The following is a 66402-nucleotide window of genomic DNA, read 5'->3' as shown; positions in this document are numbered from 1 at the left end:
ACAACGCCAAGATATATAGATGCCACATTTACTTTGATTTTGTGATATGGCCATGAGCAACTAGAACGAGCCCCTCCCAATCCCGGCTTTGACACATGCGTCTAATTCTTGAGCCAGTTTGTCAGAAGATAAAATGAAAGATAAAATGAAAGATGTGCCCGTTCTCAGGTGCATGCCATTGGTCAAGTGGGATTGTACATATCATGAATGTTAATTTCGTCGTGAGTCTGCCAGAAGGGCGTTAACTCCCGCTCACACTGTACAATTCACATAGAGAGCGCTCAAGCTAACGCCCTTCTGCCAGACAGAAAAATTGAAATTGGAGCTCGCGCATGCTTCCCTTCGCTTTCTGCCCCCTTTTCTGCCAGCTGCATGCATTGGCGGCGGAAGCCAAAAAAATTAGGGGGTGTCCACCTGAAATTTTCGTATGGACACATGTAAAAAAAATTTGACAAGCAAAAAAAAAAAAAAAAAAGGTCATCAACCTAAATTTTAGGGGGGGACAACACACGTTTCAGGGGGGTCCACGTGAATTTGGGGGGGACGCAGGGAAAAAATTTGACAAGCAAAAAAAAAAAAGGTTATCAAACAAAAATTTAGGGGGGGACCGTCCCCCCACCTAAAATTTAGGGGGGGGGACACGTCCCCCCGTCCACCCCGCTTCCGCCGCCTATGGCTGCATGACGAACTTTTTTCATTATGTATTCACCGTATTCTAGGGAAATAAGCATGAATGTTCAATGTTCCAGGTGTATGTATTTCCATAATATTTCCAGTTTTCTTGTTAAACATTAAATGCACAAGATCATGAAGCAGAATTACCATAAAAATAAACGTTAAAGGACAAGTCCACCCCAACAAAAACTTGATTTGAATAAAAAGAGAAAAATTCAACAAGTATAACACTGAAAATTTCATCAAAATCGGATGTAAAATAAGAAAGTTATGACATTTCAAAATTTCACTTCATTTCACAAAAACAGTTATATGAACGAGCCAGCTACATCCAAATGAGAGTCGATGACGTCATTCACTCACTATTTCTTTTATTTTTTATTGTTTGAAATATGAAATATTTTTATTTTCTCGTCATTGTCATGTGAAATGAAGTTTCATTCCTCCCTGAACACGTGGAATTCCATTATTTTAACATTTTGTGCTTCAGGCAAGGAGGTCCTAATCGTCAAATTCGTAAAAATTGAAATATTGTATAATTCAAACAATAAAAAACAAAAGAAATAATGAGTGACATCATCAACTCTCTCATTTGGATGCAACTGGCTCGTTCATATAACTATTTTGTTAAAAATAAGCGAAACTTTGAAATGTCATAACTTTCTTATTTTACATCCGATTTTGATGAAATCTTCAGCATTGTGCTTGTCTGATTTTTCTCTATTGATTCAAATCAACATTGTTCTGAGGTGGACTTAACCTTTAAATGAGTAGAGGTAATGATTAAGTAGTGTCAGTAAAATTAGGCAACGTAAGTTTCTACTGTAAGTATCGGAAACACCCTGTCAGAAGCTTATTCAAACTCCCCTTTATTAGCTAGTGGAAGAGCCTATTTGGTTGAGTAACTCTTTAATTTGTTTATGAATAGACCAAACCTAACTGCTAGAGTAGGCAACCCCTCACTGTGTTTGATAGCTATTGTGTGTGTGCACTGCATAGGGCTATGCAAGCAAATGTTCAGCAGACTGCAGATAAGCAAGCATAGGGTGCAGCAGCACCTTTCAGCAGCTCCTTGGCTGGGAAAGCCAGCACTTTGGTGCCACGCCTTTGTTATTTGGAGTGGCATGTAAGCCAGCAGTGCTTGGTACACTGGTTGGAATTCAAGGTCCAGACTGTAAGTTAATGTTTTATTTTACCATATCATTATGTAAAGCTTTGATGATTATAGTTAAAAACTGATGTTAATTGGTATCACAATTGAACATGTAGAAGGATAATTATGCTATTCGAAGACAAGATATACATACATGTACAGATATTGGATATTTTATATAAATATATACCTTTGTCATACACTTTATTAGGAAATTCATGATATATTTATATGTCTTACACATGTCATGAAAGGATTGTTTTAGGAAGTGGCTTAGCTATCCAATACTTAAAACTTAAAGCTATTTTGTCATTTATCAAGACAATTGGTGTAGTTATTACAATGTTGAAGGTTTTGTTTAAACACTGATTAACTAAGGAGAGTGGAGATTTTTATATGACACTTTATTAGAATAAACATTTCACTTGTTCGAAGTTAAGACTCTGCTATTAGGTACTCAAAAGCAAGTATAGAAGTTTAATGACCTGCTTGAATGTACTCAGCATTTACTTTATTTTAAACTATTTGAACAACAGAAATGATATGAACTGTAGGCTGTTAATCCTTGCGTGTTCTCTTCCAGACGGCCGTTTTCATCGATGATTTATCCACGTCTTACGACGTTCTACGATTGCTACGTTATTCACGGGAAAGTCCCGAGATCTAGGTTATCCGGTTTCTTCTATTTTGACAAGTTCATCACATTCGCAAGTTCATCCCATATCGTCTTCCGTTCGCACAGCTCATCCATTTCTTCAGCATCGTATGATCAACTTGGACATTGAAGCATTCGACGTCTGACGTGATGAGTGAAGACTCGAGAAACTGAACTTTCTCAATATTATGAAGTCGGTATACTAGATAATTGTTTTCATAAACAGAGTTTATGCTCTTTGAATAGGAATAGCAGGTCACAATACTTTATTTAGATTATATTAATTTAAGACAGATTGTTCCAAAAACTTGTTGATACAAGTTTATTGATTTTTTATGTTTTGTCAGCATGTGAGCCTGGATAATGGCAGTATGGATATATATAATAAATTCATTTTGATTGAAATGTACAATCCTATCTTATAGTTTAATTCTTGGGTGGTCAAACAGCCTGAGTAGATTAATAAGTCAAGTTCACATAAAACACAATGTGACACACCCCCCCTATAAGAGAGCCCTTTCAGTATAAGTGTTTCGCACGATTCGCGTGCTCACTACAGCCCACTACCGGGAAATGTTTTGGCTCTACCCCCCCCCAAAAAAAAAAACAGGCATACGCCGCTGCAACGAGGCCCTTTAAACAAATCATCACCTGATGAAGGAAAAAAAAGTCGGTCTCGCGGGCCTTCGGTCTCGCGGGCCCTCGGTCTCGCGGGCCCTCGGTTTCGCGGACCCTCGGTCTCGCGGGCCTTCGGTCTCGCGGGCCCTCGGTCTCGCGGACCCTCGGTCTCGCGGACCTTCGGTCAAGTGGTCGGACCCCATTTAAATCAATAGACAAAATCAGACAAGCACAATGCGGAAAATTTATAAGAAAGTTATGACATTTCAAAGTTTCACTTATTTTTAACAAAATAGTTATATGAACGAGCCAGTTACATCCAAATGAGAGAGTCGATGATGTCACTCACTATTTCTTTTGTTTTTGTTTGAATTATACAATATTTCAAGTTTTACGAATTTGATGATAAGGACCAATTTGACTGAAGCACAAAAAGGTAGAATAATGGAACTCCACGTGTTCAGGGAGGAATGAAACTTCATTTCACAATACAATGACGAAAAAAATCAAAATATTTCATATAATAAAATACAAAAGAAATAGTGAGTGATCGTCATCAGTTCTCTCATTTGCATACCGGCCGAGATTTGCATAACTGTTTTGTGAAATGAAGCAAAACTTTAAAATGTCATATCTTTCTTATTTTACATCAGATTTTGATGAAATTTTCAGTGTCATGCTTGTTAAATTTTTCTCTTTTTATTCAAATCTAGTTTTTCTTGGTGTGGACTTGCCCTTTAATGATTCACTAATAAACCGCTCTTAATCCCCCCCCCCCCTCTCTTCTATATCCCTCTCCCTCTCCTTCAAAAACATTCTTTTAATCATATCCCATTCTTTGTCATCTCTTTCCACTTAATAATATATTATTATTTGATTCATTTCTCTGCAAACCAAATAAATTTATTATCCATTAATTACCATGCCAATAAAAATAAGGGAGAAGATTTTATTCTTTTTCATGATCTGTAATATAATATTTTATTACAAATTCTAACTTTACAAAATAACAAACAAAAAAATATGAATACTGTCAAGTGACATTAAAAAATACACTTACATCATGTACAGCATTATCACACGATTTCAAGATATCCCCTGATCAATACAGATCCAAATACAAATGGAATAATGAAAATCGTCTCCATTAGTGCAGCACCATTATTCTAAGTAAAAAAAAATAGTACGTGGAGGACCACACAATCCCACTGTTATTGTTTCTTTTTACATTTTAAAGGGAAAGTTCACTCTCACGTTAAATTGGATTTGATAAATCAGAAGTATAAAAGAAGCATTCACAAATGTTTGGTGAAAATACATCAACTAGAGATACAGATTGCTGAATTTACGATTTTGTGACGTCAGTGGTGAGCAGGTCCCCCATTTTTTTTCCATGTGACAAAAATTTCATAAAATGATATTATTGCACAAATTTTAAAGAGATCTATGCTGTGCATTCAATATATCACCAGTCATTTTTCATGAATGACCAATAATAATTTGCATTTATATAGCGCTTCATCAATCTACAACTGCCTAAAGCGATTCACAATTATTACCCGGTCACTGGATTGATAGCATTTCAAGCAAGGCGCACACTTACTAAAGAAACCATAACGGTTGTTTCTTACCGGTACCCAATTAGCACCTGACCAAAAAGGGAATTCAGATATTTTCAGTCTACTAACATTATGAAGGGTAAATAAGAAATTCATAATTATTTGTGAATAAGCTGCTCACATGTCAGTAACATCAAAACTTAAAAAATAAAAATCTTTAACTCTGATATTTTGGGTAGTTGATTACCAACAAAATTTCATGTTTATTGTTAAGTTTTCTGCATTTATCAAATCAAACTTTTCGTCAGGGTGGACTTACTAAGAATCTTGTTCTCTGTCAATATGACACAAATAAGGTTTTTAAATACCCTTTCTGATATCAATGTAATTGCTACATACTTAATGAAAAAAATATCTGCATATTGATATATTTTAATAAATTCCTAAATAGAACAGCAGCAAAGTAGTATAGCCTGGAATCAACCAGAGTATTCAAGGGGAAGGTCATCCTGAATAAGAAAAGTATATTATTTTTCAGAAAATTATTGGTGAAGAACGTTTGATGAATATCCATAATAGAATAAGCGAGTTTTTATTTTTTAAAATTTTTATTTTGTGATGTCACAATCAGCTACTTCATTTGTCATGTGATCATGGCCCTAGGAGTAACCTCTGCCTTCGGTGCAGCGTGTGTTATTCGCCATACACAGCACCCGCACAGCACCCCTGGGAATCAGGTAGGTACACTTAATAGCAGAAATTTAACAAAAATCTCATTCATTCTATAATGAAAACAGTGGGGTTTTTTTCTTTTCAAATTTTTTCCTGTACCAAAATCACCTTCATTTTGTAGTAATACTTTTTTATTTATTTTTATTTTATTTCTATTTTTTTTTTTTTTTGGGGGGGGGGCTTTTCCAATTCCAACCAACACCCCCTATTAAAAACTTGTTCCATGGGCCCTGTATGGGATTTACATTCCCGACAATGCAATTTCCTATAAAAAAAATAAAAATAAAATAACAGTGATTGATCAGTGCAGAGGATATATCAGAAATATTATTTCATAGGTATAAACCCCTTGTATTAACAAAGTATTTTTTTTGGTCATATTCCTTTAAAAAAAATGTAATTTATGGAATTCATATCATATGATATATGGGGTATCTGCTAGCGTACTACATTAATAATTCCACATTAAAAGTTCATAATTATCATATTCTTTTATTGATTTTCAACGAACCTTCACCAATATATATATTTCTTTTATTTCATGTTTTTACTGGAATCCACTCGTCAGGGTGAACTTCCCCTTCAAATATGTCGAAACCTAATCTCTATAACATAGAGCAGCACAGAAAAGGTTGTATTTTAGACATATGGCAATGGTCGCAACCTCACACAAGGATCTTCTGAACAGTCTCCTTAATTCTTGTAGAGAGATCTTTCAAATCAAAAGAAGGTTGCCACTTAACTCTAAGATTACCGGTAAGATATGAGGTTCCGACAGCCAAGTGACATGTGAATTTGGAAGAAGGAAAACTATAAAGGTCATTTTATCTAACACTGCCTAATTATAACAATAATAATAATAATAATAATGTTATATTTACCCAGGGTAGCCACTTCAGTTCCGCAAACTGCTCTCCCAGTGTGCCCTGCTATTATTATTACCCGGCTAAGCTAGGCTACCGATTCAGGCGCAAACAGCTTGAGGTATTATTTCCTGCTGGTACCCATTTACCTCACCTGGGTCGAGTGCAGCACAGTATGGATAAATTTCTTGCTTAAGAAAAACACACCACGGCTAGGATTCGAACCAACGACCCTCTGTCTGAAAGGCGAGAGTCAGAACCACTAGACCACGACGCGCCTTCATTATAAAATTCAGCCTATCATCTTTACACGGATATACACAATGGTTTAAAATGAAAACATCACAACTTTGGATCAAATATTTCATTGTACTTGACAACAGGGTTAGAAGGGTTAATTGTTAGACCCCTTACCAAAAGGTAGAGCCCCAACTTTTTCCCAAAAAAAATAATCAGAAACATCTTTACATCTGCCCTGAAAGCAGGAGATGGCAGGTTCAAAACCCACTGGTTCCAATTTTTTCTGACCTATGATTTTCATTACAGATCAAGCATAGCAATCTTAAACACATAGGAGTAATGCCGAAAATTTGTGAACAAATCATCTTTACATCGATATTTCTCATACTTCATACTGGACATAAAATGGGGGATGCATGGGAGTTGCTCAGACAGTTGCTTTGATTGTCCATTTATAGTGGGATTCCTGGGCCCCATCTTACAAAGAGTTACGATTGATCCAATCATTCTTAACTCAATGGACATCCATCAGTGTCATATTTTTTTTTTCTACAGGAAATTTGCAAAATGTCCTTTGTAAACAAAGGAAAACACACCAAATTGTCAAGAAATCAATGAATTTATGGATACACATTCATATCTAGAAATTTGTTTGAACAAACCTGCATTTTATATGTTGACTTTGCTGGCTTTCCATAGTTGCGGTTGATCGGATTAATCCCAACTCTTTGTAAGTGATCTTGAACGATGTTGCTCATCATCATCACAAAAAAAATTTAAAAAGCATTACCTAAAAAAATTTAAAAATAATTAACAAAAAGAGAGTATGGGATGGATTTTTGTTAATGTTACTGTTATTTTTACTGAAAACAGAAATAAAATACATATTTATGATTATATATGATAATGAACAACATAACTACACTACTACTTAAAGGGGAAGTTCACCCTGACAAAAAGTTTATTGTAAAAATAGCAGAAAAAATAATAAAAAATATTGACGAAGGTTTGAGAAAAAATCATCAAATAATTAAAAAGTTATTAGAATTTCAATTATTTGATTTGTGACGTCATATGCGAGCAGCATTCCTACATAGCGAATGGTAAAAAATCAATAAAATGTCATTTTCTCAGAAAATTGAAAATGGTTTTTACTGTACCTTTCGTATATCAATAGACAAATCACTTCACACCCCATCATGAATAGAAAACAAAATTAAGTCATCAGCAACCATATAAAATTTGAAATCCATGCATTTTATATTACATAACACATGGGGCAGCTGCTCGTTTATGACGTCACAAATCCAAAACTTTGAACTCTAATAACTTTCTTATTCTTTAACAGATTTTCCTCAAACCTTCACCAATATTTTTTACTATTTTTTCTGCTATTTTTACAACAAAGTTTTCTTCAGGGTGAACTTCCCCTTTAACTATCTTTGGCACATGGATCGTTATGAAAATCTTGATGAAATACAAGAAATAAAACTTCTTTTATTTCATACCAAACACATCAACATGAAAATGGAATTCAAAATGATTTCAAAAAAACAGGTGCACATTAATATTTACTCCCATAAGGTATACCATGCAATGTTTGATGTGGCAGTTTAGTACAAGGCGTGCAACATACAGAGATACAATCAACATTTATGATTGCAGCTTTTCTTCTGCATAAACATTATGTTACATTTCATTATACAGTTGATTGTATTTTTTTCATGTTACTTGGCCAAAATTTGTTTGCAAGGAGTACCTGCTATTGACCAGTCGGGTCGTAAGGTGTGCGGAGGCCTTAAGAGAGAAAATAGCAAAATTACCAATACAGTCCACAAAAGAAAGTCAGCTGCATGAACTTGCACAACACATTAGAAAAAAAAATAATCGTAAACCTATAATTTGGTCACAATAACACAAGAGGTAGAACCATGTGTACTCTGGTGAAAAAATAGTAGATTATCACTTGGTCTACACCAGCTTTGTCTCATCCCATATGGGCTAGTCTCAGAGCTAACCATTTTATACAGTCTAATTCATATGAAGCCAATTTATCATTATGTAAAATTAGTTAGGCTATACCCATAGGCACGTATTCTAGTTTAAAGTTGAGGTTTAATCACGGGTCGTGTGGTCCAGTGGCTAGAGCATTGGACTCATAATCGCAAGGTTGTGAGTTTGAATCCCAACTCTGCCATTGTCTCCACTTTGATAAAAAGGCCCAAGAGTGATATCTGTCATTTATTACGTCAGCCACTATGGCTGATTAACCTAGACGTAAAATGTTTCCAAGGTAATTGGTTATATACCAGCTTGGCGTTTACCAGCAAAAAAATGCTGCCCTGCCGAGTTCCTACGGGAGTTACCACAAACAGAAACTATGGAGAGCCAATTGGGGCACAAATCCCTCACAGTACACATCCAATTTATAAACTAATATGACACCCAAATTCTTCACAATTGTCTGGGAATGATAACTGAAGTATTTCGAAGCATTTTTCCTTGCTATGAAAGCAAAAGGAAACAAATTTGTAGACAAACAAAATATACAGTATAAACAGAATTTTGAACTTTTAGCCCCCATAATTTTAGCAGAAAGTAAGACTGTGGTCTAAGTTAGACCCGACTTCAGAATACAGGCCATTGCCTCTAATATACCACCTGGTCTAACACCATTCCAGCTATATGGTTAGATATGGTTTTATGAGCCTACTTTTCATTTGACAAAGTAAAAAACAATTCGAGTAGTAGAAGTGGAAATTAGAGCAACTGGGCATAAGACCAAATGAGGAATGAGCTTAGTGGGTATTAGACCAAATGGCAATAAGACCAAATTGAAAGACCATATGGCCCGTATTCTGAAGTCAGGTTTAACTTAGACCATGGTCTAACTCTGTGCTAAAATTATGGGAAGCTGAAAGTGTCATAATTTCTATTAAGTTGTATGTTTCTTATATTTACTGTGCTCTTTCCTGATTCTTCAATGGTGAAGACAATCATATATCTATACATGTACATGTACTTCCTGGACAATTAAGAATTATTTGATAGCCAAATGAGCTGAAATATGATATCTCTAAGTAGTGATTTATGTAACAATTGGCTATCCATACTTAAACCACAACTTTAGACCTGAGTTTAAGTTAAACCTGACTTCAGAATACAGGCCTATGGGTTTTACCCTCGTAGTTTTAGACAATCTGACAAGCAGACCAACTGATTGGAGACTAAGGAAATAAACCTCTCAGGTTACTACAAAGCACCCGACCAACTAGGCATGTCAAAAACAATTCTCAAATACAATTTATTTCTATAAAGAGAGTGCATATGAAAAAAAGATGTATTCCACCATTTCTGAAGAAGCCTTCAGAATGCAAGACCCCCTTAATACAAAATATACTTAAAACATTACCAAAAAAATGCATAAAACAAATAAGGTACAGTTAAAACATTTATACAAAAAACATCATCTTCTCTCCAAGTATAAATGTGCATGACCAGTTGCTGACATGGCAAGAAACAAACTGCACTTTGGCGGATGAAACTCATAACATATCTCCTCTATTTCTAATCAGTCTCGATGCAATTTGCATTTATAGCAAGAAAGATAAATTCAAGTATATAACGTACTTTGAAACCTTTGACTCTGTGACCCAACAATCAACTCATCATGTCAAAGTGTATATATGAGACGAGGTTGAATTTGGTCCCTAAATCACTTCTTTGGTTAATGCAAGAACGGAGAGCAAGATATGTCAATGCACATACTGTAATGGCCTCTGTATAACCTTTGACCTCTTTTCTTCAAATCTGTAATAAGGTCACCGTCACATTAACCATCATTAGAATTGGATCCCTCATTTGGTTCTTCAAATACAGCAAGAAAGAGATCATTCAGTTATGAATAATGACTTCCGGGGCCCCTGCAACAGAGTTGCGATAAGACGCAACTCAAAAAATCTTGCGCAACTTGATTTTCAGCCAAAGAAGCACCCGTATCCGGGACTTGCGCTTGATATTTTGACTTGTGTTTAAATGCAACTCTTTCTGCAACAGGCCCCTGTCACTTCTGACTCTAAGAACATCAAAGCTAACAGAATGATTGTCACTCGCATCAAGCCAAATGTTAAATTACATCTCCTAAAATGACTCTTCGGTTACCAAGAGAACGAGATATAAGATCATTGCTATTCTTTCTCGCAAAGGACTGAGCTTGAAGTTCCATCAGATGGTTCTTTATTCATAGCAAGAACGGAAACGCAACATAACAAATGGGTTATAAAAAATGATGCATATAGCGGGCAGAGGCATGAATTAACTAAACGTATAATTGCATGAGGTATTTACAAGAGATGTGGATTAAAAATAAAATCAAAGGAATGCAAATAAATACTCATGACACATAAAAAAATAAAGTTACTTTAAAAATATCAAAAGTCCTCTTTCTTTCCATCTATGTCTGTCTGTATGTGAGAGAGTATTTCTCTCCCACTCTCTTTTATCTCTCTGCAACTTTTTGATATCCTGCCTCCATTGTTTTTAATTTTTTTCTGGTTCTAATCTCAACCTTTTTTATTCTATTAAGAACCCTTTCTGTTCATTATTGAACAATGGTTGGATCATTCCCAATCTTTCTAGTTATATAATACTGCTCAATAAACTTTTTTTCAAGAGTCCTCTCTCTTTCTTTCTATCTCTATTTCCCTCTCTTACTTTTAGCCCCTTCCTTTTTCAATTGGTTTAAAGTCATCCAAGTGAGCATTTCATGAATGACTTTTTTAGACAAGTTATCCAACTAATCCTGTTTTATCTGACAGTTACCATAGTAACAGTGCTTCTCAGCCAATCAAATTCAAGGAAAGTTGTCAGATCTGACAACGTGTCGGATAAAAAATGTTGATGAAAAGCTCCCGATTCCAACCCTGCTCGGCTTCATTCATTCCGTCTATCTTACAAATCTTACATTCTTACTGCTCGATAACTTTTATATCAGTGCTAGTCTTCTATACTTCAGTTTCCTTTTCCTTCGTCTCATCCCTATCTCTCTCTTCATCCATTCTTCTACCACCAATCATCTCGCTCATCCCGCTTCCTCCTGCCCCCTCCTTCTCCACTCCTACCTCCAAAGCCGAACCCACCACCACCACCACCGAACCCGGAGTCCCTATCCCGCCCTCGGAATCCTCCTCCACCGCGACCTCCACCTCGTCCTCCTCCTCCTCGTCCGCCGCCTCCGAACTCTCTCCTCTCGTCAGCCATCCTGTCCTGGTGCCTCTTGAAGCGCTCTGCCATCTCCACCAACTCATCGGGTACTTCCTGCAGAATTGAAAAAAAAGCAATGTCACGATGCAGTGCACAGAAAAGTCACCTACGTGTACAGTAAAAACTGTCTATAGTGACCATCCAAAGGAAACACAAAATGTGAGGCATTATCGTGAAATTAGTAACCTCTCTCCTCATGTGTATCGGTGTGTACAAAGTCAATGGGAGTGGGAAAAGTCACCAATGCTGACGAAATAAACAGCAGTGAATGGACTGGTGGCTTAATTAAACCAGGATAATGCCAAGTGGGGCCTTTATAGACAGGTGGCTGCTATAAACAAGTATACTTGGCAAACTGAATTACCAGTCGTTCGTGGACGCATTGTTTTTTGTGGATGAAAATGAAACGACAATTCAAAAGAATATATGAATAATGAAGACATCAAAGTTGGTGCTTATCTCATCAGATTTTAAACCACCATGTCACTTTAGTACAAATGACCTTCCTCTGATCATGCGTAGAATCTTTTGATCATGCACAGAAAGGAACTACGAACTGGCTTATTGTTACTATGTCATCATGATTGTAACCACCAATAAAAATTTACAACTATTATTGTAACTTCGCCATTCTTGTAACTGCTGTGGAAGTCTTGATTATGATTGGCTGCTGAGCCCCGTTACTAGGGTAGTTATCATAATGGCAAAGTTACAATAGCTATAAGTTCTTTATGAAACAGGCCAAGGCGTGACAATCCTTTTTGAATAATGATTTTTCCTACGTGACCTACCGTGTTCGGTGTCGATAATAAGAGCGTATCTCACCTTTTGTTTAAATCAGAGCTTCAAATTTCAACAAAGTGATAAAAAAAGACTTACTCTTTCAAATTAAGCTCATTTTGTATTTTTTGGACACCAAATAACTGTTTTAGATATTCACAGGAAACATTCCCTGGCTAATTATTGTTGCTTTGGTGGTGGCTGGTCAGGCATTTTTTATTTTTCAGTTTTTTAGTTTTAGGGGCTAATTTTTACAACATGGAGCGTTGTGGCCCAGTGGATTAGTATTCTGTCTTTGAAACAGGGGGTCGTGGGTTCGAATCTCAGCCATGGCGTAATTTCCTTCAGCAAGAAATTTATCCACGTTGTGCTGCACTCAACCCAGGTGAGGTGAATGGGTACCCGGCAGAGTTAATTCCTTGAATGCACTAAGCACTGAAAGGTAGCTCGAGCTAAAGCCGGGGTAATAATAATAATAATAAACAATGGGCCTCGTAAAAGAATATTTCTAGATAGATAGCGCTATACAAATGCCTATTATTATTATTATTATTAACTTACAGCCAAAATCTGCAACAATGTTGGATAAGCTTTGACATTGCGATGAATGGAGATTTCTTTTTTTTTTGGGGGGGGTTATTTTCCAAGGCTCGTTTGAGCATTTCGGGGGCGAAATTGCCCCAGCCCCTGTGAATCAGTTTCCTGCTGGTCACATTTTATTTGGAATCGTTACTTACCTGGCCTGCTTCTTCCATGATCTTGATGATGTCACCGGCCCATCTCCAATCTTTTCGTGTCATCAAAGTCAGGGAGGTCCCAGTGCGTCTGAAGGATGAATATGAAAAAAAAAGAACATCCATAAAAATTGATATTCATTGTTCGAAATTGAAATCTGAAAAAGGAATACTCCAACACTTAATTTTGCCCATTTAATTGCGGGTCTGGCAGCCACTGTGTACCGTCAGATCGACGATGCTCTATCCTGCATTTGGTTAAACGCCAAACAGCGTAGCAGCAACTGACGCATGATGTTGATATAATTCATCAATCTCCTGCTTTTGATATTAATTTTGAATTGCCCGGGAACAGAATTCCAAACTTGAGCAACACCTTGTAGATGCATGCCAGACCCAAATTGCTACAAAACATGATTTTGTGTACAAAGTCAATGCGAACTGAGTTTTATCGTTTTATTCATAAAGATATAAATATTTTCGCTTTCATTAGCTGAAATCACTTGATATTTTAGCATATGCATGCTTTAAAAAGGTTCTGCAATATATTTGGACAAAGAAAAATAAGAATTACAAACTGATTCAGAAAACAATGAATTACATGAAAACTAGATTTTTATATATTAAACCAAAATTTTCAAATCAAATATAGCATTCTATTCTAGGAACTTTAAGTTGAATAAGGATGAATTGGCACAATTACATCATAATTATTAATAATAAATAAAATCTTACTCCTTAATACAAATGAAGTCTTCATTTTACTTGGAAAAACTAAAGATACAGTCATATAGATTACATCGCACGCTATCAGTGTGCAATTTGGTTTGGTGTTGACGCATTCAGCGGCCAAGAGCTTGAGGGTGGGGTGATTCACCCTCTACCTGGTAATAGATCAGCCCCAGAGAACCTGTCTTAGATCGGGGGGGAGGGTACTTCCATTGAAGATTGGATACCATGCGCGACCATGAGGTCTCAAAAAGCACCCTAAACATGTATTTTTCATATTCTGAAAATGCACCCCTTAACAAGTACAGTATTGATGCGTGAAACCCCACCCTAAGTAATGGAAACAAAACGATACTATTGGCAAGTATTCCCTGATTTGAACCTCTAAACAAGTACAGCGATAATTATTATGTCACGGACTCGGTTTTACCTTCACCTACATCATTGGGTTTAGTACAGCCCCACTCGCGCAAATCGTACTCTATGCACGTAGTGTTGACTATTGAGGCAAAACGTACATCCTTTATAAAACATTTTAGTCTTGAATTTTTTTGTACCCTCGCAAATTTTACCCTTAACAAGTAGCTTTCCTATCGAAAATAGATACCCTTTTTTCATATTTAAGTGTTTTCGAATTACGTTACCTACGTTACGTGCCCTATCTTGAAAAAGACATCTTTTTTACATTCTTTTTATCGTGCATGGTATCCACTCGTCAATGTAAGTGCCCCCCCCCCCCTCCGGGTCTTAGATAAGGTAAACTTACCCAGCTCTGCCTGTTCTTCCTACTCTGTGAACATACTCCTCTATATGGTTAGGACAGTCAAAGTTGAAGACATGGGTGATATCCTTAATGTCTAGTCCCCTGGATGCTACATCGGTCGCTATCAAGATACGAACAGTACCTATGGGGAAGAGAAAAGGAATCAAATTTCATGATAATGATAGTAAAAATAATATTCAGTTTTTGTTCATTCAACATCATGTACCAATTAGCATCACTAGGTGCTAACAAAGGGACTTTGGATGACATTACCCCGGCTTTAACCTGGCAAGTTTTTTTACAGCACACAAGCGTTTTCAAGGAATAAATTCTTTCAAGTATCCTCTTGCCTCACTTGGGTTGAGTGCAGCACAATGTGGATTGGTATCTTGCTGAAGGAAATCATGCCATGGCTGGGGTTCAAACCCAAGGCCCTCTTATCCACTATTATAAGCCACAACACTCAACTTCATGTGATGGGTTTCTACTGCTGCTACTTCGACAACCACCACCAACCTACCAATGTTTCTATTACTATTACTACAACTTTTCAGTGTTAACCTTTATGAAACAGTCTAGAGGGAGGTGTTTCACTCAGAGTTAAGTGTGACTAGGATCACACTTAAATTACAGATCTGTGCGGTACGGAGGGCATCATCATATCGGTCACATCATGCTCAGAGGAGGCCCAGTTCTGTGCATTCATCAATGAGGTGATGTGTTAGATGATGTGTGTCCATTGCCCTTTAAGCATGTTGACACCAACTTATCTTGCAATAATTACAAGTCAATTTTCAATCCCAAAATTAATCTAAAAGTCTTGTAATTCATTGCAAATCTGCAGCATAATGGTGGTATACATCTTTAAATCAAGAAGTTAAAACTGATTCATCAGTGAAAATTGATCAATCAATCCTAAAAAAAATTACTATGAATTGTATGTACGAAAATTTCTTGCAACACCTTCTAAATCATACTTAACTTTGTGAAAACAACCCCCAGGCTTTATGAGGATCTATTACAACAAACTTACCATCTTTGAAATCCTGCAGCGCTTGTTCTCTGTCATACTGCTCTCTGCCTCCATGGATGCACTGGACTGCCAAGTTCTTGAGACTCATGTCACACGACAGGCTGTCCGCCCTGCAAACAAAGGACAAAGGTTATTAATTCCTGTATTTCGTGTTTTAAACTCCTTGTGTCACAAGAAATTACAAGGCTCATCAAGAAGGGGCAGCCATGGGCAGCCCTGTTTCCGCGGTGATCGCTAACCTGTTCATGGAAGCTTTTGAGGAACGTGCGCTGAATAGTTGCCCGCCCGACTGCGCCCCTAGAGTTTGGAAGCGATACGTAGATGACACGTTTATCATCACGCATAGATCCGCCGCCGATGACCTTTTGAGCCACATGAATTCGCAGCAGCCCTCCATCTGTTTTACCATGGAGATGGAGTGCAACGAGCGCATTGCCTTTCTAGACACTTTGGTGCACCGTGACACCAGCGGCCGACTGTACACCACCGTATACAGGAAGCCCACACACACCGATCAGTACATTGCTTATGATTCGCATCACCCGATGTCCGTTAAGCGCGGGGTAGTGAAGTGTCTTTACGACAGAGCTTCACGCATCGTTACTAAGCCCCAGTGCACAGCTACAGAGAAGCAACACATCACCTCGGCTCTTATTTCTAACGGTTACCCGCGCTCCTTCGTTAACCGCGTCGCTAAGAAGAAGAGCGCCCCGTCTGAACAGCTTGCGCAATTTAAATCCGCTATAGTAATCCCGTTTGTTGATGGTATCGCGCATCTTCTCCGCCGGCGCTTGGAGAGGCATGGCATCCGAGTTATATTTAAGTCCGACAGCATCCGCAGCCAGCTGGTCCGTCCGAAAGACCGCCCGATCCCCGACAGACGCGATGGGGTTGTTTATAAGATCCCTTGCTCGACCTGCGACAAAGTCTACATCGGTGAGACTGGTAGACCTGTGGGGGAACGCATGAAGGAACATCGCCGTGATGTTCGGCTTAGGCGCACCGATAGCTCTGCTGTTGCAGAACATGCTTGGGACTCCGATCATCCACCTAACTGGGATGAGGTCAGCTGCATCGCTAATGATAAGCATTGGTATACGCGGCGCATTAAGGAAGCGATCCAGATCCGTTTGCACCCGAGCAATATCAACAGGGACAGCGGCATTGAGATCCCTGATGAATGGTTACCTACCATCCGACGGCATACTGCACCCACGGTTCACAGCGCGCGGCGCCCGCACCAGCGGGTGCCTGACACCAGCGCGGACGCTGATTGGCCGGCTGCATCGACCAATCACAGCGCGCGGTGCACGCCCGAGCGGGCACCAAGCACCAGCGCGGACCCTGATTGGCCAGCGGCTCCGGCCAATCACAGCGCGGCTCACGCCCGAGTGGAGCCGGACAATAGCTCCCGACGCTATATAACCCGTGCGCAGCAGCGTCTTTGCTCATTGCCTGACGAAGTCTAGCAGCTTGCAGACGAAACGTCGCTTTCCTACTACGTTTGCTACATCGTGAGACAACTGGTTATTTCTTCTACTCAATCCTTCACCACGATGAACCTCTTCCACATCAAGGCTCATCCTGTAAGTCTGGTGAACCATAGCACACTCAATGTCATGCATTATTCGCAGCATACTCTTTTTCAAAGTGATTACAAATCTCATTTTAAATAAAAAACAATTTTTCCTAGTATCTGACTCATAGTTCTGGGCCCCATCTTACAAATAGTTACGATTGATCCACTCAATCATAATTCTATGGAAATCCATCAGTGTCATAATTTTTTCTATAGGAAATTTGCACAATGTCCTTTGTAAACAAAGAGAAGCACAGTGAATTTTCAAGAAAACAATGAATGCATGAATATACATCATAGTTAGAAAATATTTTGAACAACCATGAAGAATACATGTTGACGTTGCTGGCCGTCCATAGTTGAAATTGATCGGATCAATCGTAACTCTTTGTAAGACGGGCCCCTGATCACTCCTTTCCTGTGCTTGGATTTAGCCCCCCCCCCTCCCTTCCCCCACGGTTCCATGATATTTGCTCTGGCGACAATTGCTCCACTCTACATCCCACACAGTATTCGAATGACCAACTTCAACCCTGGGTTTAACACTATACCCTACCCTAAACCTAACATAAAACCCTAATGCAGCCCTAACCCTAACCCTACATCTTAGACGAAATTCAGCCCGGAGCAAATTGTCGCAGGAGCAAATGTCGTGTCACCTTCCCCCCCCCCATGATCTATAATCCCTTTTTTTGTCAAAGAATAAATATACTCACATGACTTTCCTTCCGACGAATACAAGAACTTTCTCATCGTCTGTCATCGTCTCAAAGAATGCAAGAAGCTGGTAAAGATGAGAGTAAACATACACTTTAGAGGAGGGAAAATATGAGCAAAGCTTAATCAATTGATTTCAAAGTCAATGTTAGATTCCTTTTGTAATATTACTGCAACAAGAATGAACCAATCTTGACCATGTATTACATAAATCCAACCAAATGTGTATGCACAAGGCATGTCAAAAAAACAAGAATGCATTGGGGAATTATGGTAATGTCTTAAATTTTTCATTCATGAATTATTAGATAATAATAATAATGGCATATTTACCCAGGGTAGCCACTTCAGTTCCGAAAACTGTTCTCCCAGCGGACCCTGCTACCTTTTTCATAAAATCACACAATTTCTCATATTCTTGCGAATTTTCATTTAATTCTTCTTCATTTTTCTAAAGTAGATACCTTATATCATGATTTCTAAATCTAATTAATCAACTCTGTCATACAGTGTATCTTCTACTTAAATGTAATTGCTCACGTATACATGTAAGGTGGAAACCCAAATTTCCAATGTATTCGAGATATGCTAATCGTTTTGTCATACAAGTCTATTTTTTTTTGTTACCTAAAGTTTTAGTATTTCACTATTGACTATGTTATAAAAAACATTGAACTTTTTTGCAGAGCTTCGCCACATCTCATCTGAACGAGTCTGAATAACGAAAAGAAGGCAAAGTTGGCTCAGTTGGTAGAGCATCTGCCTGTCGAATCAAAGGTCGTGGGTTCGAGTCCACCCCAGGCAGATGACTCAAGCCTGCATTGTGCATAAACGTCTCTCCCATGTTCCATAGATGCAGGCAAAAAACTCCATCCCTTGGATAGGATGTTAAATGGAGGCCCTGCACAGAGGAGAGTCACCACCTTTGCATGTTAAGAACCCACTGTACTATTCGTATATGAGTAGGGGAAACCCCGGTGTACTAGTCCACCTCCATTCCCCAAATCCGCTATATAAGGAGAGGCCTGCGGGTCATAGTGATTCAGTTAACTTTTTGCCTCCCAGGCACAGGTGATGCCAAACAAATATTTTTTTAAAATGATACCTACCCTGTCGACCTTTTCCTCTTCATCTAATATCTCGATGAGTTGTGTTACATTGTGGCAAGCCTGTAATAAATACAAATACAAATATTTAAACGGTTAAAAAATACTACATCAAAATTCTTGGACAGGGGATTAAAACTGAGGATATTCCTAACTTGGAAATGATGCATGACTCAATACAGTTGGATGATCCTAACCCTAGACAGAAAGACAAGAATATTCATCACTATAGAACGTTATTTTGAAAAAAGGGATTAAAGTTGACCAGTCTTTTGAAGTGCCTTAACCCTCACAATACTGTACAAAGGTGACACAAAGAGGATTACATTTTTCCTAGTAGGGTCACCACATTAGCTCCAAAGTTGTCGCATTAATTAAGCACATCCTGTCGGTGATTATAGGCTATTCAGTATTTTAACTACATGTAGGCTAGTATTTAGTATTTTAACAGACTGGTGTCTGTTAGGGGGGGTGGGGTCAATTTGATTCCTCCCCAACTTACCTAAGAGTTAAAGTTTATAGCATTACTTGAGTCCAATAAATTCGTTGGAATATGGTTACAGCATTAATGTTACCATGGTTAAAGTCTGTTGGTTTGGTTTATTTACATTAATAGTGGACCGTTCATGCATTAACACTAGTAACAAGTGTCAAGTTAGCTCCCTGTAGAAAAAAAGTGCAATCACTATAATTGGACGCTTTCTAAACATATGTACAGAATCAAGCAGTATCGGGAAAGAAATCTGCATAAACCACAGCTTGAAACCACAGATTCAAGACCATCTTTGTGAAATCAGGCCAATTTTTTTTCATTACAGGTAAATTCCAGTTGTGGTAACGATATCAAAATGAGTTCGTACAGAATCCAATTAAATGACCACCAAAGTGTCTGTTTGTATAAATAAAAAATATGTGCCAAAGGATTCTGGAAGAAGTTGTGCAATTGCCAAGAAATCAGCAAATAAGCACAGGATTCGGGTCAAGCGTCGGGCCCGACATTCACTGCAATAATTATAAACTGTCCCACGTGCGCTTATCTGTGTTGGTGATCTCCGGTGTGAACATTTTTCAGCGTAGCTTTCAAGATTTCACTAAGTTCAGTTTATGAAACTGTACCAGATCTAGATCCTTGATGATATACTGACAATTAAGCCTTGTTTTACAGACTTTCTCATAAGACTTACTGATAGATCTAATGATCCTACATTGACGTGGACAGGGTGCTTCATGTAGTTCCTTGCCAGACGCCGAACTCCATCCGGCCATGTAGCACTGCAAAATAGAAACACCAGATAGTATTATGCTAATTACACTTTTCCTGGCATTTTGCAAGGCAACGCTGCTGATAGACTTTACAACTTCTACGTCACATAAAGCAAGCTGGATCCAACCTTAATGGAATAAAATTTCCATGAATGCTGAGAATAACATCACTTTAACACGTTCTTTTAGAAAATTAGATATTTAGTACATACATTTAAAAAAAATATGAGTACCACAATACACCAAACGGTCGCCGTTACTGTTTCCAAAAGAAGAAGGCGATATTTTTGGAGTGTTAGCTGAAAGGGATGATTTATTGGTTCCATGACATTTGCTCTGGTGACAATTGATCCGATGGAAAATCCACACGACACACGTTGAGCCAAACATAAAACCTAACCTCCAAAGCTACATGTAAATAAAGGCTAAACCGTATCTTTACATTATTATGAAACAAAAAGTGTACTACAATCCCAACTCTAACTCTATGCCCTCTGAGATATTGAGCCCGGAGCAATTGTCGCAGGAGCAAATGTCGTGTCACCGATCCGTGAAACAGCAGGGGGGTGGGGGTCGAATTGACCCACCCCTTCAGCATCTTCCCCACCATCCCGCCGCCCCACCCCTACCACAGTTCTCCTTACCGAACATGTGAACACAGATTCCAAAGTGAACCATGCTATATTCCATAGCCCTGTTTTCTGAAGTCAGGTTCAACATAGACCCATCCACAAACTCTGCTGAAATTACAGGAAGCCAAAAATGTCACAATTAAATCCTTTGTGTTTCCATTTGCAACTATTTCGTTTCCCCATGCATTTTAATGATAACGAAGATAACTACTGAAGTCATTATTCTTCGGAAGTCGTGAATGATTTGAGTGTCAAATGAGTTGATAGTTTGTACAAGTACCGTTAGAAATATGCGCCACTATTGGCTAACCATAGTTAAACCACATCTTAAGACCAGCGTTCAGAATAGATGGGCCAATGTGCTGGCACGACATATACACAGGAAATGCTAGGACTCACCTTGTCATGATGGTTTGCCTGTCGGGTCTCACGTCAAGTAGAATCTTCATAATTTGAGGTTCAAAACCCATATCAAGCATCCGATCAGCCTCATCAAGCACCTATGGGTTCAATCAGATGGAGAGCAAGTACGATTAAAGCCTATTTCAATTTTAGTAACACCCCCAAAAGTGCATGTCACTATTCCATTTAATTACTGGGTATCACATGACCTTTTGACATTTCCTACTGACATGGTCTCAGACATCTCTCGAACTTGGTGCAGGCTCAATCTACCGCCTATCATCATGAAAATTGTTATTCAACCTGCTAATAAAATTGTTCCAGAAATTCAAACTCGCTGTGAAATATATTGAAAGGAAGTGATTGAATTAAAGTTTTGTAAATATCAGATGTTAATTGAAAAAAATTGTGAAAAACTTTATATCATTCCTTAAATGACTGAAATCTTTATACATTTTGGAACCTTAAAATGATTATTTTTGCCATACATCTTTAATGATTTCTTTAAAGAATAGCATTTTTTCATTCATTTTTTTGTACGCTGTGCATGGACTGCAATTTACTTACCAAAAATGTAACCGACATGACATTTACAATCTTGTTCATGATTAGATCATTGAGCCTTCCAGGAGTAGCTAAAACACAAACAAGTAAAGAAAAATATAGATCATTCCTTCTTTTCAATTCAGAACAATTCGATATTTCATTTGTTCCTATATTTTGACACTTATTGGACATGTTAATGAATAATTTTTTTTTTTTTGGGGGGGGTAATACAAATTGCGACATCTAAATCCTCAAGTAGTATTCAGTGAGAGCTTCAAAGACCACAAAGACAACAAACGCTTGAAGTTTGTGATTCACTCAAGAACATTATGTGCACTCTGTGCAATGAAAGAAACTCTTGCATCTGGTCTTTGTCTTTGACTTTACACTTTCAAAATCTGACAGAATGAAAAATAAAAATTACATCAGCTCTTCACATCAGCTAATTTTCAAAATTATTGACTCTGAATGACCAAGTTTATATTTTGGCTATTTTGCAGACATCCCTGCCTGGTGACTTACTGTTAGTTTGAGGCTAACAGGTCACATTTGATCTTTCGACTAGCTCTGATTCTTACCTATAATAATCTCAACTCCATCAGTCACAACCTTGATCTGTTCTCTTCTGTTTCCACCTCCGTAGACGCAAACACTATGTGAATATTAGGACAGAAAAATAAAATTCAGTGTTCACAGCGATAAATACTCCAGGGGCCCATAACACAAAGGTTAGCGACTGATCGTAGAACATTTTTCTACGATTGATTCCACTGACTACAATGTACAATCAATCAATCAATTGTGAAAATCAAGAGTGCGATCAATCGCTAACCTTTGTGTTACAGGACCCTGATGATGATTTTCAATCTAATAAGAATCTATGTTTTTAAAACCATTTCTATGTCAATATTTGTTCTGTAACCTAACTTTCATGTCATGTTATTAGTAATTGCCTTGTGTTGCTGGAAGGCCTCATATCCACAAGCATTGGCCGCAGAATCCAAACAAACAAAATTAACCGTACTGCAATTTGTTTCACATCAAGGCTCAACAATAAACTGAGAGTGCACATCTTGAGATTGACGTATAAGATACACTCACCTATTAAGATGAACAGTCAAATGTCACAGGTCAAAGAACAAACTATAAGCAGATGGCTGCTATAGACAGGTAGCCGCTATGACAGGTTTAACTGTATACGCTTTTGATGAAAGGTCAAATGTCAAGTTCACTCTCATCGTTTCATGAAAGGTCAATTTTCATTGAACAAACTTCACACTAGCCTTTTGCTGACAGGTCAAGTGCCAGTCTGGTCAACTTATGATGAAAGGTTGAGTGTCCTACGTCAAAGTTCACACTTACCTTTTGATACCCTTGTAGGAATACTTGTTGACTTCTGATTCAATCTGAAGAGCAAGCTCTCGAGTTGGTGAAAGGATAAGAACGTTGGGACCACCACGAGCCTTGCGAGGTCTGCAGGATATTAAAGCAAAGGTGATTGTGTTTAATCGATGAAATGAATTTTGATTCTCAGTAAAAGGGAATCCAACCCAAACACAAAGTTGTTCTAGATGGAAAAAAGCAGAGAAATTAATATGTGAAAGCTTGAATATCAGACAAATAATAATTTACAAGAAAAATTAGTAATCAATTTTATACCCATGGAGACGTCATATTGGCCGCATTTGTGATGTCATAGTGAGTTAAATCGAGGACTACTCTTCCACTTACACAAATATCTAAAATGACTACAATGTAATTTTCTCAAAAGTTTTACTTCTTCATGAGGACATAAAACAATATGCTACCTGGGTTATACTTTGATTACTGCCCCAGGAGAATAAGTACCACAAAATCCTGATAATGAAATACATGGCCTATGGCAAAGTTGTCCTTGCCCCCTTGTCATAATTTACTTACTAAGCTGCCAGTTTGAAATTTACATAGTCTTAGGGATTTTAATTTTAAAGCTGCCATAACTTACTAGTTACTTATGACCAAAGTTCCCCTGTAAATATAGACAATATTCAGTGATACCTTTAATTCATTTAAACCTAAACTTGAGTTGTGGATGGAACGTTAAAGAGTTTGTAAAATCAAGATTTACTATATTATCATATACACCTGACAAACCAAATGTTATTTCTATCACCATTTCATCCTTTTAATGACAGGTGTACTTACACTGGCTGTAAATCTGTATGGATGAGGGCCGGTAGGAGGAAGGCTAAAGTCTTTCCGCTGCCCGTCTGTGCAATACCTATAAGATCGTTTCCTTGAAGTGCTACCGGCCAGCCTTGGCTCTAACAGACATGAAGTAAGATGTAAGAATGAGATAAGACTGAACATTGGGGAAAATACAAATTTTAAAATATGCCTGTTAAGATTTAAATATGGACAGCATTGTATTACTTGAATATCCTTAAAAAAATAATAATGAAATGCATTGGATATGTTACAAACAGAGATTTGGAATAAAATTTTGAATATCATCTCCAACTCATCACAGAAGAAATTTAAAAATCCAGCTATTAAAATAATCAGATTCTCACTACAAGTACCCAGTATGTCTCAGAGATAACAATCAGGATATTAATATTGTTCTTTTAAAACTTAAATTCATTTCATCAATTAATGATGTCAAATTCTCTAACTGAGAGGCTTTAAATGCTGGTAATTATTTTCCAATTGCATTTATTTCATTTGCAATTAATTTCTTCTTTTTTAAGGCACTTCCTTGCATATTACTAATCAACAATCAAGCTATCTATGAGCATTCCGATCCTCCCTGCTGCTAGGTAAAAATATGAAAAGAAAAAATTGAAGACTATATCTGAAGTACATTTTCTGACCACCTGAGTCCAATTTCACAAAGACTTATTGACTACTCAAAATTCCATTGAAACCTTGATTTTGATTGGCTACTGAGCCTGCTACCATGGTAGTTGTCATAACGGCAAAGTTATAATACTTGTAATTAATTATGATACAGGTAATAACATTTGATTTTTCCTTTTTTTTTACCTGTATAGGTGATGGTTTGGTGAACTTTTGCTTGTAAATCTCCCTCAGAATTTCAGCTGCAAAGTAAAAAATTAGATGAAAATATTTTTGGTTTCACCATGTATTACAGTCCTGAAAATGTCTGTTGGGTAATCTTTCATTTCAAGCTAGTGAACTTTGCTCTTCGTCAGTCTGCTCTCCTGATGAAGAGCAGGGGCCAATTGCACGAAAGGGTCTTTGCAAGAACCGTCTTTCGTGTCACCCATTTATACTGATGCGCCATGTGAAACGCATCTTGAATAAATTACCTGCAAACATATTTCATTCATCCATTAAAGTAAACAAAATCTTTGTATATATAAAATGATGTGATAAATCATAAAATTGTATACAGATTGATTTAAATGCTAGCTAACAAATTTTATTTGTTTATCATACATTTCAGAAACATCCCGCATACATTGCATCATAAAAGATGGGCGACACGAAAGACGGTACTTGGAAAGACCCTTTCGTGCAATCGGCCCAAAAGTTCCTTTGTTCCAAACATTGAGACCATCATGTATTAATTATCCAAAAAATTACCCAATAATCCTTTCAGGACTATCTTACATGGTAAAACCAAAAAGCTATGTCATCTAGTCTCACAAACAAGGCCTTCAAATCTCACCAAGGAAAAATTGTAATAGCCTTTGATTGTTCATTACAACAGAGAAACACAATCTCTCTTATACAGACAAAAATCTCTTTGAGACATATTACGAAAGTCGGCATGTCGAGGGGGGCTGAATTAGCAACCACCCCCGGAGACTTAAATGACTGCAACAAAATATATATTGTATAAAATAATCATTCATATATAATCAAGGACAATCAATATTAAACAGACTGATTTATTGAATTTATTGATTATTCGGTGCCGTAAACTTACGATAATCTTCAAAAGCTTCTTCAAATGTTCTCACAGGCTTCGGAACAGTTCTATTCAGCTCCTTTGCGCTCTCATCTACAACGGACACACCAATCACCTCTCTGTAAAATGAAAAGAGAAAAAAAAGGAAATGTAATTGTAAGGTGAACATTTTGCAGCAATTTTATCATCCTTATTCTTGCAACAAAATAACTTTGACAATTGCAGCAAACAGGATAAAAAGGACAAATGAAATAAAATGCAAGATATTACAAACTGAGATTTTGATGCAACTACTACTACTTCTATTACTACTACTATTATTACTACTACTTCTATTACTACTACTACTACTATTATTACTACTACTACTACTTCTATTACTACTACTACTACTATTATTACTACTACTACTACTTCTATTACTACTACTACTATTGGGTTTGGAAGAGATTGTGGATGAGAGTATGTTGATATGGACATGTGTTTGGGAGGGATAGAAGGGGGCTTGAGTTTGAGGTGGTTGGGAAGGGGGGGGGTGACCATAGAAGACATGGAAGAAGCAAGTGCTGGCGGAGTGTAGAAGGGTTGGCTTGAGGAAGGAGGATGCACTGAATAGACTCCTCCCTCTACCACCACGACAACCATTTTACTACCACTACTACTACTACTACCATTACGAAAATTTCCCGTTTGATTCTCGACCTCACTTCGGACTGCAAACTGCGGTTTCATACCCCGATTTGTGTTTGGAATATCTCAAACAACTTTTCCAACCCTGATAAACCCATCTTGGCCAGGTAATCCCCTTGTCTCGATTTCACCACCACGGGCCAGCTAAATGAGCGTTGAGCCAAGGACGAAATGATAAACAACAGCTGTGCTATTACGTAAGACTTGTCTGCCTGTAGAAGGATCTTCGGAATGAAATTATTGTATTCGATATTAATCACGTTTTCAAAGGCATATTACATTCAGACATCCAATACTAGTCCATTTTCAATTTCGAACGAAGAAAATCGACCTTGAAATAAGGAAAGTAAGCGAATAAAAATTACGGTATGCTTAGCATGCAAGGACCGCGATGCATGCATAGTTTCTGTCCGTCCAGCAAGAAAATGGGTTCACACATGGGTTCAATGATACAGTCTTAACGTTCGAAAAATAGAAGTAATGGCATACCAACATACAAAGTATAATAATCATGCTGCTGATATGCACAAAAATATGAAATCATTATTTTTTTTACCCCAAAGTCTTATTCATAATTTAAATACAAACTATGCCTGTAACTATTTTTTTAATCGCAAACGTATTATCTATGTATAGGCCTACACCTCAACTTTGAGAAAAGGACATTTATAGGCCTCACTACAGATATGATTGGCAAATGCACGTTCTTTAGAGGTGTAGAAAGGGGGTGGATGAAGAAAAATAAGTCTAGAAAGAAAAAAATTAGACAGCCAGACAGAGAGAAAGAAGGAAAGAAAGAAAGGAAGAAAGAAAGAGAGAAAGAAAGAAAGAAAGAAAGAAAGAAAGAAAGGAAGGAAGGAAGAGAGAGAGAGAAAGAAAGAAAGAAAGAAAGAAAGGAAGGAAGGAAGGAAGAGAGAGAGAGAGAGAAAGAAAGAAAGAAAGAAAGAAGGAAGGAAGGAAGGAAGGAAGGAAAGAAAGAAAGAAAGGAAGAAAAACTTTCTATCAACGCGTGTATACATGGAACTCCATGCGCTCGCCGGAACACATTGCAATCCATTGCTGTGACCGTAGATGCTGGGGTGAATTATCTTCGGACCGAGGTCAAGAAACAGGTGTTTCTATACTTAAATTTCATGCTTGAGGGCAATAGGATTTGTATTACTGGGAGAAAAGATTTGATAAGGAAAAATGGGGTATACAGCTCTCAAACGCGAGATTTTCGTCATGACTACTACTACTACTACGGATTTGTATTACTGGGAGAAGAGATTTGATAAGGAAAAATGGGGTATACAGCTCTCAAACACGAGATTTTCGTCATGACTACTACTACTACTACTACTACTACTGCTGTTGCTGCTGCTGCTACTACTATTACTACTACTACTGCTGCTACTAGTACTACTACTGCTACTACTACTACTACTACTACTACAACTACTACTACTACTACTACTACTACTACTACTACTACTACTACTACTACTACTACTGCTACTGCTACTACAACTACTACTTCTACCACCAGCACCACCACCACCAATACTACTACTACTAATAATACTACTACTACTACAACTACTCCTTCCACTACTACCACCACCACAACCACTATAACCACCACTACTATAACTACTACATTTGTGATACAGGGTGAAATCATCTCCTATATTTTTTATATACAAATATTTTTTTCAAGTGCATGCACATCCTCCTTGAAATGTAAAAAAAAATAGATCTACCACAGCAAAAGAGAAACTAACCTCAAGGCATCAGTTTCCTCTTCAGATAAGGCTTTAATGGAACTGTGCTCATGATAGAAATCCTTTATGATGTCAGGATATGCTGTAAATCATGTAGTAGAAAAGCAATGTGATAAAGTTACTGAAGATCACCATGCTCTGTTTTTTTGATTTGTGTACTCCAACAAAGATTCCCCTTCCTCTGTCATCATCTACGTGTACATGTACAAATAAGTGTTAGATGTTTGGCCAGACATTTCAACAAAGTTAAATGCATCCATTTAAAGTATGAACACTACATGTATCACGAGTCAACAATTTGGTAGTGTTCAAAAATAGAAATCTTTTCAACATATAGAGTACTGAAGCAAATAATAACATAACAAGAAACTTTTGATTTCATTTCATTCTTTTTATACCATATCTCTGCGGAGCATGCAGAAAAACATTCTCATCCTGAGTTTGGTGGGCATCGGTCCATAGGGGCCCAAGATGTGACCACTGAAATCGCTCTAAATTGGTCCGATTCCAAACACAAGCATGAACCAGGCAAATTTACAAGATTTTTAAGATTTCAATGGGGCTTACTAAATGGATTGGTCATATCCTGGGATACAATTCAACATTTTGTCGCCTTCCTGCACAAAGGCCGTTAGCACGCACTACGGGACACCTTTCCGCGAAAGGGCCGTTAGTTGCGGACTGCGCGTTGCCTTCCCGCACAAAAGCCATTAGCGCGTACTGTTCACTGCACGATAACGGCCCTTCCACAGAAAGGCAACGTGCAGTGCGCGCTAACGGCCTTTGTGCAAGAAGGCGATGCGCAGTGCGGCTAATGGCCTTTGTGCGGGAAGGCGACGATTTTATGTCAAATCTGGTGTGTGGATGACATTTGCCACTGTTCTCTACCAAAATATGGTCATGACAATGCTAAACGCACAAATCACAAAAAGGATGGTGTCACAATGGCAACTGGTACTCTCTATATATATCCTGATTGCATACACAAAGAATGAGAGACATTTAAGGGGAAGGTATACCTTTCCATTTGGCTGCCAAGTATTGCTCTGATTCTTTCTCAAGTGTATCCCAGTCTATCTTCCTCCTAGTAGGGAAAATAAATGAAACAAGTGAAAGGTAGAATTTAATATTGCAACTAAAGCCTATTATATATATAATTGCAGCAAACAAATAAAGGCTTCATTTCTTTTTCAACATGATCATGATATTGATGATGATGGCGGTAATACTGATGATGGCGGTAATACTGATAATGATGATGATGATGTTGTTGATGATGATGATGTTGATAATTACCGTGTTTACACATTGACTCGCCTCGGGTGTTGAATCCGCGAGCCGGGTTGAACACTGCGAAGAAGGGATCAGAGATCGCGTTTATACGTACATATAAAAAGGCGAGTTCAACACGGCTCGCGGATCTCGAACGGAAGAAGAATTATGACGTCGCAAATTAAACGCGGGAAATTCACCGCCGGAATCGAATCTTGTCCGTGCGAACAACAATGCCAAAAGTGAAAGCGCGCGCAGTGACCTGGTCAAGAGAGTTCGACAAGGCTTTCTGTTTACACACGAAAAAATTGCCGAGTCTGACTCGGCTCGCGGGTTGAAACCTACGATTTTGGCGGATCAAAAAAGTCGTGTTCGACACGGCTCGCGGATCACACTGATCGCGTTTACACAGCATAAAATTGCCGTGTTCAGCACGGCTCGCGTGTCGAACCCCCGAGCCGTGTCACTGTGTAAACACGGTAATAGATGATGATGTTGATAATGATGATGATGTTGATAATGATGTTGATGATGTGTTGATGATAATTGTGATGATGCTGATGGTAATGATGATGATAATGATATCAAATTTAAAAAGAACTACATGTATGATAGCTGACAATAAGCATTCGGGTGAATGACACTTCCGGTGCTATACAACAATTTTTTTTCACCCCTACCCCTGGATTCATAGCAAATGATCAAAGAACAATATTGTAAAAACTAATGTTTTTATTGTCATTTTTTCACTTTTTTTTTTTTTTTTTTTTTTTTAGAACTTTTGTTCTAGCTTTAGAACAAAATTGTAAAAATAACACTTAACTGCAAAGAAAAAAAAAATCATGCAATCGATCGCTTTGAACTTAGACCTGCAATTAACTTTTTACTTACGGTTTGCTAGGCGCATCATCTCCATTCTGGTAAGTGCTATCAGTTTCTGATCACAGGATGTAAAGGGTTAAAGACAGTTAGAAATCAACATTTTTGTTTTGAAGGCTACATCAGGGAATAATTTTGCTTTACAAATTTGAATCGCATTTTTTGTCATAAAAGAAAAGCTCTCAACAAAGTAATTTACAGTCCTATGGATGTAAAAATATGCTATACAAAAGACTTTATGCATAGCAGTCCGTCAAAAATATGGGGTGAACTGCGATGCGACACGAGGAAACACATTCCCTGTACGTGTATATGAGGATCTGGTAAATTAAAACGTTATTCACTTTTCAAAATTTGATTTCATTATCAGATTATAAAGGGAAAGAGCATTGTGTGAAAGTTGCTAATTAAAATCTAATCTGGTTATATACAAAAAGTTGCATTCTGAACCATTATATTTTTCCATCTAGTATATTACCATTATACTTTTGTATCTTTGTGCATGTAGCTTAATAACAGATCAATATGAGAAATAACAACATAATGGGGTGTTTCACAAAGATTTTAGTATGACTATTTAGAGTCGCAATTAAATGCTGACGCATATACAATGCGCAATCTTATTTATACGTAGTGAGTGCGCCTCCTCTTTGGTCATGCCTTATATAACAAATTCAAACCGGGCATTTAAATGCTTGAATACTCAAAATCTTGTGAAACGTCCCTCTGATGCAATCATGTGACAGCACTATTATAAGCTTTCATGCAGAGTTTTGTGAGCTATGACTCAATGAAGCTTCCCAGTTATACCACTGTATATGTACATTAGAATGAATGAATGACTACATGTATATTGGAAATTATAGTGTAGACCTGGGGGGGGGGTCATAAAGATGTTCTTATACAAGAGTGACTTTAAAAGTGACTGGTGATCCTTTCTTGTGGTAAACAATATTCAAAATTAAAGATAAATGCCAGTTTTGATAACGATCTCAAAATGACTTTTTTACAGAATCCAATATAATGACCACCCAAGTGTCTGTTTGTATGAATAAAAAATATGTGCCAAAGGATTCTGGAAGATATTGTGTAATTGCTGAGAAATAAGCAAAATATAAAGCGCGGATTCAGGCACTTCCGTCGGGTTCTTTATTCCAGCAATAATAATATACATGTACACTCTCCCATGTGTGCCTATCTAGTATCTACGTTGGCGATCTTCTGTGTGATCGTTTCTCAGCTTAGATTTTATGATTTAACAAAGTTCAATTTATGTAACTGTACCAGATCTAGACCCACGATGATATAGTAATACTTAACCTTGGTTTTACAGACTTTCTCATGAAATCAGTGTTTTACTGCAACAACTTTCATTTAGCATGTTCATTGATGATTATTTCGCGCATAAGGTTCACCAGTCATTCTTAAAGACGCTCTTAACTTATCAACAGCTTCATGAAACACCCACCATTTCATAAAGACTTTGCATGTTTACTATCAACCAATGAAATTCAATGATTTCAGTAGCTTTAAACTGCTATTGCAAATTTGTTATTGCAACAAGTTTTTTGAAAGAGGACCCTGACTTTGCTGAAAATTCCCACCATTCTTATTGAAGCTGAAACTAGAATTCTGTGGCTTGCTACGGTATCGCCGAGCATCTGGATCCGTTAGTTCGTCTATCAAAGCCTTTGCCTTTTCTTTCGCTTCCTCTCCTCCAAAGAGATTGATCGTGGTCTCGTATCCATCTGATTCTCGGGACATGATCTAAAAAGATACGTGTAGACAGGTGAGTCAAATAACGGTCATAGGTCAAAGGTCAGAGACAGGTCAAAGGCCAGTGAATAGCTACAAATTACAAGCAAAAAGTACATATATATATTAATGCAGAATGTTTTCTCATCTTCCTCCTTTATACTTCTACTTTTTAGATGTTTTTCAAGATTGTCATTCATCATCTTCAAATCCTCCATTTTTTCTCCCTTTTTCCTCTTCTTTCCTCTACTTTTGTTTTCCCCTTCTTCTTCATGTTCGCCCTTTGTTCATTTTCTCCACCTCCTTTTTTTCCTTTCTCTCTTTTTTTCTTCCTCAGGTCTTCAGGAACAATATTTGGAATTAATCAATAACTGCATCAGTTGAGGCATAAAGTTTACATACACCCATCATAAAAATCATAAAATTTGATATATCTTCAGTAATATACTACCATGGCGAATTTCGTATCAAATGTAAGCGCATATAAGTTCTTTCACATGATTGGGATGTCTTTGGGATTGAAGTATATTTCAGGTGAAATTTTCTTTGAAGGAAAGAGCAATATTCTTGCCAAATGTAATCAATTACATGTATTTCTATAGTTTGATTTTATAAATTTACATTTTGAAACATCCTTTTGTAGAAATATAAATGTCAAATCTAATATTTATATTACATTTTCTATCATATGTCATCAATGAACAATTCAATATCAAATTGAAATGTTTGTGCTGAGAAGTAACTAACACAAATAAAATGTATGAAATATTTTTGTCAAGTTTTCATTTCAAAAATGTCTAAAATATGAAAATTAGGGGGGAATGATATCTAAATATTTTACAGCTCCTGATGACAAGGTGATGTGATGAAGGGGCATGACCAACTCATCTGTTTGATATAAAATTTGTCATGATAGCACAAATATCCTATAAGACGCAGTAAAGTTCATGATGTTTGGCAAGTGTCTACGTTTTTTTCAATTTCCTCAGTATGTAAACTTCTGGCCTCAACTGTATTTCTTTCAAAACAAGTGCCTGGTTTCAGGGGAAACCACATGTGCATTGCGCAATCCCTACGAGTCATATTTGAATATTTTGCAATGCCTTATTATTCTTCATTTTACCATGCAGTGTGTGTTAAATTCAAGGACACTTTCTAGTTTTCAAAGGTTTGGGGGAAATTCGGAGGAAATTATCCCATTTTCAATGAGAATGATTATGCACACTACTACCTTATGCAAGGTTGAGATTAATGAGAACCGTTTTCTCAATAATTTTCGCACACGGAACTGTATTACTTGTCCGATTTTCTCCACGGTCCTAGTACGTCCATGCTTTCTCACATTTCTGTTTTCTTGACCGTATCATACTAAAATCAATCACTACAAAATACATGTAAAATAACTAACCATTCTGGTTGAGATTAAGTACCGAGATCATAATGGAAATCTCATTTGAATTCAATTCCTTGATCACCTACACAATCTACATGTTACATTACAAACACTAATTGTTATCATTTCATAAAAAAATTCAGTCAAAGATTATATCCTGAAATTCCTGGCCCATTCCACTTGCTTATGAATTATTTATAAGCAAGTGTTTTTTGCACAATTTTTTTTAAATTACATCTTCAATTTAATTGAATTAAAATATATGTATATATTCTTTACTCACCAACATAAAACTTTTTTAAATAAACATGGAATGGATGAGGAATTTCAAGATAAAATCTTTGTCAGCAACTTTTAGAAAATTACTCACTTCCTACATAGAATCCATGGTAAAGAAATGACTACACTCTACAGGTTAAAATTTGCAGGTTAGATGACATCTGAGAACATTTGAGACACCTTACTATATCTTCATATGGGCTTCAAACAGAACTAAAATAAACAAATTCTTCTTCTTAACATGGAAATATCCTCTCGGTTCCCTACCTTTATTCTTGCTCCACTCTCTTGTTCCAATTCTCTAATTTTTGCACCTTGTTTCCCTGTAATACAATAACATTTATAAATAAAAAGATTTATAATAATATTCCGCATTTATACAGCATTTAACACATTGGAACGAAGTCTCTTATACCCTTTTTACACAGGCTAAAATTTCCTTAACCCCGTACTATAGGTGGGGCTAAATAGCCATTTAACAGCATTTTTGCAAAATGGGCTAACCCCACCTTTAGTACGGAATTATTTGGCCCTGCAAAAAAGCAGGGTTATCCCAGCAATTGCGGTGCTAAGAGCGATAGTACGGGGTTAAGATCGCTAGTGTAAAACGAAAGTGGGCTAAGCTTAACCCCGTACTATAGGTGGGACTAAATAGCAATTTAGCCCCACCTATAGTACGGGGTTAAATATTAGCGTGTGTAAAAAGTGTACGAGTGAAGTACTTGTACTACGATCGACAAAAACCACTAGTCCGGGGTTAGCGAGCTTCGTGTGTAAAAAGCAAGCATTCCTTATCCGGGGTTAGCAATAACAATTTGGCATGTGTGAAAAGGAAAAAAAATAGTACGGGGTTAAGGATAGTACGGGGTTAGCGATAGTCCGGGGTTAAGAAAATCCTGTGTAAAAAGGGTATAAGCGCTTTACAGATATATTATTACCCCAGTCATCGAATCCTTGCATGCCTGCATACAATGTATGCACCATCTCCACTCCCTGGGGATCATTCCAACAAGAGTTTCAAGACTCAATTACTAGGCATACTACATAGGCTTTCGGATCCTACCGGGTACCCATTTAACACCTGGGTGGAGAGTGACAAACTGTGGATTAACGCCTTGCCAAAGGACGCTAGGCCATGGTGGGATTCTAACACAAGACCCTCTGATTTCAAGGCGAGAGTCAGAAATGCTACACCACGGTGCTTCCACTTAAATGATTACACGTCAATCAATGACAAAAGAAAATTCAGAAACAAATCTATCCCTTCATCAAGACATCCCACATGATCCCATCAGGGACCTGTTTCATAAAGAGTTACAACGGTTGTAACTCTTTATGAAACCGACCTGTGGTGAATATTCAATTATTAAAAAAGTAGTGTTCAGGGGAGCGTTTCATGAAAGTTTTCGGCACTGACAAGTTGGTTTTCTCTGACAGCTACCATAGTAACAGTCAGAGGCAAGTGCCTCACAGCTCATCAAAACCCAGGATTTCACTGAAATTATCAGCACCAACAATTTAGCCAGTGCTGACAACTCTCATAAAACACCCCAGTTGTTGATTGTTGGAGTTTTTACTCCTAGGCCTAGAATGAAGAGTGTTAACTGTTAAACTTAAAGGACAAGTCCACCCCAACAAAAACTTGACTTGAATAAAAAGAGAAAAATTCAACAAGCATAACACTAAAAATTTCATCAAATTCGCATGTAAAATAAGAAAGTTATGACATTTTAAAATTTTGCTTATTTTCAACAAAATAGTTATATGAACGAGCCAGTTACATCCAAATGAGAGAGTTGATGACATCACTCACTCACTATTTCTTTTGTATTTTATTATATGAAATATTTTCATTTTCTCATCATTGTCATGTTAAATGAAGTTTCATTCCTCCCTGAACATGTGGAATTCCATTATTATAACATTTTGTGCTTCAGGCAATGAGGTCCTAATCATCAAATTCGTAAAAATTGAAATATTGTATAATTCAAACAATAAAAAACAAAAGAAATAGTGAGTGATGTCATCGACTCTCTCATTTGGATGTAACTGGCTCGTTCATATAACTATTTTGTTGAAAATAAGCGAAACTATGAAATGTCATAACTTTCTTATTTTACATCCGATTTTGATGAAATTTTCAGCATTGTGCTTGTCTGATTTTTCTCTATTGATTTAAATCAACATTTTTCTGAGGTGTACTTGACCTTTAAAAAAAGATTCTATCCCACCATTGTCACGATCAATGAATCATGAAAGAGCACAGTAAACATAAGAAACATACAACTTAGTAACAATTTTGATACTTTTGGCTTTCCATACTTAAACCACAACTTTAAACCTGAGTCTAAGTTAAAGGGGAAGTTCACCCTGAAGAAAACTTTGTTGCAAAAATAGCAGAAAAATCGTAAACAATATTGGTGAAGGTTTGAGAAAATCCATTAAAGAGTAAGAAAGTTATTAGAGTTCAAAGTTTTGGATTTGTGACGTCATAAGCGAGCAGCTGCCCCATGTGTTATGTAATATAAAATGCATGAATTTCAAATTTTGCATGGTTCCTGATGACTTAATTTTGATTTCTATTAATGATCGGGTGTGAAATGATTTTTCTATTGATCTATACAAAAGGAACAGTGAAAACCATTTTCAATTTTATGAGAAAATGACATTTCATTGATTTTTTACCATTCGCTATGTAGGAATGCTGCTCGCATATGACTCACAAATCAAATAATTGAAATTCTAATAACTTTTTAATTATTTGATGAATTTTTCTCAAACCTTCGGCAATATTTTTATCATTTTTTCTGCTATTTTTACAATTAACTTTTTGTCAGGGTGAACTTCCCCTTCAAACCTGAGGTTAAGTAACAAAATGATTGAATTAGGTCAAGAATGTTACAATCTACTTTTACACATGTCATAGACTAGATATAGGCCTAGATCCCAAGTTGTGGTTTTCCTACCAATTATTTTGCCCACATACTGATTGTCCACTACAAGTGATGTTTTATTGTCATCTCTTGATCCATCATCATCTCCTCTTCTTCCTCTTCCACCATGTCCGCCACCTCTCCAGCTGTCTTGAGAATCATTTTCACGCTCACTCTTTCTCCAGTTTGGACTTGACGACTGTCTGCTGTCATCATTATACCTTATTGAATTCCAAGTTCTACTTTCACCTCTCCATTCTCCTTTGCAATTGTCATTTTGACGGTCATTTTTCGGATTCCTCTCCGAGGCGTTCTCAAGAAGTACAAGACCGCGGCCGCGCCCTCGGCCGATGCCAGGACTTCTGCCCCGATCTGCGCCGCGACCGCTGTATCCTGTACCGCCGCCACGGCCAGCGCTCGATCTTGCCCGACCCTCCCGGTATGATCCAGACGCCGAGCGGTCCCCTCCGTAGCTGCTGGACGGCTGCTGCTGCGAGTTTGAAAGACCACCATCCCACGCCGACCAAGAGTTCGTACTTTGCGAAGGCCGCGATGCCGAGACAGAAATCCCTCGCATTTCATTCTCGATTTCCTCCTCCCAATCCTCGCTCATTTTTGATAAAGAAGAACGCTATTTAACAAACAATACAGAAACGCAGCTATGTCTGGTTCGTGTTCAATAAAATAATGTAGCGTACAATTCCCATTTAAACGTGTATACACGTACACACACGTGCGCGATTAATTACGGAAGTGACATCGTCAAAACATTCAGTAGATCCCGGCCGGCGCGCGCCCACTTTCGGTACTTCGACACACAGCTAGATCTCGATGAGAGATAACAAAAATGCATGAACTGGCGGATGGGGGGGGGGGGGCACAGCCGGCCCGTGCCCGCTACCCCCCCCCATCCCCACCCGAGAGGTACAGGATTGTGCCCCTCCCCCTTTTGAAATGAAAGTGAGAACTTCTTTTTTTTCCTGGTCAAAATTTTCCTCGGGGAAACGTGCCCCCCCCTTTCGAACTGAATCCTGGATCCGCCCCTGAATGCATGCATTGATGGCACCTGGGGGGGGGGCACTTACATTGACGAGTGGATACCATGCGCGACCCCAAAAATAGTACACGTAAAAAGATGTCTTTTTCAACATAGGGCACGTTATATACGTAAGTAACGTGATAAGGGTGTCAAAAACACGGTGCCAGGTAAAAATGGCAGAGGTAAGAATGGCAAAGGTAAAAATGGCAGAGGTAAAAATGGCAGAGGTAATAATGGCAGAGGTAAAAATGGCAGAGGGAAAAATGGCAGAGGTAAAATGGCAGAGGTAAAAATGGCTCGCAAGATTAATCATGATTACAATGCTTTATGTGCATAGATGTAATTCTAACAAAATCACCAAGCGCTTATGTACAGATGACTATGATGATATGTGAATACTCTTAATGGATTCCTAAAATATAGTCTTTAATATCTTCCTGTAGTGTTTGGGGGTTAATATTTACAAAAATTTCAGCTCGCGCTTCGCGCTCGCATTATTTAGCGAGACAGGTACGTATCATGATTACATAAGATTGATTATAATGTCCCTTAAAAAATTTTAAGCTCGCGCTTCGCGCTCGCATTATTTGACCAGTGAATTACATACCCACTTAATGGCACTGTCCTTAAAATGTCTCTATTAGGTCAGTATATCTGGCGCGCTTTGCGCGCTCATTAAGTGACTAAAATTTTTTTGCTGGTGCCCCCCCCCCATGCCGTGACCCACGGTACGCCACTGACTTCAGGGAATCCTTGCCAAGAGTATCGTTTTGTTTCCAATACTTGGTAAGGGTAGGGTTTCACACGCATTTTCAGAATGATGGAAAATACGTGTTTAGGGTGCCTTTCGAGACCCCATGGTCGCGCATGGTATTCACTTGTCAATGGATCGAAGTGCCCCCCCCCCCGGGATGGCACAAATGTTTTATTATAGCTATAGGGGCAGGTGGGGGCAAAATAACAACAAGGGGCAAACGACGGACAGTTTTTTGCCTGTTCCAGTCCTGTTCACAAAATCGATTGCGAAACGTGAGCTAAAAAAAATCACAAAGACCGACCTCAAAAGGGTTAATTAACGGGACTAGCTGTTTGAAAATTTCTCACCTAATACTACTACGGATGGTAAAGAAATCGCGATCGAGGATCTAAAGAAATGATATTCTGAGGTAATAACTGGATTTTCTCAGTTTTGTTATTAACAGGATGGGTACTTGAAACAAAGGCGCCTAGCGCGAGCTGAATATTATTTTTTTTTTCATTAATATGCGGAATGCGTATTCTCTTTGCATCCTGACTTGAACAATGGATTTTTAAGCCATGCCTATGTTATCCTATGTATTAAGAGATTATTTACTTCTCTCACTCAACGACTAATTTCTGAAGTTTTGAAATATTGATTTTTTTTATTATTAAAAAAAAGGAGCCAACAATTATCTTAATGACCTGAAATATTGTCCAATAAATAACTACCGGACTCCCTTTATTTCATTCACTCTTCTAACCCTTCTTCCTTCTTTTTTTTGAGCAAGCAATAATCATGATAATCAAGGACAAGGGGCAAAGATCACAAGCCCCCTTGATTAGACAATGCCAATTTAGAAGTTAACTCATCCCTATTTGATTTCTGTCTTCTTTTCATATTTTTAATTCTCATACATATTGAAAAAAATATTTTCAAGGGACAAAATTGATTTGATTAAAGTGAAGTTCATTTTTTATTATAAAATAGTTGTGTGTGGCGGGACCGTCTTTATGATGATTGTAAATGAAATGCTATATAGGAAAGGGTTATCTGGAAATTTTTACGAGTTTATTGCGCATGGCATGCTTTACCTTAGAAAAATTCATTTCAGTTAAGCTGTCTGCGGGCTTGTCTGCGAGGGAACGGTGCAGGGGCCGCAGAACGGTTTTTGAAAGTGGGGAGGGGGCTGAAGCCCCCGCACCCCCCCCCCCTTGCGAGGGAACTTTGTATAGGGCCGCAGAACGGTTTGAAAGTGGGGAGGGGGGCTGAAGCCCCCGCACCCCCAACCACCCCCCCCCCCCTATTTCCGCGGACGTGGTGTTCTATTATGAGCAAGAAAATTCATCTATTTTTATTTTTTTTTAACCTATATTAGCATCGTAATACTAAGCATTTGCAATCAGATCAGTCAAGCTGTTGGCCATAATTTTAGATGTATCGAGCATATGCCTATAATATCTAGGGATCGGAGCTAACACTGACGTAATGGATGAGAAACTTTTTCTTCAAAATTTGAAGAGTGAAAAAAAAATGTTTGGAGAGCATTTTACAGCTGGAGTAGGAATTTAGGCGGCAGAAGCGGGGACGGGAGACGACACGTCCCCCTTAAAAACAGAAAGGAATAAAGATATAGAGCGGCGGAAGAAAGAAAGGGAGAGTGAGTGAAAGAAAGAAATTTTGACATTCTGAATGACCTAAAAACTCGACAGTATCTTACTTTACTACTCAACAGAATAGGACTATATGGAACAATACAATATTGATGCGAGTATACGAAGCGAGCGGAAACAAAATTGAGATTTCAGACCTAAAACACTCAAGCCATGTTTTGTAAATCAGGGAAAGGATGAGTCATTTGGGTCGTCTTCAATATGAGCGCGAAGTGCGAGCACAATATATTTTTTATATTCTGATCTGAAACCTTATATAATAGTTTGAGCACGTTTTAAATAATTAAAAGCTAGAATACCAAGTTGTGTAGCTGAACACTTGTTTAGATTTAGATTGAATGACCTAGTAGAATAGGGCATTCTAAATTATTTTTCTTTATTATTAAAATCAATAATGCCAGCGCGAAGCACGAGTTGAGCTGGTCTGAAAAACTTGTGGTGAATATATAAGCACTATTTCAAAGTGCACAGTTTATGAAAAATCTAAAAGGGGGGGGGGTCCTATATAAAAATGTTCATTTTCATTACATTTCTGCGGCATTTGTCACACCTACCACACTTCCGGGTGCTTCCTATGGAAAATAATACACGCAGCGCTACCAAGGATTTTTTTTGCAGGTGCTATATGGCCACAGCATCCCAGCCGGCCCACCTCCATGGGCCATGCATGGCCAACATAATATTATTTTAAAAAAAGTGCTTATAGATCGAATGTTTAGTTTTCTGGTTGGAAATCGAGATTTTCTGTTCGCGCTCATATCTTCATTACAACTGGGTTTTGAGGTCAGAATATCACCATTTTCAGCTCGCGCTTCGCGCTGGGATTTTTATTTTATTGTTGAGATATGTATCATCTCATTGCCTGCAAACATTCTTTATCAGGTTCCTTTTCGATCATGCTATATTAGTGATCGCAATATTCAAATGCTCAACTTTCTCAATATTTGTCCGATTTTTCTCAAACTTTTGTTAATCTATTTCTTTGATTTTTCTGTTTTCACACAAGCTTTCTTGGTCCAAAGTTTTCATTCTCCTTTAAAATTTTATAACTTTCTTATTTTACATCCGAATTTTGGCAAAAATTTCAGTGTTATGCTTGTTGAATTTTTCCCTTTTTATTCAAATCAAGTTTTGTTATGGGGTGCATGGGTGGATTCTGCCCAAAATGATTTCCTTATTATATACATGTTATCACCATTTTTTTTGCTTTGTTTCTATAGCTGTGTATTAAGTGTAGGGCCTATATACATTGTAAGTTGAGGTATAACCGGTGTGTTAAGCAGTGAATAAATCCTTCTTGAACAATCAATTCAATTCAATCGATGGGGGAATTGTGACGACTCATGATTCAATCAAAATTCCAAGTTATTTTTCAGGTGTCACGCGTGTAAAACATTCTCCATAGACTTGTGTGTTAAAATGGCACTTAAAGGACAAGTCCACCCCAACAAAAACTTGATTTGAATAAAAAGAGAAAAATTCAACAAGCATTACACTGGACTTCAAAATCGGATGTAAAATAAGAAAGTTATGACATTTTAAATTTTTGCTTCATTTCACCGTACAGTTATATGCACATCTCGGTCAGTATGCTAATAAGGGAACAGATGGCATCCTTTCACTCAATATTTCTTTTGTATTTTATAGTATAAAATACATGTATGAAATAGTTTGAATTTCTCGTCATTGTCATGTGAAATGAAGTTTCATTCCTCCCAGAACAGGTGGAATTCCATATTATTTTAACATTTTGTGCTTCAGGCAAGGAGGTCCTAATCGTCAAATTCGTAAAAATGGAAATATTGTATAATTCAAACAATAAAAAACAAAAGAAATAGTGAGTGAGTGACATCATCAACTCTCTCACTGGCTCGTTTATATAACTATTTTGTTAAAAATAAGCGAAACTTTAAAATGTCATAACTTTCTTATTTTACATCCGATTTTGATGAAATTTTCAACATCGTGCTTGTCTGATTTTTCTCTGTTGATTCAAATCAACATTTTTTGCTGAGGTGTACTTGATGTTTAAGAAAAATTCATAAAAAAATAAATGTGAAATTAGAGGGTCGAATGTTTTACTTCCTTTGGATAGGATATATCTGACATTCCATATCTGACCAGGAAAGGGTACCGTACTAGCCAGCTCATTTTTAAAATAAATTGCCATTTGTGAAGATAACTATGATGGGATCAAATTCATCAACAGTAAAACAGCCCCAATTCTTCCGCCACTCAAAAATAGTTCCAAATCTAGTAATTCCCTTCAAGTTGAATTAAGAAGACGATTCAAAATATTGAGATATTTACATTAATAGCAACCTTACAACCCACCAAACACTAAGAGGTGATTCGACCCCCCATTTTCTTTTTTCAAAATAGTGAATTTGAACGATTTATCCCTACTCATTTTCCTCGAGTTCGTTCCTGCAATGCCTACCGAGACGGGTGTTCTTTGACTGTGACGTCACCGGGGGTATCGTAGTAAACAAGGCAGTGCTGTTTTGTGTACTATGCACGTACGCCTTCATATTTACTTTTGTGTCAAAACTTCATTTTATCGCTATTGATTTTATGTGAACGATGTTGAAAGGAAGTAATAATTATCATAAGACATATTGTCAATAATATGACCCTACATTGTTAAAACTGTTCTTCTTTGTAGCAATTTTAGACGATTTTAATGCCTTGTTTTCGTTCCGGACTGTGTCCGTGGCGAAACAATTGAATAAACTGCAGTTGAAGTTGTATTTCGAGCCGGAGAACTTGCAAAAAGGAAATGATTAAAATTATATTTATGGCCATACTATTATTCCAAATATGTAAATTCCCTCATAATGATACCATAGACCCTAAAGGAATAATTTCAAGACGAATAATATGAAATTTGACCAAGATCTTCTCACCAGTCGATAACGTAGCAGACGTGTTATCATGATATATTTATCCGCGTGTGACGCGGCTCTTGCAAAAAACACAGTTGGTTGCGGAATTGCTTTGTGCCGACCGGCCACCCGCTCCGGGGCAGCTAGCTGTCGAGCTGCCGGACCGCATACCTTTCATGCTGTCTTGAACTCACTTGCGAATTGCATTTGTATGTTTGACGGTGACCTCTAGCGTAATTAAATATACAGGTAGAAAACAACTCGGGAGGCCGAGAAGAATAGTAAGTTGATTCAAGATTGTTCTGTGGAATGAGCCATGAGTGGAAATGATCCACAGGATATAAAAATGGTGTCAAAGACAAAAGGAAAGAAGAAAAAGACGTCAGGGGATTGCTGCATGGTCATGAACTGCGGTTCGACCATAGAGATATATATGGGGATGGTCTGGGGGTCGACATACCAGAACACTTCCCCACTACAGTGCAGTACACACTCAATGCCTGGGTGTACTTGAGTGTATTGTACATGTATATAGCATATAGGCATGCAGCGCGCGCAGAGCTGAGCTAGCCGCCGGAATTACTTTCCAGCTACTCACTTGATGGAACATCGTGATAAAATAAATGAGAAATAGTGAAAATATCATTCAATAACTCACTGTTTTCAATCTTTCATCATGATTTAAGAGTTCATGATAGTTATTCATACTGTTCTTTATACAGGTAAAGTAAAGATTTGTACATATGATTCCTATTTGTTTGATTTGAGTTGCTTTGACAAAAAATTGTAAAATCATCTTTCACTCTCTGCATAGCATTTCTGTATTACACCCAGGCACCTCTTACACTAAATTCCCTCCGGTGACGTCACACTCAGAGTGATTTTTCTGTACACTCGTCTCTCGGGCTCTGACAGGTGGCTAATTTCATAGACTTTCAAAGCAAAATATCGAGAAGGCAGAAGATTTTTGTGACATGCTATTTGTTTGAACAACTGATATATACTTTATATTATGTGTGGAAACCATATTTATGGAAACTCACCCCCTTCTTAATTCAAGTTTCAGTCCTAGTCAATTACCATTTCTAGAATCAGAGTTAGATTTTGAATCATAGGCCTAGTATTAGTACACTTTTATCAATCAGCAATATCAAATTGAAAAAATCGAATGGGTTGGGTCGAACGAATATATTAGCCCTCCTGATGTAATTAGGTTCGTGGTAAAGGCCCCCTCCATAGAGATATATTAGTATACATCTCTATGGCCCCCTCTGAACTGGAAATACGTATTTCCAGAATTCAGTGTAGGCCCCCTCCCTTCAAATTATTTTTCGTCGCGAAATCGTAGAGGGCAGCAACACGAATTCTGAAATAAACGTTACTCTGATAAAATAACCGGACAAGGAACCCGTGACTGTCTCGTTTGTAATTAAAACAAAAAACCACAATAAAATAATGGGTGTCGAAGTCAAAGTTATTCAAGAAGGGAGTGGTAAGAAAATTGATACATGATGTATTTTATTATAAGATATGAAGTAGATTCTTCTTGATTGAACTATTCATGCTCTGTCAACAATGGCATGCACGCCCCTGTATTTTTTGTGCACAATCGCAGTTCAACATTGAACTGGAACTGGAAGGGCTTGTGCGGCCGCGGGGCCGTGGCGTGGATTTGTGCCGATACTCATGATACTGGGTGATTTCAAGTACCGGTACGGTGTTCTATGCCACTATGGAAGCTTAAAAGTGCCACCGAGATGTTGAGATAATTATCTCGGGAAGTCGATATCTTGATAGCAAAAGATCAGATGACGAGATCCTGGATCTCATCATGTCGACATCTTTTTAGAACTTAGTGTTAGAGATGATGAGATGACAAGATTCCGGATCTGATCATGTCAACATCTTTTAGAAGAGATGATGAGATGACAAGATCCCGGATCTCATCATGTTGACATCTTTTAGAAGAGATGATGAGATGACAAGATCCCGGATCTCGTCATGTCGTCATCTTTTAGAAGAAATGATGAGATGACAAGATCCCGTATCTCATCATGTCAACATCTTGTAGAATAGATGATGAGATGACAAGATCCAGGATCTCATCAGGTCAACATCTTGTAGAAGAGATGATAAGATGACAAGATCCCGGTTCTCATGTCGACATCTTTTAGAAGAGATGATCAGATGACAAGATTCCGGATCTCGTCATGTCGACATAGATGACAAGATCTTCGATCCATGATCATGTCATCTAATCATCTCTTCCTAAAGATGTAGACATGACGAGTTACGAGATCATGACATCTGATCATCTCTTCCACTGGATGTAGACACGACGAGATCCAAGATCTTGTCACCTGATCATCTCTTCTACAAGATGTCAACATGATGAGATCCGGGGCCTGTTGCATGAAATGGTCTTTCGTAGAACCATTCCACGTAAGAACGAGATATCGCTCAACTGTTTCACAAAGCCGATTTGGGCGATACGAAGAATGGTCCTTGGAAAGACACCTCCAGACATGTCCTACGTAGGCATGATCTTCTTTGCACACCGCCCGCCACCGTCGGCATTGAGAGAAAATGCGTTTACGGCAAGCCACTCTGACATATCACCTTTAAACATATTTTTTAGGGGGTTGATGATGCATTTTATCTGGGATGGCGCCAAGTTATTCTTTGTGTGGGGGCTAGTTGTCATCAATTTCAGGTCGAAAAGACGACCAAAAACGGATGTCATTTTAACTTCTTCGGGGGTAATGTCAGAGGCCCAAATTTTTTAAAATATGTTTTCTTTTATTCTCCCTCCGCCCTATCCCCACCCCTATTCCATTAAAAAAGAAAATAAACTTGAACTATCGAAATGGGCAGCACTTCACTATCTCTCTGACCGCTCATGCTTTCTCATTGTAGACAATTAAACAACATGAAAACAATTTCTTTAAAAGAAATTATGTAAGGAAAAAAAGTATTTATAACGTTCAGCTAAAAAAAAGGAACAATACAAAATTAAGATGTTAAACATGCTAAATCATTTATTTATTTTTGTTTCATTTTCATTATGATTATTATTTTTTGATGAGGTAAATTTTAATCAATGAAAATGGATTCTTGGATTTGGGATACAGTGAAACAAACAAAATCTGCAGTAACAAAAAAGCTAATTGAATTTAAGATACAGATTAGACGCTTACGAATCCATCACAATAATTACAAATGAAGATAAGTTCATCAAATAAAATATTATGGAAAGTCCATGCGAATAGGCGCATTTAAAATCGTAGGGTAGCAGCCTTTCGGCTCTTTTTTTATGTCATGTTAAAAGAATTGAAATGTTGAACATATTTTGTATGTTCTTAAATCTTATATTATTATAATCATAAGCTTCCATAAATTAAGTGATCAACTTTAAATATGACCAACGTGTATGATCGTTGTAATTTTAAGCATTATTTCTGTTAATAGTATTTTTTCCATTGCGGATTGCACAACTTTTTCTATGTTTTCATTATTATTGCAAGGCACAACTTTATTCACTTGGACATGTTTGCAGCAATGTTCATGTTCCTTGTCTTCGGTTAGTTATCATGCAACTGAGGTATGTCATACTCTAAACACTCACATTTGTATTTCTTGCGTTATATCTAACAAATAAAATAATTAAATTTGTTTTTTCACATGCAGCCTCTCATATTTTCCTTTTTAGTCTCATACAATCAGACACTGTTTATTTTGTTTACTCCATTAAAACCCTATTTTTACCTCTACAAATAACATATTAACACATGATTTACAAAATTATCGCTATATATAAGTATTCTATAAAAATACAGAACATTGAACAAATAAAATGTCGAAATTACTTAGTAAAATCAATTTTTATATCGGACAAGGGTCTCTTTCGTTGAAATATCAATGAAAGGTGTCTCTAAAAGGACACCGTGTTATAAATAAGGGAAATAATGACAATTTCGATTTTATTCAGTTATGTTTGTGAATCTTCATTTTTTTTCTCTTTTTACCTCATAAAGTAAGCTCCATACATCAATTCAACAATCAGTAATAAATAAAACATCATTTGATCTCCTTTTATTGAAATAAATGATTTTATGAAAAGTCGTCATTCCAAAATAAAAGGTTCAGGTGACGATGAAGACTAAATATTTTTTCGATACTATCGATATTAAACGATGTCGCGGACTTGGAAGACAACATTGCCTTCGTGAAACGGAAAACGCTGATTTGTCGCCAATCTTCCTATCTCGGAAGAATGGTCCTAGGACGTTCCTACGTATCGCTCATCTCGTCATGCAACAGGCCCCTGAGTTCTTGTCATCTCATCATCTCTTCTAAAAGATGTTGACATGATGAGTTCCGGGATCTTGTCATCTCATCATCTCTTCTAAAAGATGTTGACATGATGAGATCCGGGATCTTGTCATCTTATCATCTCTTCTACAAGATGTCAACATGATGAGATCCGGGATCTTGTCATCTCATCATCTCTTCTACAAGATGTCAACATGATGAGATCCGGGATCTTGTCATCTCATCATCTCTTCTACAAGATGTCAACATGATGAGATCCGGGATCTTGTCATCTCATCATCTCTTCTTAAAGATGTTGACATGATGAGATCCAGGATCTTGTCATCTCATCATCTCTTCTTAAAGATGTTGACATGATGAGATCCGGGATCTTGTCATCTCATCATCTCTTCTAAAAGATGTCGACATGATGAGATCTGGGATCTCGTCATCTTATCTTTTGCTATCAAGATGTCGACTTCCCGAGATAATTATCTCAACATCTCGGTGGCACTTTTAAGCTTCCATAGTGTTCGGTGTTGGTGTTCAGAACGTAAAAAAGTCCGCTGAACCGAGCTCCAACACCGAGCTGGGTTCAGAGGAACGATACCGGTTGCGTTTATCAATAGCAGTACATGACGTCACGCCACGCTTCTGCGTAGACAGGAATAACCGTTGTTTCTGGGGATTTACATGTAGATTCTATTCAACAATTTCTGACAAATCCCCATTCACCGATAGTGCGAGCCTGGATGTGTAATCTGGCCCGACAATTCGGAGGGAGGGTTTTGTCCAGATTTTTCATTTCTTTTAGATTCTAAATAGGCCCTAACATATCTTGAACGAAGGCCCACTATTTTCGTTAGACTCTAAAAGTCTAATCTTTCTATTGATACAATGTAAAATGTATAAAATATCGAAAATATACGTTACAAATGAGTTATTCCCTGGGTTATTCCTTATTTTTTAATTTTCTGCCGGAGAAGTATGGCAGCCGTCAACGAGTTGTGCTTTTATCAAGGCTTTCCACTTAAATTTTCGATATCTTGGCCAATCAATGCGAGCGACAAGTTCCGAACGCACGCACAACTACATGTACAAGCGCAAAGCAGCGGGCACAAATCGCGATATGTATGTACATGTAGGCCTATAGGCAGGGCTCCACACTAACCCATTTTTTCTACTGGTCCAACCTATTCACGTCGGACCAGTAGATACACAGTTTTTCAAATTTTTACTGGTCCGAACCTAAAATCTACTGGTCCCCAAAAATAAAGAAAACATTAAGAAAAGGCGCAAGTTTATTTTTCTAGCCTTTCATTACCCCCCCCCAAAAAAAAATGAAGGACAAAAAGAAAGCAAGACAGAAACGAAGAAAGACAGATGGTCGCATTTCATATGTTGGGTATGCAAAAAGGGTGGCGTATGAACAATTTTCCACACGGTGCCATGGATAAATTGTTGCTACATCACAGTATCTTGACCAAATTCATTGAGTAATATCTCATTTTGAAGCTAAAACTATAGGCTAAATATATTACTATGAATTAAATCAATACAATATCAGGAACAAAAACTATAGCACTTTACGTTTGAAGTAACGGGTGGCGGAGCCGGTGGATGTGGTAAATGATAAAATATTAATTAAACCTAATTAACAACTTACTATAATATGTAATATGACTGTTATCCTCATATTTCTGGGCGTTTTATAGCAGGGAACAACTAAATGTCATAAGACTTTGACAATTTTGAAATATGCAGCAATGAAATACATGTGTATGTCAGCTCTGATCTGCAACCTAATCAATTGGTAAACCGGAGAGATTTGGTTAATTATCTAATTTGTAATCTTAATTTTTAGTACAAATGTTGTGTATCATTGCAGCAAACATTTCTACCCATGATGTTGTCATTTTGCCAAGCATATACATGTAAATACAGTGACAGGTATTTTGGGGGCAAAAATGTGAAATTAAATACTGTTAATAAATTAGTATAATTAATATGCATACAATAATAGATAATTATTTGATTTTTGGTACAGATTTAATTATTGATGTTTCAAGATTACAACTGCAATTTACTAGGGTGATCCAATGTTGCATTAACTTTTGACACCATTTTATGTGCAGCAGGTCCAATTTGAGAAAAACACATTTCAAAATTCACATTTACATTGACGTCTACATGTATGTAATAGTTAGCTGTTAATTAGTCATTTTTAGGAAAAATAAAGGTATTCGAGACTTAAGACTTTTCCATTATTTAGAGAATGGTAATAGCTATAACATACAAAAAAATAATTTTTTTGACCATTTTTACCCTGTTCGCGAAATTGGACCACCTTATGACATGCGACCATTTCAAGAAAATATCACATTTTCTTTGTGAATTTGAAAAGAAATGACCTTCATACTGACAGAAATGTAACATTTTTGAAAAAATTCCAATTATTGGCTGCAAAAAAGAAGAATGAAATTCGGTCAATTTTCAGCATTTCTCTGCCATAGACTGTAAATGGGACACACACAAATCCAAATTTTTAGCTTCCGAGAGCTGTTACAAATTTATTATTAATGCCAAAAACTTGTCCATAAAGAGTCCAATAGGATTTTTTATGCTCTTTCTGATGGTGTGATTTTTATAAAGATTTTGAAACCAGATCACTATGAAAAATTGCGACAAAGTGAAAAAAATTGTGCAAAACAGAAATTTCAATTTCCCATAGAAAACGCATGGGGAAATGGCAATCTCAACACACAAATAAAGGTTTGCAATTTATCTCTAAATCCTTATTTATGAATGATCATATAAACGTGTCCTTACTGTCAAAAGAAGCCCCTGAATTTTCTCTTTCCATACATGCCAAACGCAAGTCAATAATCCAGATCACATTTTTCTAGCAGCCTGAACTTCCCGAAGATAATGTGCCATATTTTCCCCTAAATCAGCCTGTTTTATGCTGACACTTTTCAGTGATGCTCCAGACACCCTCCTGAAAACTTCAAGGACAAGGCATTTTCAAACTTTCAATGTACAGGGTATGGAACAATGAGACAACAATTAATAGGCAGCAGACATGACACACAAGACAAAGTGTATGAAAGGTGTGAGCGAGCAAAAATTTTGACCCTTGAGCATAAATAAAAATAATTTCATGATATAGACATATTAAAATAATAATATACCGTAAGTAACGGTGTATTAACCGCACCCGTGTATTAACCGCACCCCCAACTTTGGACTAAAAAAAAAAAAAAAAAAAAAAAAAAATCTTACATTTACATGCATATTTGAGGTACGAAGAAACAAAATCGAAGTTTTTAATATTTCAAAGTATCCAAAGAGATCACCGGTATGCGGAAATCTGCTGTTCTTGATCAATTCATCTACAAATGTTAGAAAGAAAGAACGGTCCCGCCAATATTGGCAACTTACACACTCACCTCACAGTCACAGTGTACACGCACACACATAGCACTGCCATTACATTGCAAACTACGATACAGTACCAGTCATGCCAGTACATCAAATTATGATCTGTGTCTTTCCCAGCGTAGGAGGAAGAAACATTCACATTTCTTGCATCACAACCTCACAATCACTTTCGAAAATTTGATGTCTTAGCATGAATTTTGGATACGGGATTACAGGAAGATTCAAGAAACAAAGAAATTGACATTTTGTCCAGTTGTTTTTTTCGGCTTCGTGCCGTCTCTCTCTTGCATGGTTTACATGGTATCTTATGAAAAGCAAACAGGAAGGCAAAAAAAAAGCTGGCGCGAAACGGGACTTTGAATAGCGCCAGCTTAAGTCGCACTATAACCACATTCCAACGCAATCTCTAAGCAAGCTCACTCAACTCTCGCTCATCGGTGACAAAAATATTGGCGAGTGTGCTTGGCGGTGACAAAAATATACCGAGTATGCTTGGCGTCCCTTTTAAATTAGCCAGGGAACTTCACTACTTTGAATCGAGAATAAAGTCAAAATTAGTGTCATGAAGGTGGGTGCGTTTGTTATGGACATCATTTAATTAAGATCGTTCGCTTCCCATTACCCGCGGCTCATACCCCTCTAAACGACATTGCCTGGGCGGCTACGCCCGGCCACTCGACGTGTTGTGAACTGGCAGACATCGTACATGTACGGGAGGGGTTACGGCGGGCTGGCTCGGACCCGTCACCGTGTATAAACCGCACCCCCGACTTTTGCTTCTTTCCCGCCGAGAAAAAGGTGCGGTTAATACACCGTTACTTACGGTAGTTACCTTGGTTCATTTAATACATTATTTTTTTTCTAGGCGATTTACATTGCACTAATTAGTATTACCAAGGTGATCTGATTCTGGCATGCCCAATCTCAACAAATGTCTTTCTTTACTCCCTGAGACGGGAGGCAGAACATATTTTTGTTCAAGGGGGGGGTCAAAGCTAAAAAAATTAGCATTTTAGTGCAAACAAATATTTTCAAATGAGATTGTCAACTGCATGAAGAAGTGTGTTTTGTAGAATTTCAGTTCATCAAAGCCTTTTTTTATAAAGTGATTTCTGATTGATAGGACAGATTTTTTTACTTAGGTTTTACTTTTCTGCAAGAAAGCATAGCGAGCAAGCGGTTTTGAAAAAAAATCAATTCTGAAGTTGTAAAACTTGATTTTTGGTCAATTATGGCGCTAATCACTGTTAAAAGGGCAGCCTTGCAAGATGTTGCCAACACAAATCACAAGCTCAAACTTCTGGACATTTTGTGTAATAAGAAATGAAAATTAAATATTCTGAGCTGTTATTGTAATCATGAAAAAGATGTGCATCGTACTAAAGAATTAAGAGCGAGCTGAAATTTTTACTGACCAGAAAGGAAGCTGTTCTTGACTGCATTCAGTGACTCATATACTTATTTCACCAATCCAAATTTATACATCTCATCTACCTACAATCTCTGAAGAAAAGAACCAAATTAAAGTGAAAAGAAGTTGGCTTTTACACTGGAGCAGCAATTGAGGACTTCTTGAGCCAAGCTTTTTTTGGATAGCCTGGCCTATTCTCGCATACATTCGTAATTCCGAAGCTTCGTTATTCCAGAGGTTCGTTAATCCGAAAGCGAAATAAGGTTCGTTGTTCCGAAGGTTCGACAATGCGAAAACAAAATGAGGTTCATTGTTCCGATGGTTCGTTAATCCGAAAACAAAATAAGATTCGTTCCGAAGGTTCGTTTATCCAAAAACGAAATGAGGTTTGTTGTTCATTTCGTTTTCGAACAAACGAACCTTCGGAATTACGAACCTCATTTCGTTTTCGGATTAACGAACCTTCGGAATTACGAACCTCATTTGTTTTCGGACTAACGAATCTTCGGAATCACGCCACAAATGTTCGGATTAACAAACCCTTTTTCGTTTTTGGATTAACGAACATCGAGGTATAGGCAATTTACGTGTTTCGGAATTATGAACTTTCGGAATAAAGATCCTTCGGGATTACGAAGTGTAACTCCTATTCTTCAAAGACTAGCAAATTGTTGAGCTTGTTTAGCAATTATTTTTGTGTTTTTTCACTGACAACAGGAGGCAAGCCCCAAAGTGGTCAGACCGTCCAGGTTCACTATACTGGTAAGTTTTTGATAATTTTAATTTACTTTTGTTTTCCCTCTCTGCCCACTGTTTCTTTCCCTTTACATGTATGACAGATGATATCATTCCCCTAATACCCATATTTACCACATTTTAATGTTTCTTTTTGTCTCACCTATGAAGTTTGGCAGAGACCTACATGTAGTGATCACTTTTCCTATTAGTCTGGAAGTCTGTTTATAAATTTTAATACATGTAGTCTGTTTTATACAAAAATGGTACAAGGTTGTTGTGCAACTTGCTCTCATTTTCTTATAATTTCTGCATCAGTTACATGTATGTTTACACTTGCTGCAAATGATCCTCTGGTAATACCAAATTACCATGTGTGTTGTTGAGGATATTGGGGTCAAATGGTCAAGTTTTGGTTTAACTTGCTCTCATTTCTTTATTTCTGCATCAATTATGTTCACACTTGGTACATATGATCCTTGGGTAATACCACATGTGTGTCCATCAAGGCGACCGCACACCTTACGTTCGGTCTGCGACCCGATTTCGGAATAAAACCTAGTAGAATTTGATGCTAATATTGAGACTTAGAATATCTTACTGTGTGATGTTTGAAATCATCCTACGAATACCCATATTCAAATCTGTGACTATGCTATCATCCTTCTTATAATAAAAACAAATTTAATATCTAGTCGTAATGACGTCATAGCAGTCGTACAATTGGCTATGAATTGAAACTAATTTTGCATTTACTCCAAAATAAAGGCTTGCATCTTTCAAAATGGTTGTATAAGTATTCTTTTAATTAACGTTAACCTCAAATAAAATGATATGTTCCATTCACATTTTCAGAAAATGAGCAAAATGCGATTTGTTCCAAAAAGTCGCGAACAGTCTTAAGGTGTGCGGTGGCCTTTAGGGGTCAAAAGATTGAGTGACAATATGGGGTCATGTCCATCCTTTATTAAAAGTTTTTGTTTATTAAACTTGCTTGAAATCATTTCTTTATTTCTGCATCCGTTGTATTTAATGTACATTGGGTAAAAATACATGTATTCCTTGGGTAGTACCACGTGTGTTTGTAAGGATGATAATAAGGTTAAAGATCATCTCGGGGTCAAAAGATATTGCATATTTTATTGACCACAAAAAAACGCGAGACTCGAGGTTTGCGAACCACCTCGTTCATGTGCAACAAGGACATGTACATACGTGTATGACTGATATATTTTCATGCAAGAAATCATGTTTGTTTTTCAAAAGCATTTATTTACAACTGCTTGACAATTCTTCTGCCATGTTTAATATTGAAATCAACTCCCATATGAACTACAGGAACCCTTACAAACGGGAATAAGTTTGACTCCTCAAGGGACCGCGGAAAGCCATTTGAATTCAAACTTGGGCAAGGCCAGGTTATCAAAGGATGGGATGAAGGTGTAGCCCAGGTAATCATTCTCCTGTATTTACAATAGCTGAGTCGACAACAGTCCTGTTTTTGCCTGTTCTTATATGTGTACATTATAATGTTTCTAAAAATAAATTGTTTGTTCTGCCAGATTTGGGTTCTTTTCCCGTATTGTCATATTGCACTTTGTTTTTGAGGCATGCGAGCAAGATTGCACATTGCTGCGTGCTTTAGACAATATGGGCACAAAATCGCTCTCCTAAAAACTAAAATCTGTGATTCTGTTTAGGTCTCTGAAGAAAATCTGCAAAGTTTAAGAAACATAATATGTTTGATGTCTAGACAAGTTACATATGAATTGTCTATAACAGTCTCAAAACACAAATTTTCTTTAATTTCAGTGGGGGGGGGGGCATGATGATGGGCAATTGCATTCTGAAAAAAAAGTATAAACAATTTACCCACAGGAGGTGTTTTTTAAGAATGTCTTCATAACTGAGAAAATAAATAGATCAATCAAATGAAACTAAGGCATTAGGGCGAACAAGTATCACTGATCATCTTACACGGGTCTTAGGTCACATGATCATTTAAAGGGCGATGAACTTTTTATTTTATGATGTTACGGATAACCATCCATCCTAGTTGTTGTCAGGGTCATCACTTGCTACATCATGAGACTGCCAGAGGACTTCCACTTGTAATATTTTCCTGTGTTAATTTTTCTTGTAGATGAGTAAGGGAGAAAGAGCCACGTTGACCTGTTCTCCAGATTATGCCTATGGAGCCAAAGGATACCCACCAGTATATCCTTTTTTTTTTTACTTCAATACAAGATGTCTCAGAAACAAAAGAGAAAAGAATGGTGGATTTTAAAGTAAATGTTCACATACTGTTGAGGCCAAAAGTTTACATGCACCCATGGAAATTGTGAAATTTTTTCACTTGCCAAACATCGTAAAATGTACTATATCTTGAGGAGATATAAATACTACCATGACAAATTTGGTATCAAATTAAAGGGCGTGTTAAGCTTTTTCACATGATTGGAATGCCGTTGGGATTAAATCATATTTTCATTGGAGAAAAAAGGTAATATTTGTGCCAAATGTATTCTATTGTTTGTTATTGTATTTTCAAACATCATTTCATAGAAATATATAAATTTCAAATCTATGATTTATATTACATTTTCTATCATGATATGTCACTGCTGAACAAAAAAGTGTCATCTGAAATGTTTGTGTTAAGAAGTAACCAGCACAAATAAATGTTTTTGTCAAGATTTGATTTTTGATTTGTATAAAATGTGAAGATTTATTTGGGGAAAATGACACCTAAATATTTTTCAGCTCCTGATGACAAAGCAATGTGATGAAGGGGCATGACATACTCATTTGATGTCTCGCCCACCAGAGGTGAAGGCAAGACTTAGGGATCAAAATGTCGTCTGTTGTCCGTCCGTCACAAACCTAATGACACATAACTCCACAGCCGTAAGTCGCTTTTCAACCAAACTTGTAAGTTTACATGCAAGACTCTCTTATGACACCTAACTCCGCAACTGCAAGTCACTTTTCAACCAAACTTGGATGGTAGATGGACTTGGGGGACGTGCATCTTATGCTGTAGTCTGACGTCACATGGTAAGGTCAAAGGTCATTTTCAGGTCAATGTTAAAGTTTACATGCAAGACTCTCTTATGACACTTAACTCCGCAACCGCAAGTCACTTTTCAACCAACTTGGATGGTAGATGGACTTTGGGGACGTGCATCTTATGCTGCAGTCGGAGGTCATATGGTAAGGTCAAAGGCCATTTTCAGGTCAACATTAAAGTTTAGATGCAAGACTCTCTTATGACGCCTTACTCTGCAACCGTGAGTCACTTTTCAAACAAACTTGGATGGTAGATGGACTTGGGGGGCCTGCATGTTAGGCTGCAGTCGGAGGTCACATGGTAAGGTCATAGGTCATTTTCAGGTCAACATTAAAGTTTATGTGCAAGGCTTTTATGACAAGTGTTATTCCATCCCAGTCATTTCACAATGAAGTTTCGATACAATTCTGTGGCGTGCCCTCGCAAATCACTATATTTCTGGTTATTTTCATAAGTGGGCGAGACACAAAATCGCTTTTTCCGTGTTTGATATAAAATTTGTCATGATAGCACAAATATTTTATAAGAATTTTTCTGGGTGTATGTAAACTTCTGGGCTCAACTTTATATACACATCCTTCAACAGTGCCATTCTTGCTTAGAGACACATTATAAGATTGATGTATACAGCTTGATATAATGAATAAACGGGTAGCTGAGGGGTGACCGGTACGTGATTCTATGGGACTGATGTATTCTTAGCCTTATCTGGGCCGGAGGCCCCTTCCAACATGAACAATGCGGGCAATATTTTTGCTGTGTGAATTTTTTTGACCACGTCGCTCACTGACCTTTTACTTTATTAAAAGTATTGCACATCTTTTGAGACCAATTTTGCGTCATGAGGGTCCACAAACTTACACCATGTTGGGGGAATCATTATCGAAATATTAACCAAGGTTAAGTTTTTGAAATGTCATATGGACCTAGTTTATGAAACTTGGACATAGGAGCAATTAAGTATCCCTGAACATATTATGCGAGTTTCAGGTCACATGACCAAAGTCAAAGGTCATTTAGGGTAAAAAACTTTGGTGATGTTGTGGGTAATTGTGGAATCGTCATAACTTTGAAAATTTATGGATCTAGTTCATGAAACTTGGACATAAGAGCAACCATGAATCCCTGCATATCCTGTATTCATTTCAGGTCACATGACCAAGATCAAAGGTCATTTTAAGGTCAATAAATTTTGGCCGTAATGGGTTTTTTTGTTGAGTTGGTATTACTTAGAAAGTTTATGGATGTAATTCATGAAACGATAGACATAAGGGTAATCAAGTGTGGTTAATTGTTTTACACACGTCTTTGGTCATATGATCATGGTCAAAAGTCATTTTGGGTTAACCCTATTTAGGCGGGGGGCCTCGGAGGCCCCCCTCAACAAATCGCGCAATATTTTCGCTGTGCGAAATTTTCTGACCGCACCGCTCGCTGAGTTTTTACTTTCAAGTCTTGCGCAACTTTTCAGACCAATTTTACGTCACCTGGGTACGTGGTTCCGAAATTACCAAACATTATGTAAGAGCATGTCAGACCGAAAATTGCTCAAAAACGTGATTTCATGTACAAAGTCGATGCAAATTGTGTTTTCAACCAAAATTCATAAATGTATGATTATTTTTAGTTTTGCTAGTCTAAATGTATTCATTTTATGCTTTTTATGATCACAGAAGAGTCCCCAACAAATTATATTGAAAAAACAATGAAAAACAAAAGGTAAAAAAACAAAGAAATACATAAGAAATTGCAAAAACAATATAATACATAAGAAAATGTATTTGATTTGATAAAATTTGATATCACAAGGTTTTTCTTGTACTCTTGCTAAGGACACCACAAAGAGTTTCTATACCAAAAATTAGTACATTTGGAGCTTTATTTAGGGAGTTAGAGGAAAGAGTATGATTTTGCATACTAATTACGCATAAATTAGCATATTCACTTAATAGCGATTCGCATGAAATAAATTACTATACAATCTTGTAGATTATGTCCCAGGCAATCCGCGTGCCAATTTTCGGCGCTATCGCGCGGTCGACGGCGGAGATCTTAGGGGGGGCCTGGGAGGCCCTCCCCCCCGGCCATAGGAACTCCCAAAATACCCCGATCTAGATAGGGTTAATGGACATAGTATTTTATTATCACATGAATGTATTTTTTTGTGACTAATTATTCAATAGCTGTTTTCAAAGTCAGCACTGATGCTGTATTGAATCGCGTAATGCAGGCAAGACTGCCAGAGGCGTTCCACTTATTACCATCTTACAACTAGTCAACTACCCTTCATTATGAAATTGCTTCTGAGCTTCAACTGGAAAGTTTTCCACAATGCCATTCTGACCCAAAGGTTAAAAGTTGTAACGTGCCATGAGATTAATCCCTCTGGGCAATAAACTCTTTATTCACGTTAACTCACTGTTTACCAACTTTTGAAATCACATTTTCCTTAACGGCTATTTCCACTATCCCTCCCAATTCAACATTGGTCTTTGATGTGGAGCTTCTTAACTTCTTTTAATGATTTCGAAGACAGTCATCGATATGCCCCTCAATGAATGTTATCTTGAGTAGATTTTAGTGGTTTTTCTTCTATCCCGTTGATTGTACCTCAGGTATCGCATTTGGAACACATTGCAGATCCACACCATCCAACCATTTAAAGCAACAAGCCAACTTTCTACGTGTGTCTCACCAATTTTATAGAGGGAAATATTTCTATCTATCGTGATGTAAAAAAAGGACTAGAATATCGTTACGTACAGTATAACAGGGTGTTTTTCAATTTGCCTATGATATATATTTTCAATGTTTGTGTTATGCTTGTTGGTTTCCGAGGAGAATGTCATTGTCGAGCTTGCTCTTTAATGATGATGCATACCAGGAGGGTGTTTCATAAAGCTGTTCATAAGTTAAGATCGACTTTAAGAACGACTGGTGGACCTTTCTTACGTGCTAATCTATCACCAATGAACATTGAATGGTGCATATCATTTACCACAAGAAAGGATCACCAGTTGTTCTTAAAGAAGCTCCTTACTTAAGAACAGCTTTAAGAAACATCCACCAGGGATGTAGTCGGAGGCTGACCTCGAGGCTGCGTTTTGCCAGCCTTGGTCTTGGCCGGAGTCCTGCGTGCAAAATCTATGGGAGATGGTTTTCTCCAGCGTCCTTGAGACTCGGAACTACTGGCCTAGACTGCATCCTTGATGCATACATAAGAGGGCCTCAGTTAATAAGCTGTAGCTAACAGTGATCAAAGAATAGCAGGGCCCTGTTTCATAAAATTTTCTATTATGGTTTTACTTTGCCAATCCAATGGTACATGTATCTACCATGGTAACGCTGATCAACAGCCAATCACAACTAAGGATTGCATGCAGGCTACCATCTGCATGGCAAGGTAACTTAATGCAACGGGGCCCAGATGCTTCTTAGCAGGTTATAGCTTGAATTTAGTCCCATTTAACTTGGCCATGAGAAACTTACACTTACCCAACCATAACCATGGCGCTAGTGTGGAAGTTGTACTATACATATCGTACGCCAGTGTGCATATATAAATGGGTTCGCTATGTACAATACGATGTACCTCTTTTAGAAATAATTCAGCAAGTTTTCTTGATGTCTTCAAGCTTTATGTTGGGACATATGAATTCTACCCAGTAGGCAGTTTTGAAACCTGCAAATCACAGTGTAACGTACGTACACCCAAATTGTTGTCTTAAGCGACATCATAAAGTCTTTTAATATATCCAAAACAATCAAGAATCAAATTTGACAAGAAGAATACAAAACACTCAATTAAATTGTACATATATGTTGTTGATCCTCACTATTTGATGACTACAATTTTTGTGCAAGCAAATTTTTTTTTTTTTTTAATAATAAATGTACACCTGTCTTTGTATCCTGTAATATATACATGTAGTGGAGACCTGCAAGGCCTTTGCCTTTCGGTTGCATGGCTGTAGTCAAGATAAGAAATTGAATAACACTGCACTTCATAGAGTCATTCGCATCATGGGAGAAACATGTTTGCACTCAAATAGCTTGCATGAATATTGTCTATTTTCATTTGAGTTGACTGTATAATGCTAAAAAGTTATCAACTTGTCAGCTGTGTTGCAATATCTCTTCATTTCTCCTGTGTAAGCCATTGATATCACCACCCTGTTATGTTTTCAGTGTATATTTTTGTATCGTGATTTTAACAGCTCTGGTGGCGTTTTAGGCATCAGACATTCGCTGTAGATTTCGTTTTCCTTTTTGCATTATCTTTTATAATATTTTTATTTCATCCCATCGACCGGACCAATTGATATTTCAGTCATTCTACATGATTTTTGTAACATTTTTTTTTTCATGGCAGATAAATAATCACCTGCAGTTGGAAATCCAATTAACTCATATTCTGTGCACTCTATGCTGTTGTACTCACTGATTATTAATTATTCATTATTGTTTGTGGTGCCTTTGTACTAAATACTACATTTGCTTGAATTATATCCTGCACACCCAGAATCAGTTACATCTATACATCAATCATGAATATAGAAAAAGTAAAATGCTCTTTGTATATTTTGTTAAAATAATAATAATGAGACTTCTGAAGCGCCACATCCACTCTGTAGAGTGCTCAAGGCGCATAAAGAGCTAAGAGTTAGATAGCAAAGTTTTTAGAAGATTTTTGAAAGTTTCGACAGAGGTACATCAATAAATCAAATTAGTTGATGAATTATTTAACAATTTTTCTGACTGTTGATAAAGAATATCAATTACTGTAATAAGATGGAGGCAGTGTCACTAGGGGCATATGGTATAATGAATTCTCCAATGTACTTTTTTTATAATTTTTCTGCGATACCGGTATTTGTAATCTAGTTATCTTAGAATGGCCTTGTAAGGTGTACCAGTTTTGCTTAACATTGTATATCTCTCTTCTATTTGACTATTATGCACAAATTCCAGAGTAGACCCGTCAAAATTTCAAGCTTTATGTTCATTATTATTGATGTTGCACGTGATTAGAGAAAATCTCAAATGAAAAGGATATTGAGCTACAATGTATCAAGGGTTAGCCTGCTTGTCATATATTAGATGTACTTATAAATGTGTTCACATGTACATTATATCATCACCATTATCATGTTCCTTGGACTGCAAATTTTCACAGGTACTGCTGACAGATTAGGTGTTTATGGAAGTAATGAAGGTTCAAATACATTTGTGGAACCTTCATAAAACCAGTTTAACAGCCAATGCAGATTTTTTTTTCATCAGCTTTTCTGCAATCTGTGCCAGAGTATGCCACAGTGCAAAGACTCTGATGTTGATTTAACACCTGCCTGGAATCTATGTATGTCCACACCAGAGAAGTATTGAAACAACACCAGTTTGGAATCAAACGGATGCTGTTTGATACTCATTGGTGTTGTATTAACATCTGTCTGATGTTAGACCAATACCAAACCGGTGTTGTTTGGTGTGGACATATATAGATTCCGGGCTGGTGTTAAATCAACTCCAGAGTTTTTGCAGTGCATGTAGTTGCCAGATTAATTGCTTTCTGTTATGCTGCGGCCACATTGACCAAACAGTCTCCAGGCCGATCCAAGCTATTACATTATTTGCTATGGCACAACATTGGTCGGTTTGGAGTCGCTTGTGTTGATGTGACTGCAGCGTGTAAAAGCAAGTCACAAAGATGTTCAGTACCTCCATAGAACAACAGACCCACTGGAAAGATGTATCGGGCCTGCCACCATACCTTTGGCACTGTTTTTTTGTTGTCTAACTTAAAATGGTTCTCATCTTTAATAAGCAAACACATTCGGAACTCCAACTACAACCCCCGGCTACAGCCTGATCAAATCTACTGTATAGCATTGCTTCATTGGTGGGTGAATGGAACTTTTCTAACTTGTAATGATGGGTCTCGTTTTAATCACACAAAATGCTCAAGGCTATACCATCCTGGGACTTTGCAAATTTCAGTCAATTTCAATTCATTTTATCAAGAGGGCACAAGATCAGCTACCGGTTTTTAAAATGTTATTTTTTAGAGCTTGTACAATCATCCTCTCTGTTGTGGCTTTTTTTAAATAGTTTCTTTCTGTTTTCTATTGTTTATGTGCGCATGTTTTCAACAATAATCAAGACATAATAAATATGTTCCTTCAGTGACAGTCACATATCCAGTTTCTTTTATTTGTCTATTGTTGAGAGCACACTCAAAACCCATTTTTAGTTTTGCTTAATTCCCCCTTAAGTGAACTTCTCTACTACTAGAATAAGGAAGTGTATGCTCCAAAACATTATTATGTTGAGGAGAAATACAGTACATATGTGTTGATTGGATGAATTGTGCAATTTTGTATGATGAAAATTTATTTTAACCATGTTCTAGATCAAAGAGGAATATAACTGGCAGTTATATTTTTTTCTTAGTTTTATATGGAATGGGCTAAACATTTCATGATATAATCTTTGCAGCTTTCTAATGTCCAATCACCAAAATTTGTATGACTAGAGCTTAAAAATTGTAATTTCTAAAGATAACCAAAAAAAAAATACAGAAGGACGGCATGGAACGACTCTGAAATCCAATTATGAATTCCACAAAGACTAAACTTGAAAAAAATCAAAGGAAACTACGCTTTTGTAAGATTGGAATGTAGGATGATAATGCACTTTATAGAGTATAATTCACAATGTTTGATTTGAAATGATTTTTATTTATTTTTCTTCTGCATAACAATATAATATGGTAACATGAATACATAGAGATTTTGACAAATCAGAAATATGTATCATTGAACATACAGTTGCAGAAGATGGATTGTCATTGTACGGTAAGAAAGAATGCTTGAAAATATGACAAACCGAAACATCTCTTAAAGGGGAAGTTCACCCTGAAGAAGACTTTGTTGTAAAAATAGCAGAAAAAATAGTAAAAAATAATGGTGAAGGTTTGAGGAAAATCCGTTAAAGAGTAAGAAAGTTATTAGAGTTCAAAGTTTTGGATTTGTGACATCATAAACGAGCAGCTGCCCCATGTGTTATGTAATATAAAACGCATGAATTTCAAATTTCACATGGTTCCTGATGACTTCATTTTGTTTTCTATTCATGATCAGGTGTGAAATGATTTGTCTATTGATATACAAAAGGTACAGTAAAAACCATTTTCAATTTTCTGAGAAAATGACATTTCATTGATTTTTTACCGTTCGCTATGTAGGAATGCTGCTCGCATATGACGTCACAAATCAAATAATTGAAAGTCTAATAACTTTTTAATTATTTGATGAATTTTTCTCAAACCTTCGGCAATATTTTTCATTATTTTTTCTGCTATTTTTACAATAAACTTTTTGTCAGGGTGAACTTCCCCTTTAAATATCATATTGAATGAGGAGAATGGATGACTACAATTATTAACATATCAACTGAGAAAAAACCCAAACATTTGCTTTATTAAATAATCCTGAAGAATGACAATGGTGGTGAAGATGATGATGATGATGGTGATGGTGAAGATGATGATGATGCTGCTGATGATGATGATGGTGAAGATGATGGTGATGCTGATGATGATGAAGATGATGATGATGCTGCTGATGATGATGGTGAAGATGATGATTATGATGGTGAAGATGATGATGATGCTGCTGATGATGATGGTGAAGATGATGATGATGCTGCTGATGATGCTGCTGCTGATGATGATGATGGTGAAGATGATGATGGTGATGGTGGTGATGATGATGCTGATGCTGCTGCTGCTGATGAAAATGATGTTGACCCTTCACAAAATCTCGATTATCATCAAAATGTGATGTTTAATAAAAGAAAGGTTATATTTCAAAATAAAACAAAACTTGTATAAATGTCTTGGCATTCAAATTGGAAACAAGAGGACACCACTCACTAGTTCTCGGTGAAAATAAACAAAATATACATGTAGTTTATTTTGATCATGGCTGTAAGTAGAAATTTTCATCAAGGGAAGGGGGTATATTTTAATACAATCAATGCGAGGGAGTGAAGTGACCGAGCTTGTCATCAGGGCGCTGTTGCATTTCCCAAAGTGAAATTGAAGGAGATTTTCAGTGTTGTGCTTTTTTTTAATTATCCTTTTTTAATTTTCCATTTTTATATGACTGGACTTCCCCTTTGTATAGAATCATATCTCAAAGGTGGAGATTGACTGCAGTACTAGGAAGAAGAAACTTTGTTCTCAGTTTGCTCCCTCTTTTTTTTGTGGGGGGGGGATGAATCTATCACTTACCATAAATTTGAAAAAGAAAACATCCAAATATTTAGTGTGTAGATTCAATGACCACCCTAGACAAAAAATGAACATAAAAGGAGATGAATATATTGAAAAGATAATGAAAAAGTTGATAAAATTTGGAATGCCTAATATGGAAGCGTCGATCGTATGAGTTCTTTTTCCATAAAATCTTATTGAATTTGCCAACTGAATTTCTATTCAAGTTTCTCTATACATTATAAGCTTTATTAAAATGTCTTAAAAACTTGTTAGTTTGTCAATTTGTGATGAAGCCATTGAGCTATTTTCTCCTACATACCATATTAACGCTTTTAGAGCTTTATTGATTATCTTAATTGATATGAAATCTCGAGAAAGATTTAAGAGAATGTTTTACAAAATAGTATCTATTTTGTTTTCTTTTGCCCATGCAATATCTAAAGATATTGCCTGGGTATAAATTAAAGCAAAAAAATAGTTTGTAAAAGAACATAAAAAACTATTATCCCGTCAGGGCTCGGAACAGTTTTTTTACAGGGGGGAGTACTAGTTTGAATTTCATGAGTCCTCCCCGAAAGATTTCTTTGAAAAAAAAATACTAGTACTTACCCCCAATTAAGGCCAGACACATTTTTTTTACTCCCAGAGATACAGGGTTACGGGGGGGGGGGATGCGGGGGTCACACAGTGTACTGCACCCCCTTCTTTGGTATCTGCCCCTGCATCTTTATCATCATTATCCGTGAAAGTACAGTCCACCTTTGGTATCGTACTTGTAGCATTGTGCGGGAGTATACATGTACAGTGCTGTGGCAGATCTATTATAAATCTATTCTACATGCGCAATATGCTTGACCCACTGCCTAGAAGCAAGTAACTTGGGCGGTTTCAATTTTATCATGAAGCTACTCCATGCATGCATGTATAACCGTTGACCGCATTTAATTTGCAGCGTTTCCCTGTTTATTTGTCCCACACACGTTACCGTATAGCTAGCGCCGGTATTGTGCATGCATGCATGAGCGAGGTCTTAAAGCCTGATTTAGATGTTACCGATTTAGATTAGAAACAAGGCAGAGTCATTGTCATGGAGGAAGTCAACTGGGAGAACATCTAAATAAGGATCTACAGACTACAGTCACAAGCTTTTGTGAGTATTCAGGATTTAAAACGTCATAATAACTGCAAACCCCCGTCCGCTGGTTGTAAAGGCGTCAATGCGTTTTAGCACCCGGCCTCGCCTTCGCCGTTTGCGCAAGATGTTTTGGGTGCGGGGCGCGCCCCCGGGGGAAGTTCAGACTTATGCTCGTTTCGAGTTGACGTGGTAGGAAAGCGCATTACCGCCATTTCGGCGTATTGTGGCATCTCCGCGCCAAAGTCCACAAAGATATATAGTAATCGGTAAGATTACAATGTACATGTAGGGCAGGAGACCCTGCCCCTGATTCCCCTGGTTTCCCCCGATCAATAGCCCTTGCTGCCCAGTCAGCCGTAGCGGCGTAGGCCCGGCAGCCCCGTATATAAAGAGCTGCCACGCCGGGCCACGGCAGAGACCATTTCCAGAGACCATTTCAAGAGACCACTACAACTCATTTTTAGTACAAGAGATTATACCAGAGATCTAGAGCTTCAAGGAACTTCATCGTCGGATACCGGGGATGTCTCTCGTCTCTACTACCAAGGTAAGCAGGATTACCTTATTGGCGCTGCGAGCAGGATTACCTTAGATATAAAAAAAAAATGATAGCACAACAATTAGCATAGCCTAGGCCCTATGATTCTGAATAACGTGCACTGCAGAGATGCCAAGTTCAAAGACCAGCTATATGCGTGAGATTTTCCAGGGCTGCCAACCTATGAGAAGAGTTTGGAGTGAGACATTGCAAGGGAGCGGAGCGC

At 37.4% G+C, this 66402-nt stretch overlaps 3 protein-coding genes and 1 long non-coding RNA gene across 6 annotated transcripts in view; 3 read left to right on the top strand and 1 right to left on the bottom strand.

Annotated features, from left to right (window-relative positions):
- Window positions 1-11038: 11038 nt before the first annotated feature.
- LOC121430702 (probable ATP-dependent RNA helicase DDX43) lies at window positions 11039-37679 on the bottom strand. Its single transcript, XM_041628058.1, has 20 exons — window positions 36955-37679; window positions 34256-34311; window positions 32166-32328; window positions 30574-30619; window positions 29430-29494; window positions 28411-28492; window positions 25976-26076; window positions 25066-25121; window positions 24226-24344; window positions 23404-23514; window positions 22620-22693; window positions 22063-22130; window positions 21493-21593; window positions 20383-20470; window positions 19202-19261; window positions 18092-18159; window positions 15797-15906; window positions 14767-14905; window positions 13275-13362; window positions 11039-11811 (listed from the first exon to the last, which is right to left on the bottom strand). Exons 1-20 carry the CDS (start codon window positions 37532-37534, stop codon window positions 11557-11559), a joined length of 2430 nt encoding a protein of 809 aa, XP_041483992.1. The 5' UTR covers window positions 37535-37679; the 3' UTR covers window positions 11039-11556.
- A 4958-nt stretch (window positions 37680-42637) lies between these two features.
- Window positions 42638-44320, top strand: LOC121430817. Its single transcript, XR_005972073.1, has 2 exons — window positions 42638-43763; window positions 43800-44320. It is a non-coding gene; the product is annotated as an uncharacterized LOC121430817 (long non-coding RNA).
- A 288-nt stretch (window positions 44321-44608) lies between these two features.
- LOC121431368 (peptidyl-prolyl cis-trans isomerase Fkbp12-like) lies at window positions 44609-62411 on the top strand. The gene is made up of 5 exons (XM_041628909.1): window positions 44609-44749; window positions 53138-53182; window positions 54494-54606; window positions 55299-55372; window positions 58692-62411. The coding sequence occupies exons 1-5, from the start codon at window positions 44713-44715 to the stop codon at window positions 58744-58746; spliced, it is 324 nt and encodes a 107-aa protein (XP_041484843.1). The 5' UTR covers window positions 44609-44712; the 3' UTR covers window positions 58747-62411.
- A 3097-nt stretch (window positions 62412-65508) lies between these two features.
- Window positions 65509-66402, top strand: part of LOC121430539 (kelch-like protein 24) — a 13719-nt gene continuing 12825 nt past the window's right edge. For all 3 annotated transcript variants that reach the window (XM_041627842.1, XM_041627840.1, XM_041627841.1), the window contains exon 1: window positions 65509-65653. The gene's annotated coding sequence lies outside the window, so the exon portion shown is untranslated. The remainder of the gene's footprint in view (window positions 65654-66402) is intronic.

The sequence above is a fragment of the Lytechinus variegatus genome, chromosome 17 (assembly GCF_018143015.1).
Source record: "Lytechinus variegatus isolate NC3 chromosome 17, Lvar_3.0, whole genome shotgun sequence".
NCBI lineage: Eukaryota > Metazoa > Echinodermata > Echinoidea > Temnopleuroida > Toxopneustidae > Lytechinus > Lytechinus variegatus.
This window is presented reverse-complemented; position numbering and strand designations above follow the sequence as displayed.

Excerpts from the sequence above, each read along its gene's own strand:
- LOC121430702 (XM_041628058.1), bottom strand. The coding sequence starts at position 37,534 with ATGAGCGAGGATTGGGAGGAGGAAATCGAGAATGAAATGCGAGGGATT. Across the intron at positions 22,131-22,619 it reads TGGAGTTGAGATTATTATAG|CTACTCCTGGAAGGCTCAAT; the intron begins GTAAGAATCAGA and ends TTTGTGTTTTAG. Across the intron at positions 14,906-15,796 it reads GCTGCAGGATTTCAAAGATG|GTACTGTTCGTATCTTGATA; the intron begins GTAAGTTTGTTG and ends TCTTCCCCATAG.
- LOC121431368 (XM_041628909.1), top strand. The coding sequence starts at position 44,713 with ATGGGTGTCGAAGTCAAAGTTATTCAAGAAGGGAGTG. Across the intron at positions 53,183-54,493 it reads CGTCCAGGTTCACTATACTG|GAACCCTTACAAACGGGAAT; the intron begins GTAAGTTTTTGA and ends TATGAACTACAG. Across the intron at positions 54,607-55,298 it reads GGGATGAAGGTGTAGCCCAG|ATGAGTAAGGGAGAAAGAGC; the intron begins GTAATCATTCTC and ends TTTTTCTTGTAG.